Source organism: Hibiscus syriacus, unplaced genomic scaffold, assembly GCF_006381635.1.
Source record: "Hibiscus syriacus cultivar Baekdansim isolate YM2019G1 unplaced genomic scaffold, ASM638163v2 tig00004041_pilon, whole genome shotgun sequence".
NCBI classification, from domain to species: domain Eukaryota; kingdom Viridiplantae; phylum Streptophyta; class Magnoliopsida; order Malvales; family Malvaceae; genus Hibiscus; species Hibiscus syriacus.
Genome location: NW_024061995.1, coordinates 214,080 through 274,520, shown reverse-complemented (window position 1 = coordinate 274,520; position 60,441 = coordinate 214,080). Strand labels below are relative to the sequence as shown.

Sequence of the window (60,441 nt, the reverse complement as noted above, 5' to 3'; positions counted from 1 at the left end):
AAAGTTCTCATAGTGGATTTAGAACTAATGATCTAAGAGAATACGAGGAAACAAAGATGAATAACTTGACCAACCGACTAAATGTGCTTGCTCCACTAATTATTACTTTTGATTGATGAATTAAAGAAAAATGTGATATGGCATGGTGTACTAATAGTTTTAGTCCTTAAAATTTATATATTCTATTAATTTGGTTCCAATTAAAAGTACTCATCAATAAATTTAATATATGTGTGTGTATCGAGATCTATCTCTTATATATTCATGGATAGTTGTAATGATGTGCATCTTTCTATATTATATATATTTATATGTCTCAGTTTGATGCATGTTTGTATTTTATAAAATGGGTTAAATTTGGGTCGAATGGGGATTTTTTAAACTCGAATTAGTTCCAATAACGAATGAAGAAAAATAATATTCAGATCGAATCAAGTCGGGTAGTCTAAAACTCTGATCCATGCTCATCCAATTTTAAATATAAGGGTAAATTATGTGTCCAGTACTTAAACTATCGGTTTTAGTCCGTTTTAGTACCTAAATTTTCATTTTATTTGAAACATACCTAAAGTTTAGTTTTTGTTTCATTTTAGTATCCCGTTTAAAATTTAACGTTAAGTTTTAAAAAAAATTGAAAGTTTATGTACTCTAATGGACCAAAACTGATAGTTTAGGTACTAAACGCATTAAGTTTTCAATGACGAGTACTAAACTGAAACAAAAAACTAAACGTTATGTATGATTTTGAAAAAATTTAAAAGTTTATGTACTAAAACAAACCAAAGCTAATAATTTAGATACTAAATTTGTACTTTACCCTAAATATAAAATAGTCAATTAGCCACGAATACTAGGTATAAAGCCATATTTGTCAACAACAAAAAAACCAGTTGCAAAATCACCTTTGTAATCACTTTTGAAAAGGTCAGCTGAAAATGTCGTCCGGGTGGATCGGCTTCCACCGATGAAACAGACATGGACAACAATAACAACAATAACAAATCCCCAGAGCTGGTCATTTCAGTACCACACAACAACTTCAATCTCAGCAACATCGATTTAAAGCGGCTCGACTCGTTAGACAAAGCTTTCGAAGGTGACCGACAACACAAACCCACCACCAAACCATTGATTCAAAGGGTTCCATCGACCCTCGGCATCCCCGATGATTTCACCAAGTATTTCAAGCCGAGGGTCATCTCGATCGGACCCATCCACCACGGTGATCCCTCTCTAGATGACTCCGAGCAGCTCAAGCTTCGATTAGCGGCTCATTTCGTGAGGAACATCGGGGTCGAAGAGGAGATGCTGTACAACGCGATCAAGACGGAGATCGGTAGCCTGAAGGAATGCTACGATCAGAAGTTATTGGAGCCATATGATGATGAGAAGCTGGCCTGGATGATGTTCCTCGACGGATGTGCGATCTTACAAGCCATTTTACAAGGGTCCTATTGTTATGATCAAAGTGGTTCTTCGAGTACTAAAATGATCATTAAACATGACTTGCTTACGTTCTTGTACTTGGATATGTTCTTGTTGGAAAACCAGTTGCCTTATCGTGTTCTTGAGTTGTTGATCACAAGCTCGAGCAGCAGCAAGAAGGGTTTGTCCATGAAAATGATCGAATGGTTCGTCGAAGAAATCGTTATTTTCCCGGCAGAGATAGAACAAGAAACACCATTAAAGCAGAAAGGAGAGCCGGTTCATCTCTTGGATCATCTGAGAAAAAGATTGATTCTCAAGGAGGAAAAGAAGACAACCCTTTTGGAGAAATTAGGGTTCATGTGCCAATGTCATTTGTTTAGCATCTCCAAACACAGAACAAAAGTGGACTATCATTATCCATGGTACCGTAAAGCGCAGGAGCTTCGAAACGCGGGGATTTGGTTCCAAGAAAGCGAAACCCCTCGGCTCACCGACGTTGGTTTCAGCCGGAGACTCTTCATGGGAAAACTATGGCTACCACGGATCATGGTGGACGACTCGACGGGGACTAGGTTCATGAACTTGATAGCCTACGAAATGTGCCCGGATTTCGAAAACGACTTCACCGTCACATCCTACATCTGTTTCCTCGACGAGCTCATCGACGACGCCGGCGACGTTAAACTGTTGAGAAACGATGGGGTGCTCCACAATGTGCTAGGCAGTGATGAAGAAGTGGCTAAGCTTTTCAACACCATGAGCACCGTGTTGGTTCCGAGCCCGGAGATTTACCTCGACGTGAAGCTGCAGATTGAGGATCATTGCCGGAGAAAGTGGATCAGACATGCAGCTCAAGCTTATCTGACCTATTTTAGTAGCCCTTGGACGTTTATAGCATTTATGGGTGCCAATGCTGCACTTCTCATGAGTGCCATTCAGACTTATTACGCCATTATTTCAGCAAAGTAAGTCTTCGTTTAGTTTGTGTTCTTTTTCATTAGATTTTGAACCTTATAGCTTAAATAACTATACCAATTGACGAACGAGTTGATTAGTAAGCAACTTTTTACTTAAGTAAGGTCTCAAAATCGAATCTTTTTGTAAGTAAAAAAATTCTCATTGGGAGAATCACCCACCACCAGATGTATGACGCGGGTTGATTCAGATTAATCAAAGCAACATTAGAACCAGAGCGAAAACATGATTTTATGTTAAGGAGAGAACTTATAAAATTTTTGAAGATGAACTTATACAATTTTTAAGAGAAAAAAACATATTATCAATAAAATAATAAAAAAACTTAATATATATATATATATATATATATATATTCAGAAAATCGTCACCGCAGTTCATCCTTAAAACAACCTATATACCAAATATTCTTTTCATGTATATATATAAATATTTTATAAAGTTCAAGAAGAGATGAAAAAATGAAATGCTATATTTTGTTCTTTAGAAGAGTATAAAACTGCTGTTTATATACAACCATTGATAATTAACTACCAAGACTAACAGAAATCTAACTAAGCTAACTAACTTAACTGATAATCAATTAACTTGAACAATGATAAACCCTAATATCTCCCCTCAAGGTGGGACTGCGTGGATGTTGAGGAAGCCCACTTGTCAACAAAGGCACGATGCAAAGGAGATCGGAGAGTCTTGGTAAATACGTCAACTAGTTGATCAGAAGATCGGACGTGAAAAAGTTTCAAAAAAACTAGATTTAACCTTGTCACGCACAAAATGGCAATCGACCTCAATGTTTTGATCCTTTCATGAATCGCCAAATGAATTGCAGCGTGGTTATCACAAAATAACCGGTCACATATCATTAAACCGTTAACAATGTGTTGATGTGACAGTTTCTTTCTTGTTTTTCTGTAGAAAATTGTCAATTCTTCCGACCATCATTAGCAGCCAATCATCGTCCATCACTGATCATCATTCGTGGAAAGATCGATATCAAAATATTCACATTTCACTTTACTTTCTTCTTCTCTGATCGGTATTCCATGAAACCCATTGTATATCAACGAAACTCATCTAAAGGTATGATGTTCTAATGCTTCGATCACCTCTGATGATCGTTCCATGATGTTAATTTCGAGATTTGTTGTTTATCTTCTTGATAGAATATTTTTAATCTTTTGGATTTTCAAACAAACGCTTAAAATTCCTTAAATATGAGAAAGTCCACAAACCCTCTAAAGTGAAGAATTTAGTGTGTTTTATTTCATGAGTATTAAAGATGTTTAGAAAACTCTAAATTTATAAGGTAGTAGAGGACGATTGAGTTGAATTAATCGATGTTTAACATAATCACAAAAGATTCTGAAGAATGATAGTTTTCAAGTGAAAAAAAAACATATTTTTAATAAAGATTATGATAAAATAAAATTAAAAAATAACTTATACATCAGCACCAAATTATTATATCATTTATTATTAACGATTTAAAAATTCAATGATTAGATTAATAAAAAAATTAAAGTTCAATAAAAATTCTACTTTTGAACACGTTCTTAAAGTTAAACCCTTATCTTGCTTTAACTTTTGCAGGCTTAAACTATAATAAAATGATATTATAAAAATCACTTTAATAATAAAATTTATTCGATGAATTAGTTTATTATGATAATTTTGAGAATGACAAAAATGTTATCCGATAGAAAATTTTATATTCACTTCCTTTTCATAAAAGTAAGGGTAAACTATAATATTAGTCATTGAACTTTAGATTATGGATCGATTTTGTCACTAAACTTTAAAAAGTTTCAATATTAGCATTGAATTTTAGTTTTTTTACAAGTTGGTCATTGGATCGTTAAATTGCTAATGAAGTGATGGTGGGGTTTCTTCCCCATTTTTACAAAAAAATCATCAATTTCACTTATTGTCTCTATCGACCAATTGTCGTGTGTCATCGGTCGTTGTTTGCAGCAAGATCGATACTAAAACATTCATATTTCACTACTCTTTATTTTGTCTCTATTGACCATTTGTTGCGTGTCATCGGTCATTGTTTGCAACAAGATCGATATCAAAACATTCATATTTCACTATTCTTTATTTTTTTACCTTTTTTCATGAAACCTACTCAAAATCGATGAAAAATCATCTAAATTTTCGATATTCTAATGCTTCAATCTCTTTCAATGACCGTCTGATGATTGTAGTTTTGAGATTTGTTTGCTTTTCTTCTCAAAATAATATTTATATATTTTTGAACAAACGCTCCAAAACCCTTAACCCCAAAATTTGAAGGTTTATATTTGTTTAATTGTGTGAGTTTTAAAAAGTGTTATAGTAAAATATAAACCAATAAAGTGATAAAGGACGATGAGTCAAATTCATCAATGTCTAAGGTGGCTATAAAAGACTCTAGAAAATGGTAGTTTTCGATGAAAATTGAAAATAAGATGTAAAAAACCTAAAAAAAAAATCACATCAACACCAAACCGTCATTTTTTTTTCACATCAACACCAAACCGTCACAAGATCCATTTGTTAAATATTTAACATCCAATGACTAAATTGATACGAAAACTAAAATTTAATCATAAAAATGATTCATTTTAAAATTTAATCATAAAAATGATTCATTTTAAAATTTAATGACTAAATCGATACACAACTTAAAAGTTAGTGACTTATAGTTTACCCTGACAAGTAGATAAAAGCCCACTTAAAACTCAAATTAAGTTGCCAAAACCAGTTGTAAAATCACCTTGTTAATCACTTACATAAAGGTCAGCTGAAAATGTCGTCCCACGAGGAAGGAAGCGCCGCCTCCAGTGTCCCCGGCGGAGCAGTTTCCACCGACGAAACATATAACATTATCCCAGAGATAATCATTTCAGTGCCACACAGGAACCTCAATCTCAGCAATGTCGATATAGAGAGACTCGAGTCATTAGACAAAGCTTTTGAAGGTGATCATCAACTCAAACCCACCACCAAGCCATTGATCCAAAGGGTTCCATCAACCCTCGGCATCCCCGATGATTTCGTCAAGTATTTCAAGCCGAGGGTCATCTCGATCGGACCCATCCACCACGGCGATCCCACTCTCCGTGGCTCTGAGCAACTAAAGCTCCGACTAGCGGCCCATTTCGTGAAGAACATCGGGGTCGAGAAGGAGACGTTGTACAACGCGATCAAGACAGAGATCTGTAGCTTGAAGGAATGCTACGATAAGAAGTTATTGAAGCCATATGATGATGAGAAGCTGGCCTGGATGATGTTCATCGACGGATGTGCAATCTTACAATCCATTTTACAAGTCTCTTATTATTATTATTATGAAGATGATGATGAATGTAAATCGTGGAGTAGAAAGATCATTAAGACTGATTTGCTGACATTCGTGTACTTGGATCTGTTCTTGGTGGAAAATCAGTTGCCTTATCGTGTTCTTCAGTTATTGATCACAAGCTCGAGCAGCAGCAAGAAGGGTTTGTTAATGAAAATGATCGAAGGGTTCGTCGAAGAAACTTTTATTTTCCCAGCAGAGATTGAGCAAGAAACAACATTAAAGCAGGAAGGACAGCCGGTTCATCTCTTGGATCATCTGAGAAGAAGATTGATTCTCAATAAAGAAAAGAAGGCAACCCTTTTGGAGAAATTAGGGTTCATGTACCTGCATTTGTTCTCCAATTGCAAATACAAGAAGATGGACCATTATCCTTCGTTCCGTAAAGCAGAAGAGCTTAAAAATTCTGGAATTTGGTTCAAACAAAGCGAAACCAGTCTCCTCACAGACGTCAGTTTCAGCCGGACATTCTTCGTTGGAAAACTACGGCTTCCGCCGATCAGGGTGGACGAGTCGACGGGGCCTATGTTGATGAACTTGATAGCCTACGAAATGTGCCCGGATTTCGACAACGATTTCGCCGTCACGTCTTACGTATGCCTCCTTGATTCGCTCGTCGACGATGCCGGCGATGTTCATGTACTGAGAGACGACGGCGTGCTGTACAATGCGCTTGCCATTGTCGGACAAAGTGGATCAGGCATGCAGCTCAAGCCTACCTCACCTATTTTAGCAGCCCTTGGACCTTCACAGCATTTGTGGCCGCCATTGCTGCACTTCTCCTCAGTTCTCTTCAGACTTCTTACACCATTATTTCAGCAAAGTAAGTCTTCATTTACTCGTCATGCAAACAACTGTGATTTATCATAGATTTTAGGGTAAATTACACATTTACTGTTTAAACTATCAGTTTTAGTCTGTTTTAATACATAATTTTTTTTTTCAAAACCATACCTGAAGTTTATTTTTTGTTATTTTAGTACTCCGTTCAAAATTCAATGTTAAATTTTGAAAATAATTGAAAGTATAAGTACTGAAACAGACTAAAACTAATAGTTTAGGTACTAAATGTGTTAAGTTTTTAATGGTAGGGTACTAAAATGAAACAAAAACTAAATATTAGGTATGGATTTGAAAAAAACTAAAAGTTTAGGTACTAAAACATACCAAAACTGATCATTTAGGTAATATATGCGTGGTTTACCCTAGATTTTAAGATAAAATACACTAAATATCATTAGACTTTAGAAGGTGTATCGTTTATAGTAGTATTAAACTTTCTATTGCTCTAATTATAACATTAAACTATGGTTTTGGTTTCAATTATATCACAGGGTTGCTAAAATCTAAACGACGTGAAAACATGAACAAAATAATATAGTTTTGATGCGGCTATCGATGCCCAAAACAACGTAGTTTTAGACACTAAATTTTGGAGATGTATTGATTTTGTTACCAAACTTTAAAATCTCATATAGGTTGAGTCGGGCTGAGTTTTTAGTCGACCTAGATATGGCTTGAGATTTCCACTACTCCACGTCATCTTAGCCGATATAGTTTAGGAAAATTCCATCTAACCTGATAAAAACTCGCATTTGACCCTAATTTATTTTCATATGATAGAATATGAACTTAACTGGAAAAGTTGAATGAATGCATAGCTTAGAAGTGTTTCCTACCTTAATTCATATGTTCTTTCTTCTATTTGTTGCACAGAGGAGAATTATCTAAGAGCAATAACTGAGGCTGCTTGGAAAATCTCTAGGATTTGAAGGCTTCTGGATCCGGATCGTCCTTGTTTGTTTAACTATTTTTAGGTCTTGTTTGTCCGTTTGTACTTAATATTTTGATTTGTATTTAAAGTAGAGTTAATTACATCATACATTCTTAAACTGTGGTATTTTAAATTGATCCCTAAACTTGTAAATATTCAAATTTTATCCTTAAATTATGATTATCATTCTAATTTAGTCTTTAAACTTTTGAACATTTTAGTTTCATTCCCAAACATTTTCAACATTTCAATTTCATCCCTAATTATAAATTGGTCCCCAAACATTTTCAACATTTCAATTTCATCCCAAATTATATGTATGTGCTAATCACATTCCATGTTAATAAAATAGTTAGGTCAAGTTATATTATTACATGTTTGAAAAAAATAAAGTTTAGCTTAAATTATTGCTAAAATTAACTATATGTTTGGATGGATTTTGGGATGAAATTGGAATATTTAAAAGTTTAGGGACAAATTTAGAATAAGGGCCATATTTTGAGATGAAATTGGAATATTAAAAAATCCGAGGTCTAATTTAAAAAAAGTATCATAGTTTGAGGATGAAATTGAAATATTTAAAAGTTTAGGGGCATTTTAAAATAAGGATCATAGTTTGTAGATATATGATACAATTAACTCTCTAATGTATTGACGGTTCTTGTACTTTTATACATTTAACAATTTATATAAAGATATATTATAAATAGCGAGTTTGAGTTTTTGTACGAATCAAAGATTTAATGTATTTAAACGTTCATTGTTAAATGATTATGATTCTTTAGAATATATACGATCACTTATAAACACATTAGATTAAATTAAATGACATTGGAAGTAAATGAATTGTCGTTATTTATTAAAGTCTCGGATTCTAACATTATAAATATAAGAGATATGAATGTTCAATGTCAAATGATTAAGAATTATCTTTAAATAGATATGATCTTATATTTATTCTATATTAATAACAAATATACATTTGATGTGTTATTGATTTATAAATTCTTATTCATTATCTTAAACCTGATAGAAAAGAATTTAAATCACATAATTCTAATAGTTTCTATTTTAACATAAATTTATATGAGTATATTTTTCATTTTTTATGAAACTTTTTTAAATAAATTATTTTTAATATTAAATGATCAAAATAAAATTACGATGTAAAATTATTTTTCATTTTAAAAAAATAATTGAGTGACTAAATACATAATTTACCTTTGAATATTTGGTCGATACTTCACCGCAACTTGGTAATCGTTATCGATTTATCCAAATCAGAAAACAAGAGTACGCTACCTTCCGGCTGCTTCCTTTCATAATTCAATGAAATGATCTGAGAACAACAAAACCCAGAGTTTCCTTTACACTGATCCATCCTCGGGACCTTCTTTTTCCGCCATGTTTCGATATTTTTCCCTCAAACGCTCTCTCTAAACGCACCTCAAAACTCTCGCCCACTTATATTCGGGTGATAATGTTGTAACTTTTAATAGTTAAACGACTTAACATATCAATACTATATAGTCGAATGGTTATTTTATAATTTTTAATAGTCGAGAGATTTAATAAAATAGAACCCTGTAGTCGGGATCATTTGTATGATCCCTTTTTATAGTCCTAATATTTTTTTAGTATGATCCGTCTTTGTAGTCCTAATATTTTTTTAGTATGATCCGTCTTTGTAGTCCTAATATTTTTTAGTATGATTATTTTTATAGGGTTGGATTTTAAAATGGTTATTTTTATAATTTTAAAAAATATTATTATGATGTCTCTCTTTTAATTTTTTAATTAATTTTATATTTTATCGAATAAAATAAATGTTTATATTTATATCGGATCAAATCTAGTTGAGTGTAAGTTTAACATTAAAGTTTGAGTTAGCTTGAATCCTCTTAACTCTGATATGGTCAGATATTAGAAGGAGAGATATGATATTCGAGTCGAGTTCGGGTCGATAAAAAATCTAATCAAGTTCGATCCATTGCACTTTAGCCTTATAAAATCAAGTAAAAGATCACTTTAACGTATAATAATAAAGTCATTATTATGAATTCTTTATTACAGTATGATTTATTTATAAAATATATTCTAATGTTTTAGATAATGAATATAATTAAAAGGAATTCAATTAAAATAATAAACAAAGTAACATGTTTCACGTTGCATAACAGGGAAGTCTAAGGAAAGACAGCCTAATATAAGGTTAAGAAAAGTCGTTATCGGAAATGTAAATATTTTTTTAATATTTCTAATAGAGAGTTACTTAAAATGTTATTTTTTCTACCGAAATTGTTAATATAGGAAATATTTATTTTATGTAGCGAAATTAACATTTCCGGTGAGGAAAAAATAATATTTTAGATAAAACTCTACTAGAAATGTTAAAAAATATTAACATTTCCGATAACGTTTTTCTTTAACCTTATATTGGGCTGATGTACAACAGACTACCCGTTGCCTAACTGACAAACAACGTAAGAATCATTTTGTTGAAGTTTGTAATAAATTAAATTACTTTTTTCTAAACCAATTTTGTTTCAAAATCAATATACAAATTAAAGCTTTAGAACACACTCTTACTTTATCAAAAATTATATATATAAATAAATAAAATAAAATTCCTTTTAAAAGCAATCAATTGGACCAATTCCTTTGATAAAAGTCATGCCAATGGAATATAAGGAATTTAGAAAAGAAGAAAAAAGAGAGAAAAAAAGTAAAGAGTAAAATAAAATTCCAAACGTAGTAACTTAGCAAAGCACACAATACTATTACTACTTATAATTATTAGGATAAGCTACACAATTAGTACTTAAAACTATTAGTTTTGATCCGTTTTAGTACCTAAACTTATAATTTTTCAAAATCATACCTAACATTTAGTTTTTGTTTCGTTTTAGTATCATGCTGTTGAAAACAAATAAAGGAAGAGCTCGTCGATCTTCGCGTCTACAGTTGCCTGTCGTTGTATTCGTCGGTCAATAAAACCCAAACTTTCCAACCCACACCTTTTCGACAACCAGAACGCAATTCTAGCTTATATTTCATCAGAAAATGTCTCAATCTTCCCAAATCGACGATAAACTGCTCAACTTCTTCATGTCCGATAACTATCATCAACAGTCCGATGGGCAAAAAGTGGATTATGATAGTCGACTCGTCATATTCTCGTGGTCCACATTTCTGATTGGTCGCCTGTTCGTCGGAGGTATGCACCGTCAGCTCATTCGTTAAGTTTTTAACGGTAAGTGCTAAAATGAAATAAAAATTAAACGTTAGGTATGCTTTTAATTTTTTTTGAAAGTTTAAGTACTAAAACATATCTAAACTGATAGTTTAAGTGTTAAATGCATAATTTACCCTAATTATTCTTGTTACAAAAAAATTGTACTTTGACTAGCCGAATGTTAAGCTGCGTGCTTATCACGAATCATCCTAATCGAACTTCAGACTATTAAATGAGAATCTTCGTATTATTTCGACCCGTCTCATGTAGTTATGGTACTGATGTGGCAGTCGATCTACCATGTTTGAGTTATCAATTTAGCACATATATCATGTCATTCGTCATGTTATCAACTACAATTAACTGTCGCATCAACACCGTGGACTGCCATGTCAGTACCATGAACTATCACGTTAGCAATGTAACGATTAACGATAAAAACTTTGGTCAAAGGGCCAAATTAGGGTTATTTTCTAAGTTGGAGGACCATATCAAAAGAAAAAAAATAATATAAGGCCATATTAGTTTTTTTTAAGTACAAGGACCAATGACTTATTTTGGCCTTTTAATAAATATTGAAAGCTAATTATAGCTAGGGGTGTGCAAATTCGGATATCGGATCCGATCTAAATATTCGGATATCCGAAATTTCAGATAACTAAAATCATGATCCGAATCTGCTCAAAAATAACCGGATATCCAAATTTTCGGATCGAATATCCGAATATACAATCTGAATATATTAATATTTTTAAATAATATTTCCATTAATAAAGCTTATTATATAATATTAACATATATAATGTTTTGATTACAGTAAATGTTATATAATATGTTCTTTCTTCTATTCGTTGCAGACGATAATCATCTAAGCGCAATAACTGAGGCTAAGCAGTCTCAAGGATTCCAAGGCTTTTGGATCCGGATCGTCGTTGTTTGTTTTATTCATAGGTCTTGTTTGTGTTTGTCGTTGATATTCTAATTTAAATGGGCACAGCTCCGAGTGGTCCCGGGGTGCCACCACTTAGTAACAGGGGAATGCCGACAGTAAAATGAAATGGAATTGTTAATACTTTGTCTACTCAAAGTGTGTGTACTAATTGTTTTATTTATTTTTATTTTATTGGTTGGATTTTAAAGTCGTCGGAATCCCACGAAATCTATTCTTTTTAATTGTAAAATCTCCCTGTTATAAAACAGACCGGTCACCAGATTTATCTAACATCAGCAACACGTACAGTCTAAACTTGTTGTTCACTTCGAACTGTTCATCTTTAAAAATGTCATCCCATGAGGAAGGAGGCGCTGCCGCCAGTGTCCCCGGCACTGGCCCCGAGATAGCCATTCCAGTAGAAGACGGTGACTTCAATCTCAGCAACAACTTTATAGAGATACTCAATCTCAGCAATGTCGATATAGAGAGACTGGAGTCATTGGACAAAGCTTTCGAAGGTGATCAGCATCTCACACCCACCGCCAAACCATTGATACAAAGGGTTCCATCCACCCTCGGCAAGGCCGATGATTTCGTCAAGTATTTCAAGCCGAGGGTCATCTCGATCGGACCCATCCACCACGGCGATCCCACTCTCCGTGGCTCCGAGCAACTCAAGCTCCGACTAGCGGCCCATTTCGTGAAGAACATCGGGGTCGAGAAGGAGACGTTGTACAACGCGATCAAGACAGAGATCTGTAGCTTGAAGGAATGCTACGATAAGAAGTTATTGGAGCCATATGATGATGAGAAGCTGGCCTGGATGATGTTCATCGACGGATGTGCAATCTTACAAGCCATTTTACAGGGCTCTTATTATTATTATTATTATTATGAAGATGATGATGAATGGAAATCGTGGAGTAAAACGATCATTAAGACTGATTTGCTGACATTCGTGTACTTGGATCTGTTATTGGTGGAAAATCAGTTGCCTTATCGTGTTCTTCAGTTGTTGATCACAAGCTCGAGCAGCAGCAAGAAGGGTTTGTTAATGAAAATGATCGAAGAGTTCATTGATAATGTTATTTTCCCAACAGATATTGAACAACCACTGGAACATGAAGGAGAACCAGTTCATGATATGGAACAACCACTGGAACAGGAAGGAGAACCAGTTCATCTCTTGGATTATCTGCGAAAGAGATTGATTCTCGAGAAAGAAAAGAAGATAACCCTTTTGGAGATATTAGGGTTCATGTACCAGATTCTGAATTGCAGTTGCAAAAGAAGACCACAAAGGGCCACAAAGATGGGATATAATTATCCTGCGTTTCGTAAAGCGAAAGATCTTAGAAATGCTGGAATTTGGTTCAAACAAAGTGAAACCAGTGTCCTCACAGACGTCGGTTTCAGCCGGACATTCTTCGTTGGAAAACTACGGCTTCCGCCGATCAGGGTGGACGAGTCGACGGGGCCTATGTTGATGAACTTGATAGCCTACGAAATGTGCCCGGATTTCGAAAACGATTCCGAAGTCACCTCGTACGTTTGGCTCCTCGACTCGCTCATTGACGATGCCGGAGATGTTCAGGTATTGAGAGACGATGGGGTACTCTACAATGCGCTTGGAAGTGATGAAGAAGTGGCTAAACTTTTGAACAAGATGAACCCCGTGTTGGTTCCAAATCCGGCAATTTACTACGGCGTGGCACGGAAAGTCCATAACCATTGTCGGACAAAGTGGATCAGGCATGCAGCTCAAGCCTACCTCACCTATTTTAGCAGCCCTTGGACCTTCATAGCATTTGTGGCCGCCATTGCTGCACTTCTCCTCAGTTCTCTTCAGACTTCTTACACCATTATTTCAGCAAAGTAAGTCTTCATTTACTCGGCATACAAACAACTGTGATTTATCATAGATTTTAGGGTAAATTACACGTTTAGTGTTTAAACTATCAGTTTTAGTCTGTTTTAATACCTAATTTTTTTTTCAAAACCATATCTGAAGTTTATTTTTTGTTTTATTTTAGTACTCCGTTCAAAATTCAATGTTAAATTTTGAAAATAATTGAAAGTATAAGTACTAAAACTAATAGTTTAGGTACTAAATGTGTTAAGTTTTTAATGGTAGGGTACTAAAATGAAACAAAAACTAAATATTAGGTATGGTCTTGAAAAAAACTAAAAGTTTAGGTACTAAAACATACCAAAACTGATCATTTAGGTAATATATGCGTAGTTTACCCTAGATTTTAAGATAAAATACACTAAATATCATTAGACTTTAGAAGGTGTATCGTTTATAGTAGTATTAAACTTTCTATTGCTCTAATTATAATATTAAACTATGGTTTTGGTTTCAATTATATCACAGGGTTGCTAAAATCTAAACAACGTGAAAACATGAACAAAATAATATCGTTTTGATGCGGCTATCGATGTCCAAAACAACGTAGTTTTAGACACTAAACTCTGGAGATGTATTGATTTTGTTACCAAACTTTAAAAATTCATATAGGTAGAGTCGGGTTGAGTTTTTAGTCGACCTTGATATGGCTTGAGCATTTTACCACTCCAGGTCATCAAACCCGATATAGTTTAGGAAAATTCCATCTAACCTGATAAAAACTCGCATTTGACCCTAATTTATTTTCATATGATAGAATATGAACATAACTGGAAAAAGTTGAATGAATGCATAGCTTAGAAGTGTTTCCTACCTTAATTCATATGTTCTTTCTTCTATTTGTTTCACAGAGGAGAATTATCTAAGAGCAATAACTGAGGCTGCTTGGAAAATCTCTAGGATTCGAAGGCTTCTGGATCCGGATCGTCCTTGTTTGTTTAACTATTTTTAGGTCTTGTTTGTCCGTTTCTACTTAATATTTTGATTTGTATTTAAAGTAGAGTTAATTACATCATACATTCTTAAAGTGTGGTATTTTAAATTGATCCCTAAACTTCTAAATATTCAAATTTCATCCTTAAATTATGATTATCATTCTAATTTAGTCTTTAAATTTTTGAACATTTTAGTTTCATTCCCAAACATTTTCAACATTTCAATTTCATCCCAAATTATATGTATGTGCTAATCACATTCCATGTTAATAAAATAGTTAAGTCAAGTTATATTATTACATGTTTGAAAAAAATAAAGTTTAGCTTAAATTATTGCTAAAATTAACTATATGTTTGGATGGATTTTGGGATGAAATTGGAATATTTAAAAGTTTAGGGACAAATTTAGAATAAGGGACATAGTTTGAGATGAAATTGGAATATTCAAAAATTTGAGGACTAATTTATAATAAGTATCATAGTTTGAGGATGCAATTGAAATATTTAAAAGTTTAGGGGCAATTTAAAATAAGGATCATAATTTGTAAATATATGATACAATTAACTCTCTAATGTATTGACGGTTCTTGTACTTTTATACATTTAACAATTTATATAAAGATATATTATAAATAACGAGTTTGAGTTTATGTACGACGTGAAAACATTAACAAAATAATATCGTTTTGATGAGGCTATATATGGTTTTGGTTTCAATTATAATTATATCACAGGGTTGTTAAAATCTAAACGACGTGAAAACATTAACAAAATAATATCGTTTTGATGAGGCTATCGATGCTAAAAACAACATAGTTTTAGATACTAAACTTTGGAGGTGTATTGATTTTGTTACCAAACTTTAAAAACTCATATAGGTAGAGTCGGGCTGAGTTTTTAGTCGACCTAGATATGGCTTGAGCATCCTACCTTAATTTATTTGATAAAATCTCCATCTAACCTGATAAAAACTCGCATTTGACCCTAATTTATTTTTATTTGATAGAATATGAACTTAACTGAAAAAGTTGAATGAATGCATAGCTTAAAAGTGTTTCCTACCTTAATTCATATGTTCTTTCTTCTAATTGTTGCACAGAGGAGAATTATCTAAGAGCAATAACTGAGGCTGCTTGGAAAATCTCTAGGATTCGAAGGCTTCTGGATCCGGATCGTCCTTGTTTGTTTAACTATTTTTAGGTCTTGTTTGTGTGTTTGTGCTTAATATTTTGATTTGTATTTAGAGTTAATTACATCATACGTTCTTAAACTGTGGTATTTTAAATTGATCCCTAAACTTCTAAATATTCAAATTTCGTTCTTAAATTATGATTATCATTCTAATTTAGTCCTCAAACTTTTGAACATTTTAGTTTCATCCCCAAACTATATCCTTCATTCTAAATTGGCCCCCAAACATTTTCAACATTTCAATTTTATCCCAAATTATATGTATGTGCTAATCACATTCCATGTTAATAAAATAGTTAGATCAAGTTATATTATTATATGTTTGAAAAAAATAAAGTTTGGTTTAAATTATTGCTAAAACTAACTATATATTTTGATGAATTTAGGGATGAAATTGGAAGATTTAAAAGTTTAGGGACCAATTTAGAATAAGGGCCATAGTTTGAGATGAAATTGGAATATTCAAAAGTCCAAGGAATAATTTAAAATAAGTATCTTGAGGATGAAATTAAAATATTCAAAAGTTGTATTGATTGTTCTTGTACTTTTATACATTTCACAATTTACATAAACATATATTATAAATAACGAGTTTAGTATTTGAGTTTTTGCACGAATCAAAGAATGTAAGGTATTTGAACGTTCATTGTTAAATGATTATGATTCTTTAGAATATATACTATCACTTGTAAATACATTAGATTAAATTAAATGACAATGAATTGTCGTTGTTGGAGGCATATGATGACTAGAAGCTGGCCTGGATGATGTTCGTTGACGGGATCTTACAAGCCATTTTACAAGAACCCTATTATTATGGAGAAAGTAATTGGTTGAGTAGAACGATCATTAAAACAGATTTTCTGACATTCGTGTACCTGGATCTGTTCTTGTTGGAAAACCAGTTGCCTTATCGTGTTCTTGAGTTGTTGATCACGAGCTCGAGCAGCAGCAAGAAGGGTTTGTCCATGAGATTGATCGAAGGGTTCATTGAAGCAAATTTTGTTACTATTCCAGAAGAGATGGAACAACGATTGAAGCAGGAAGAAGAACCGGTTCATCTCTTGGATCATCTTCGAAAGAGTTTGATTCTCAAGAAAAAGAAGATAGACCTTTTGGAGAAATTAGGGTTGATCGAGTGCCGATGCCATCTGTTTCCCACTTAAAAGATCGACTTTTCTCCTCGTGGGTTTCGTAAAGCGAAAGAGCTTAGAAATTCTGGGACTTGGTTCAAACAAAGTGAAAACGATCTCCTCACGGACTTTAGTTTCAGCCGCACAGGCTTCATCGGAAAACTATGGCTGCCACCGATCAGGGTGGACGAGTCGACGGGGCCAATGTTCATGAACTTGATAGCCTATGAAATGTGCCCGGATTTGGAAAACGATTCTGTAGTCACCTCGTACGTTTGCTTCCTTGACTCGCTCATTGACGATGCCGGAGATGTTCAGGTATTGAGAGACGATGGGGCAGTCTACAATGCGCTTGGAAGTGATGAAGAAGTGGCTAAACTTTTGAACAAGATGAGCACCGTCTCGGTTCCCAATCCGGAAATTTACTACGACGTGAAACGGCAAGTCCAGCAGCATTGTCCGACAAAGTGGATCAGGCATGCAGCTCAAGCTTATCTCACCTATTTTAGCAGCCCTTGGACCTTTATAGCATTTGTGGCCGCCATTGCTGTACTTTTCCTCAGTTCTCTTCAAACTTATTACACCATTATTTCAGCAAAGTAAGTCTTCGTTTACTTGTCTTGCTGATCATTGTGATTTATCATAGATTTTAGGATAAACTACCCCGCAAGATATCATTAGACTTTAGAAGGTGTATCCATTTCAACTATTGAACTTTTTATTGCTCTAGTTATAACATTAAATTACAGTTTTAATTTCAATTATATCACTAGGTTACTGAAATCTAAACGTGAACACATAAACAAAATAATATCATTTTGATGTAGTTATCGATGTCTAAAACAACAGGGTTTTGAGTTTAGTATTTGAGTTTAGCCCTTTATAGCATTTGTGGCCTCCATTGCTGCACGTCTCCTCGGTTCTCTTTATTTACTTGTGTTGGACATAAACAAAACAATGTTGTTTTGGGCATAAACAAAGTAAGTCTTTGTTTACTTGTGTTGCAAGTCATTGTCATTTTATAGCAGATTTAGGTAAACATTAGATATCATTGTACTTTAGACGATGTATCATTTATATCGTTGAACTTTTTATTTCTCTAGTTATAATATTAAATTTTGATTTTGACTTCAATTATATCATTGGGTTGTTGAAATCTAAACGTGGAGACAAACAAAATAATATCGTTTTGATGAGGCTATCGTTGTCAAAAACAAGATAGTTTTAGGCATTAAACTTCGGAGATGTATTGATTTTGTCACAAAACTTTAAAAATATGTATAGGTATAGTCGATTTGGGTTTTTAGTTGACCTGAACCTAACTCGAGCATTCTACTCCTCCAGTCCACATACCATCTAACCCGATATAATTTAGGAAAGTTCTATCCAGCCTGAATTTGGGATGAAAAAACTCGCTGATCGATATTAATATATATATATATATAATTTATTTTTATCAAATTTCTTTGTATTTATGCTGGAATGTTTCATGAATACGTAACTTACAAGTGTTTCCTGCCTTTATTTATATGTTCTTTCTTCTATTCGTTGCAGACGAGAATCATCTAAGCGCAATAACTGAGGCTGCTTAGAAAATCTGAAGGATTCCAAGGCTTTTGGATCCGGATCGTCGTTGTTTGTTTTATTCATAGGTCTTGTTTGTCGTTGATATTTCAATTTAAATGGGCACAGCTCCGAGTGGTCCCGGGGTGCAGCTCCGAGTAACAGGGGAATGCCGATAGTAAAATGAGATGGAATTTTTAATACTTTGTCTACTAAAAAAAAGTAGTTAGTTTTTGGAGGTTGAGATAATTAATAAAATTTTATTGTGATTGGAAAGGGAGTTGGATATTAAAAGTGTGTACTAATTGTTTTAATTTTTTTATTTCATTGGTTGGATTTTAAAGTCGTCGGAATCCCACGAAATCTAATTTTTTTTGGTAGTGCCAAAACCAGTTGTAAAATCTCCCAGCTGTTATAAAACAGACCAGTCACCAGATTTATCCAACGTCAGTAACACAGTCTAAACTTCTTGTTCACTTCGAACTGTTCATCTTTAAAAATGTCATCCCATGAGGAAGGAGGCGCCGCCTCCAGTGTCCCCGGCACTGGCCCCGAGATAGCCATTCCAGTAGAAGACGGTGATTTCAATCTCAGCAACAACTTTATAGAGAAACTCAATCTCAGCAATGTCGATATAGAGAGATTCGAGTCATTGGACGAAGCTTTCGAAGGTGATGATCAGAAACTTACACGCACCACCAAACCATTGATCCAAAAGTTTCCATTGACCACCTCCTATGATTTCCCCGGGCGTTTCCTGCCGAGGGTCATCTCGATCGGACCCATCCACCGCGGAAATTACTTTCGAGGTGGCTCCGACTCCGAGCAGCTCAAGCTCCGACTAGCGGCCCATTTCGTGCGGAACATCGGGGTCGAAAAGGAGACGTTGTACAACGTGATCAAGACGGAGATCGGTAGCTTGAAGAAATGCTACGACCAGAAGTTATTGGAGCCATATGATGATGATAAGCTGGCCTGGATGATGTTCATCGATGGATGTGCAATCTTACAAGTCATTTTACAATGCTCTAATTATTATTATGAAGATGATGAAATTGAATCGTGGAGTAAAACGATCATTGAAACTGATTTGCTGACAAACCTGTACTTGGATCTGTTCTTGCTGGAAAACCAGTTGCCTTACAGTGTTCTTGGGTTGTTGATCAAGAGCTCGAACAGCAAGAAGGAGAATTTTTTCTGGAAAATGATCGAAGGGTTCATTGAAGATAATGTTATTTTCCCAGCAGATATGGAGCAACCACTGGAAAAGGAAGGAGAACCAGTTCATCTCTTGGATTATCTTCGAAAGAGATTGATTATCAAGAAAGAAAAGAAAAAAACCCTTTTGAATATATTAGGGTTTATCAAGTGCCGGATTCTGAATTGCATTTGCCAATGCGGTCCACACAGGGCCACAAAGATGGGGTATAATTATCTTGCGTTGCGTAAAGCGAAAGATCTTAGAAATGCTGGAATTTTGTTCAAACAAAGTGAAACCCTCAACGTCAGTTTCAGCCAGACATTCTTCATCGGAAAACTAAGGCTGCCACCGATCAAGGTGGACGAATCGACGGGGACTATGCTCATGAACTTGATAGCTTACGAAATGTGCCCGGATTTCGATAACGATTTCGCCGTCAACTCTTACGTTAGCCTCCTCGATTCGCTCATCAACGATGCCGGAGATGTTAACGTGTTGAGAAACGATGGGGTACTGTACAATGCCCTTGGAAGTGATGAAGAAGTGGCTAAACTTTTCAACAAGATGAGCCGTGTGTTGGTTCCCGATCAACGCATTTACTCCACCCTGAGACTGCGGGTCCAGGATCATTGTCGGACAAAGTGGTCCAAGCATGCAGCTCAAGCATATAATACCTATTTTAGCAGCCCTTGGACTTTTATAGCAGTTGTGGCCGCCATTGCTGCACTTCTCCTCAGTTTTCTTCAGACTTATTACACCATTATTTCAGCAAAGTAAGTCTTAATTTACTCGTCTTGCAAACCACTGTGATTTATCATAGATTTTAGGGTAAATTACAAGTTTAGTGTTTAAACTATCATTTTAGTCAGTTTTAATACCTAAAATTTTATTTTTTTTAAAATCATACCTAAAGTTTATTTTTATTTTATTTTAGTACTCCGCTCAAAATTCAATGTTAAAATTTGAAAATAATTTAAAGCTTAGGTACTAAAACAGACTAAAATAATAGTTTAAGTACTAAACATGTTAAGTTTTTAATGGCAGGGTACTAAAATGAAACAAAAACTAAATATTATGTATGATTTTGAACAAAATTATAAGTTTAGGTACTAAAATAGACCGAAACTGATAATTTAGATACTATATGCATAGTTCACCCTAGATTTTAAGATAAAAATACACTAAATATCATTAGACTTATCGTTTATACTAGTATTAAACTTTCTATTGCTCTAATTATAACATTAAACTATGGTTTTGGTTTCAATTATATCACTGAGTTGCTAAAATCTAAACGACATGAAAACATGAACAAAATAATATCGTTTTGATACGGCTATCGATGCCCAAAACAACATAGTTTTAGACATTAAACTTTGAAGATGTATTGATTTTGTTGCCAAACTTTAAAAACTCATATAGGTAGAGTCGGGCTGAGTTTTTAGTCGACCTGGATATGGCTTGAGCATTCTACTACTCCACGTCATCTAACCCGATATAGTTTAGGAAAATTCCATCTAACCTGATAAAAACTCGCATTTGACCCTAATTTATTTTCATATGATAGAATATGAACTTAACTGGAAAAAAGTTGAATGAATGCGTAACTTACAAGTGTTTCCTACCTTAATTCATATGTTCTTTCTTCTATTTGTTGCACAGAGGAGAATTATTTAAGAGCAATAACTGAGGCTGCTTGGAAAAACTCTAGGATTCGAAGGCTTCTGGATCCGGATCTTCCTTGTTTGTTTAACTATTTTTAGGTCTTGTTTGTGTGTTTGTACTTAATATTTTGATTTGTATTTAAAGTAGAGTTAATTACATCATACGTTCTTAAACTATGGTATTTTAAATTGATCCCTAAACTTTTAAATATTCAAATTTCATCCTTAAATTATGACTATCATTTTAATTTAGTCCTCAAACTTTTGAACATTTTAGTTTCATTCATCCCCAAACTATATCCTTCATTCTATATTAGTCCCCAAACATTTTCAACATTTCAATTACATCTCAAATTATATGTATATGCTAATCACATTTCATGTTAATAAAATAGTTAGGTCAATTTTTTTTTGGATAAGTAAATTATATTCATCCAAAAGAATGCAACATAACTGCTACAAGAACAAGGCAAAATCCAACACTAGATTGACCCCCAATTTATACCCACTTGCCTACTTACATCATCAATCCCCTGTATACTATAGATATACAATTTGATTTTTACAACACCTTTAATACTACTTACAATCATATCAACAGAGCGAGAAACACCCCTAAAGCTTATGTGGTTACGTTCCTCCTAAATGTGGTACAAAAAACCAGTCTAGCCGAGCTTTAGAATCCTCACCCTGAGAGATTTACCCTTCAAGTTAACAATCAGCCATTGAAGGCGATCATTCCATTTAAGCAAAGCAGGATGAATCCCACAGGAGACCTGCACAACATTCCAAACTTCTTCAGCAAAGGAGCAATCAGCAAAGAGATGGTCACGAGACTCAATCCTAGACCCACACAGGACACAACCATTATCCAAGACCAAACCAAATCGAATCAGACTATCTCTCGTAGGCAGTCTATCAAGGGTGGTCATCCAAGCAATAAGGGAGAATATCGGAATATGAGCAGGAAACCAAATGATCCTATGCCAACTATCTTTCTCTGCACGAACTCTAATCTGGTCCCAAAGCCATTTACCCTTGATCAGGTTCCAATTAGAACAAGGAATAAACAAATTCCTAGCCTCTTCACGAAGCTTCAGCAGCTTTTTCAAAATCCAGCTGAAGTAGGCTTTGTACTCAACTTCCCAGAAGCTTACAGCTTTAAGACAGTATGCATGTAACCATGCAATCTAGAGTGAGCCATCATTTGCAAGAATTTTCTTAATGAGCAATAGGCAGCAAGCCTTACTCCAAAGAAAAATACTTCTTAGACCCAGACCCCCCTCAGACCTAGTTGAGCAGACCTGGCTCCAACTTACACGAGCACCTCTGGCAGGGGCATCACAACCTTTCCAGAAAAACCGCATGCAAAGCCTCTCGACATCATTGTGTCAACACACCTTTTCGTCATACTAGGATTCAAACTCCTAAAAATAGGATAGAATTTTGCTAGGATTCAAACTCCTAAAAATAGGATAGAGTTCTACTATGATTTAAACTCCTAAAGATAGGATCCACAAGCACTATAAATAGCCATTGTAACTCACTATTGTAACACACGATTTACAGACAAAATACAAAGGCAAAGCTATTGTAAACGATTCGAAAATGAAATAAAATGTAGCATTTTTTTTCTTTTTTTTTATTCGTTCATTTCTCGCATGTGCACGTTATTTTTCTTGAGATTTGGTTCGAATAACCCAAAACGTGGGTTGCGCCGATGACCAAAAATGGGTGGGGTTTCGAAGTTTCGAACCTAGATCTACCTCGAGGTGTGTTCATTTTTTATCCCCCTAATGCGCAATATCAACGTTAATTGTCTTTCAAATTTGGCCCCAATCTTTATTTTTCTTTATATTAGTCCTTTTATTTATTGTATAGATATTTTTATTTATTTATTATTTACATTATTTTCATTATATAAATATATATACATATGTTTTTTTAAATGATTTTCAATTGATTTTTTACACTATATATTATTATTATATATAAATATATTTTTTATTTATTTATATTCATTTGGTTATTTTTTAATACTATATTTATTATTTATATATATATACATACTTTTTTTAAATATTTTACTTATAAGCGTATTATTACTATATATATATATATATATATATATATATATATATATATATTAGAGCAGGGTATACGGGCTAAGGCCCGCGGGCTACCCGTTTAACCCGCGATCCGTGCGGGCTTCGGGCCTCAAAAATTAAAGACCATTTAAATTGCGGGCTTTTTAGCCCGGACCGTTAAACCCACGGGTTTAATTGGTATAACCGCGGGCTACCCGCGAAACCCGCTAAAGCCCGCTTAATTTAAAATTTATAAAATTTTAGATAAAATAAACTTAAAGAATTTTATAGAAAAAAAAATAAATTACCTATAAATATGATGTTACTTATAACTATTGTAGTTTTTAAATTTATTAGGGTGTTAGTCATAATTTTACCGATGCTTGATATTTTTTTCATTTAAATATACATCATTATCATTTTGGTATTTAAAGATTTATTTTATTTAATTTTAACCTTTGTTTTTTTTCATGAAGTATGTTATCCATTTTGTTCTTTAATTATAAAAAGTCATGTGATATTATAATAATATATCACATGACACGTAATATTTGGATTAAAAATAAGAAAGAAAAGTAAAAGAAAAAATTGAAAACATACTTTTCAACTTTTAAAGACTTTTACAAAACAAATTTATTTTAACAAATTAATGACTTATATTTTATCAATTTTAGTATAACTGTATCTTTCAAATTTACTCTTATACTGTAAGTATTTTATATATTTTCATATTATATTTTAGTCTTTCTCTAAAGTATCCATAAAATACAATTATTATGACCACTTGACAACTTTCTTGTTAGATTTGTGTAATGTTTGACTTTGTTGAATTTTTATGTTTAAATTTATGCTTTCAGAATTCAGACACTCCTGTGTCTTCATATTATAGCCTTGAATAATCGTGTTTTATAAAAGTGTAATGTGGTTATTGTTTTATTTGTTTTTCAATTTGGTGATATAAGTGAGTATTGTTTTTTTAATTTGAGTTTAAGTAATTATATCATTATATATATATATGTATTAATGATTAAAAAATTTAAAAAAAATATTATTTTATAGTCATTTCCGGCTATTTAAAATAAAAAATAAATATTATTTATTATTTTGACGGTGCTACCTTCCTTTTCAAGTTGCTCGATCATTTTTAAAGGCGTAGTAAGTTAAAACATTATTTTTTATTGCATTTAAAACATTTAAAATTATTTTTATTAAACGGGCCGCAAGTAAGCCCGTTTAGCCCGCGTGTTAAATGAACGGGTCACGGGCCTTAAAATTCAAAACCGTTTATGAATACGGGCTTTTTAGCCCGCTCCGTTTAAGCCTGCACCGTCAAAACCCGCGGGCTAAACGGGCGGGTACCCCGTATACCCACCTCTAATATATATATATATTGTAATTATCTTTATTTGGATTTTTTTACTTTATCATTATACGTATATATGAATGTTTTTAATAGTTTATTTATAAGCCAATTATCATTATATGTATACTTTTATATTTGGTTTATATATTTATTTTTATTTATTTTGGTTTTTTTTGTTTATATTATATTATATTTTCGTATTACTATCATTATTGTTATGATTATTTTTTTTTCTATTTTACTCATTTATATATATATATATATATTAATATTTCATTTATTTATTTATTTATTTTCCCTTTTATTTTATTTTTTACTTATTTTTATTCTTCATTTTTTTTCATTTATTCATTTTTTCCCTCTAACACATCTTATGACTTTTTAAGGGTATTTCCGTAAACTCATTAAGGGTAAGTAATTCGGATCAAATTTTACTTTTAATTTAACTTGCAATTTTCTTAATCAAAGACAACTGGAAATTACGTAGTACCGAAAGGGCGGTTCAAGGGTGATAATCATTCCTTGATCGTAATCGACTCCCGAACCCGACACATCTTTGGAAAGATGCAGATCAGGTAAGAAATAGGGTATCTGATCAACCCATTTGTTTTAAATAAATGATCGGTGGCGACTCCAATCCATTTTCCTAAGTCGAAGCCCAATTTCGGAGCCCAACCGAAAGACGGTTGCGACAGCTTGGCGACTCCACTGGGGACACAGGTAAGTGAGTCAGGCTAAGGTAATTTCCAGTTGTCTTTTTAACGAAAAGGGTAAGTTTAAATTTTAAGGTAACATTTTAATCCTTATTTCTTACTTTTGATTATATTTTTTCGAGTAAATAGTTGAACTGACTGTTTTCTCAATGATTTCAGGCTTCTAAACTTTTTCATCTAAAGGCTCTATACCCGAGCTCTGAACCTGTTTTAAGTGGGGGTGAAAGCGACGCCTTCGTGTGAATTTATTCATCGTATAGGCCTAGCAAGTAACCTTCAGGATTCATATACCTTATGTCTTCGTGTAAATTTATTCTCCGTATGGGCATAAGGGAATGTATCCTCCCGAGTTTAACTTAGTCCACACAAGCTTGTAATGGCCTTAGGACTAAGGGTCTGGTAAGCCCAAGGGGGCACCAACAAGGAGAACTCGGGTACCATTTTTTTTAGAACCTAAACCGGGAGACTATGGAGAAATAGAGCCTACCCCAAAACCTCATTTCAAACCCTAGAATGCCAGAATTATTTCATGCTTTACTTTCTGTTCAAAGCATGCGAACTAGACAAATATGCGATTAGGATTTATTCGAAATTAGCACGCAGGATAGAGATCATGTCCGAGTAGGAATACTAAGCATGTTCGGGTAGATATCATGTGGGGTAGGATTTTTCATTTTATTATTTTGATTTACCTTACTAACTCTTTTCTTTTCTTTTCTCTTTTATTTTATTTACATCATATGCATTATTTAAAAGAGGTGTTGATCCACCAAAAACATGTTTGTTAAACATGAATAATCTGCATTAATGGACAAAGGGGTTGTAATACAAGAGATGAAAATACAGAGGACAGTCTACAGGGCGACTATATGTCACATTCAATCCAGAAGATGTGGTACTCGCAATCGAAGAATATGTCACTTTGCTACATTGTAAAGGACTCCGAATGGACCGAAATTTACACCGAGCACACTAAAGTCAAATTTTTGAGAGGCAAAGGTTGCAGGGGCAAGACGAGGAAAAAGTTACTGACCCAAAGATTACTTTCGAAAACTATGAGAACAAGATGAATTCCAGAAACAAGTCGATAAGCTTCGGATTGAGGACTTCAATGGCACTTTCGTTAGAAACAAGCTCGACAGAGAGTGAAAGTTGGACATGCAGTCATTCGAGACCTTTTTATGGGGCAAACAGCTTGTCACTTGCACATTTTGGCCAAATGAGCCTGAACGGTTCGATAGGGTATTCAACCAATGACAGACGAAGGCAGAAGACTAGTCAACATGTCAGAAGCTGTCATGATATTTTTGTCTCTTAAAAGATAAAACACTTTTGTCCCCAATAAGAATTATTCATAATAACAGACATGTTTTTGGATCAATGCCTCGAACATTTCATACATTTTGCATTTTGCATCTACATTTCATTTTTAAGCATTTTCATGAAATTAAGTCATGGAGTATTGATGAAGTGGATTTAACCACATGGAAACAAGATTGTAACCTTAAAGAAAAAACTGAAAACAATACAGTGAGAGCCTGATCAGCTGATTGTAGGACAAAGCCTGCTAGGATGATCTAAGAAAAGAATCCTCATATCCTAAGGGCTACGATGTTGAAGCTGTTAGCTGTTACCACATAAGAAGCCCCAAACATTCCTCTGAAAACTGTATGGTACTTGCCGAAGAAGGGGGCATGTCATATACTATTTGCACTTAGAGGATTGTTTTGTTTGAACACATCTTCGATCTTTCATGTTTGCTTAGTCTTTTAAAGGATTGAATTTATACTACTTTCTAAGGTAGAGCAATTGAACAAATCTTAATCTTTAGTTCTTCGAATATTAAATGAATTAAGGATCCTTTTAATTCTTCAATAATTATAGATTTTTGACATATGGCAAAATTATACCTTTCTTATCTTGTCTCAAACCCCAAGATAAAATACATCGATTCTTTACCCAAAATAACTCATGGTCATTACCAAAAAAAAACCAAAATTTGACATTACCTCCCTTTGAAATTCTTGAACATTGCCTTTATCTTTTTGATACACCCATACAACTCTTTGAGTCAAATAAAGTCACACCATTATCTTTTTAGACTCAAAATTGACATTATAATACCATTAAAACCCAATGCATTGAGTTGTTCATTTGAACATGATCATTCTTCTAACTTGGGGCATTTCACAGATAGCCTGAACATTGAGACATCCGGGGAGCAAAAAAATCATTCGAAATAATTCTATCATGCATTAACTACATTATTTTCATGCGAATAGAATTAATCCTGAAAATCTATCCCCCTGGGGATACCTCTTCTGTGAAGACCTACATGTATGAAATGATGAACGATTTTCTTTCTTTATCCCTTCACAACAGGAGAAAATATATATCCCTTGTGTCCCCTTTTGAGTCTATAGTATTTTTCTTCTGATTCAACCCTAACCAAGGATCACTCTCTACACTGGGGGGCAAGGTGGAAGAAATCTGCTCATATGAGTGAAGGCATCAATCCAAAGGAGATACCAAAAGATGGACCAAGTGGCAAGTGCGAAGATCCAATCAAGAACAAAAAAGCAAAGAAGCAAAAAACAAATAAAAAAAAGAATCAAGAACAAAAAAGAAAAGAAGCAAAAATCAAAAGAAAAAGGGACAAAAAGCACATACAAAGATTCCTTAAAGACAAATGGAACATCAAGCTTCAAACTATGAGATTGATCAAGCACAGACATTCCCGAATCACTGAATCACTTCACTCGAAGATCATAGAGCATCAAGAGAGAGACATTTTGAGCAAGACATGATTGAAGGCATCAGAATGAATTGATCCTTGGTTCAACACCCTGAAACACTTGTTTGGGCCTATTTATCCTTTTTTTTTATAACCATGAACCCTGGCCTACATTACGTGCCTTAAAAGTCCCTTCTAAACATACATGGATTTCTAAACAGAAGAGACTATCTTCATATTTCATCCCGCCCATCAGGATTAATCTTTGTTTGCAAAAAAACAATGTAATTAATGCATGGTAGAGAAAAATAACAAAGGGGGGTTCAAGACGTAAATCCTGAATAACGTATTGAAACCAAAGGAAGATTCGAGTTGAAAACCTGAAAAGGCGGCTCGAATATAAAAATTATTCAACTGAGGCAATCGCACAAATTCCTTGATAAGACATCGCACAATCCGAGTGTGATCATGAAAGTTGGGAGTCGGAGAACACTTCCAGTATAGGAGCATGCAAGCTACCCCATCAAACCATTGAGCATCAAATGAACAAAAATGCCAAACCTTTGACCAAACATAATAACCTGAGATTTTTTTTATCCTTTCCTTACTTAACCACTTCCCAAAAATAGCTTTGATCTTGGCACTTGTCAAATAGATATAATTCATTGAAGGATTAACAGTATAATTAATTCTTTGGTATCCGATGAACTCTAGTTTATGATTCGTCTCAATTGTAAAACCGTGAAAGTGACAATATTTTCAAAACATTGGATCAAACATTTTTCAAAACTCTTTTAATTGATATTTTCATAACTTTGAAAATAAAAGAGAAAGAAAAACATTTTTTTCAAACAAGACAATCTCTCTAGAGTGGATCTTGGTAAATGACATGTGACTTTTAGACACAAAACTCATGCTCAGAATTAATGTTGAAGCAAGAAATGAGGAACATTTGGGGCATCTTTGAAGATTCAACATCAAATATTGGGGTATTTTTGGATATTGGGGCATCATTTGGGGATTCAATATCCTAATGCAAATTATCAGACCTTTTTCAGGAGATAAAATATAACCAATTCATGTTACATGCATCTTATGCATACATTTTAGAGCATCATATTTATCATTTTCCACATACATAATTTTTTGCAGCTTTTAGAGTCAAGTTTCGACTTCAAGACGAAGGATACTCGATTCAAAAGCACCTTTAAAGATTCATGTTGGTTGCTTAACTCAGCAGCAATAAGCTACACTTCGACCAACTCGACAGATTGAAAGTTTCTCTCGAACTCACAATTTTCTCGAGAGTAGATTTGTAACACCCCAACCCGTACCCGACCCGAATACGAGTCTGAGGTATCACAGTAACTTTTCAAACCTTGACACTTAAAGAAAAACCTTGGGGAATTTAAAACTTTGTTTAAAACAAAATACTTTAATTTACATAAAAGATACCACAAAATACAAACTTGATCAGAGTACTCATAATTAACGACTTATTACATGCCAACACTCTATACACAACAAAATACATACTTTGTCGATTACTTCTGATATGATCTTCTAGTAATAATACTGTCCTTGCCACTTCTATTTTTGCTCTTCACGTTTCTTGGTACCTACGTGTAAATCACTTACACGCTAAGTCATAGACTTAGTGAGACAATAAATAAACATGTAACAGTAGATTCATGAATATGCATTCTTACCATTTGATCATGATATTTCAATATGCATGTATATATTTCATATGACATATATAATCAAGTCATGCACACATGAAACTTACCTTTTTGCATCACTTTCACTTTAATTTATATTTTAATTGTTGTTGTTGTTGTTGCCCATGTATATTATTGAGAATAGAGGTATGTGAGTACATTGAGGTTGTGCACTAATGTTGTCACCATAGCTCGTATAAATTCCCTCATGGGGCACCGAACATTTGTTCAGTATTCGTCCCGAAGGACTGCTATATATGTCCCGTAGGCCCACTACGTCCCGAAGGACTACAATACCCTCGACTCTTGGCATGCCAACTATACCTATAGCTCTCGTATCATATACTATGGGCATTTATTATGAATATATTTCTCATCACTTGTTCTTTCTCTTCTGTCACATACCACATGTATGTGTAACCATATATTTCATATCATATCACATATTACATATTCATATGTCATTTCATATATTCACATAGCTTATTTCATTTCATATTGGTCATATCTCAATATATATCACATATGCATATAATCATGTATATCATATCATATATCTTATGTTTCATGCTCTTATGTTTATGCATATCATGTATTCATGTACATATAAGAATCACATATCAAATAACATTTTAGGAGTCACTTCTTACCATAGTAACTTCATCATTGGCTCATCGCAAGCCAATGTTCGTTCAATAATATAAGTACAATTAAAATTGCACTCACCTTAGCCTTGCTTTGATTCGATTATAATCCTTTGATTATTCTGGAACTTGTTTAGGCTCAATATCTATATAAATATAACATTTCAAAACAACTATCAGAAGCCTAAACCTTAAACTTGATGTTAACAACTTAAGCCAGATTATTGAACCCAATTTCATTTTTCCTTTAGGGGGAATCAATACCCCCTGGACATTCTGGAAATTTTCGTCCAAGAGGGGAATCGATTCCCATTCATAGGGTATCGGTCCCTCTACCCAGAAATTGTATTTCAAGCCCGAAAATCATCAATTCTTCCTTCAATTCTTCTATATTAAGCCCCTTTCATGATATTAAACTCAACTACTAATACTTAAATCAACTTATATCCATGAAAATCATCTATAACTTCAAAATCCTATCATTCATATGTAATTCAAGAGTCATACTCAAATTTCAATATGTTCTAAATACAATTCTAACACTTCATATTCCTTAATTAGCATGATGACAAGTCAAATTTAACTTCAAATTCAACTTATCAACTATTTTCCATGATTTCATATAAAAACTCGTTTTCTTAAATCTCTTATAACTTCTTCATCTTTTGATTATAAGACAACTTAAGGTCTCCTTAAGCTTAGTTATCATCTAATGATCAAAACCTAATCTTCAATTTAACAAATAACCAACAAATAGAAAACTCACCTTATGCTCTGCACGTTGGAGAAGAAGAAGGTAAGAAGAAGAAGAGTTTTCTAAATACTCCCCCCAACGTTTATCTCTTCATAAAGAGATAAAAATATATTTCATGATAAATGACCATTTTACCCCTTAATTCCTTTGATAATTACTAATTATTTTCAGGAAATATTTCCGAACAAATCCTTACACTATTCAAATATCTTACTTTAATCAACACATTTTGAAGTTTTACAATTTAGTCACTACCACGTATTTTGGGATGTTACAAATCTCTCCCCCTTAAGAAAATTCGTCCTCGAATTTTCATTGTACAAAGAGATGGGGATATTGAATCTTCATGTCCTCTTCACGTTCCCACGTCGCTTCTTCCACCTTGTGATTTCTCCACAACACTTTGACTAATGGAATAGTTTTGTTCCTTAATTGCTTGACTTCATGAGCCAATACTTTAACAAGTTCTTCCTCATAAGTCAAATCTGATTGAACTTCGATATATTCGGTAGTCACAATATAAGATGGATCGGATCGATATTTCCTAAGCATGGAGATATGAAAGACGTTGTGGATTTTCTCCATTTCAGGTGGCAAAGCTAATTTATATGCCAATGGTCATACTCTCTTAACGATTTTATATGGTTCAATAAACCGGGGACTCAATTTTCCTTTACGTCCAAATCTCAATACTTTCTTCCACGGAGATACTTTCAAGAACACTTTATCTCCGATTTGAAACTCAATTTCTTTCCTTTTTAAATCAGCATATGATTTCTATCTATCAGCTGCAGCTTTCAGATTATTCTGAATGACTTGAACTTTCTCTTCCGTATCCTGAATCAACTCAGGATCAATAACTTCTCGATCTTTAAGTTCATACCAGTTCAAGGGTGTACGACATCTTCTTCCATATAAAGCTTCATATGGAGCCATTTTGATGCTTGACTGATAACTATTGTTATATGCAAATTCAGCAAGTGGCAAATATTTTTCCCACGATCCTTTAAATTCGATAACACAAGCTCTTAACATATCCTCCAAAATTTGGATAGTTCGTTCAGACTGACCATCTGTCTGAGGATGAAATGTTGTGCTAAAATTCAGTCTTGCACCCAATGATCCATGTAAAGACTTCCAAAATCGTGACGTGAATCTAGGATCCCGATCAGAAACTATGGAAACAGGTACACCATGTAACCGTATAATCTCTCTGATATACAACTCGTCATATTTATTCATAGAGAAATCAGTTCGTACCGGAATAAAATGGGCTGACTTAGTTAACCTGTTTACAATCACCCATATTGAATCTCTTTTGTTTCGAGTTAAAGGCAACCCCGTCACAAAATCCATTGTTACATTCTCCCATTTCCATTGAGGAATTGAAATTGATTGTAACAGTCCCGATGGAAACTGATGCTCAGCTTTGACTTGTTGACAAGTCAAACACTTAGATACAAACTTCGTAATACCTCTTTTCATTCCAGGCCACGAGTATTGACTCCTGAGATCCATATACATTTTGTTTCCTCCTGGGTGCATCGTCAATGGACTATAGTGAGCTTCTGTTAACAATTCATTCTTTAATTCATTATCATCTGTAATCACTAGTCTCCCTTGATAATATAGGTTCCCATTAGTTTTCATCTCATAATCTGTACATTCTCCATTCTTTATTTGCTGCAACTTTTTTGAACACTTTTCATCTTTAGCTTGCAATTATTTAATTCGATCTAACCATGATGGTTTGATAGTCAATTCCGCACAAATTGCACCATCTCCGCCTAATGATAGTTTAGCATCCATAGCTCGTAAGGCTGCAAACGTCTTTCGGCTTAAGGCATCCGCTACCACATTTGCCTTTCCGGGATGGAAATCAATCACAACATCATAATCCTTGAGAAATTCCACCCATCTTCTATGTCTTAAATTTAACTCTTTCTGAGTCATCAAATACTTTAAACTTTTGTGATCCGTATACAAGTAGCATTTTTCACCATACAAGTAATGACGCCAGATCTTTAAAGCGAACACTACTGCAGCCATCTCCAGATCGTGTGTAGGATAATTTTTCTCATGCGGTTTTAATTGTCTCGAAGCATAGGCCACCACCTTGCTTTCTTGCATTAATACATATCCCAAGCCATTATGAGACGCATCACTAGACACTACAAAGTCCTTGCTAGACTCAAGTTGGAGTAACACTGGAGCTTCTGTCAAAATCTTCTTTAACTTTTCAAAACTCTCTTGACATTCTTGAGTCCAAACAAATTTTACTTCCTTTTTCAACAGTTTAGTTAGGGGTAATGCTATGATCGAAAAGTTTTTAACGAACCTTCGATAATAACCAGCTAACCCTAGAAAACTTCGAACTTCTGTCACATTCTTTGGAACTTCCCACTCCAGAATAGCTTTAATCTTTTGAGGATCCACTCGAACTCCTTCTGCAGAAATTACATGTCCAAGAAATGTCACTTCATTCAACCAGAATTCACATTTAGAGAATTTAGCATAAAGCTTCTTGTCTCGTAAATTCTGCAAGACAATCCTCAAATGAGAGCTATGCTCTTCCTCTGACTTTGAATATATTAAAATATCATCAATGAAAACCACCATGAACTGATCCAAATAGGGTTGAAAAATTCTGTTCATTAAATCCATGAAAGCAGCTGGTGCATTCGTAACTCCAAACGGCATTACAATAAACTCATAATGACCATATCTAGTTCTAAACGCCGTCTTTGGAACATCTTTCTCTTGAATCTTTAATTGATGATAACCCGAACGTAGATCAATTTTTGAGAACACTGAAGCTCCCTTTAATTGATCAAATAAGTCATCGATTCGAGGAAGTGGATATTTATTTTTGATAGTCACTTTATTGAGCTGCCTGTAGTCAATGCAGAGACGCATTGAACCGCCCTTCTTCTTAACAAACAAAACTGGAGCTCCCCAAGGTGATACACTTGGTCTAATAAAACCTTTGTCCAGCAATTCTTGTAATTGAATCTTTAACTCTTGCAACTCTTTTAGAGCCATTTTGTATGGTGCCATTGCAATGGGCGATGTTCCCGGTATTATCTCAATCTGAAATTCTACCTCTCTGTCCGAAGGTAAACCTGGCAATTCTGCAGGAAATACATCAGAGAACTCTCTAACGATAGGAATTTATTCAATCTCTTTATCTTTGGCTCTTACATCCAATACATTAGCAATGAACCCTTGACATCCTTGTAACAGTAACTTCTTCGCCGTCATCACTGAGATCACATTTGCCAATGGATTCCACCTTTCACTAAACACCACAATTTCTACCTCTTATGGACTTCTCAACATTACTCTTTTCAGTCTACAGTCGACATTAGCATAATAACGATATAACCAATCCATTCCCAATATCACTTCAAATTCTTCAAAAGGTAATTCCAGCAAATTAGTAGGGAATTCAATTCCCTGAATTCGTATGGGACACCCTCGACTCACCATATTTACCCGAGCACTGTGTCCTAACGGATTCGTCACTATCACCTCATTGTTAGTAGCTTCTAATTGAATGTTCAATTCTCTCACTAACTTACTAGTAATGTATGAATATGTAGAACCCGTATCAATCAATACCATAACCCCTTTATCAAACAATAGAAAGGTACCTGTTATAATCTCCGGGTCATCCCGATCCTCATTGGTCCTGAGATTATACACTCGAGCAGTGGAACGTATCTCTTGTTGAGCAGAGGACTCTGACTGATTTCTTCCTCTGCCTCTACCTCTTCCCCTTTGGCCTGTAGAAATAGATCTCTCTGGCTGTGCAGATTCATTGACTACTCTAGGACAATCCCGAACAAAATGTCCGGTCTCCCCACATCTAAAGCAAGCTCCAGAAATCCTTCTACATATCCCATAATGATTCTTTCCACAATGTTGGCATTGTCTGTCTTGACTCTGATTAAATCTCCCAGCTCCAGATCCTGCTGATTGAGTTTGTCTGCCTCTCATCGGATTTGATCCTCTAGCTGAGGATACCACTGACTCTGATTTAGCTTGAGGTCGAGAACCAGCATCTCTGCCTCTTTTTGACGGTGCGGAACTCGAAGAATCACCCGTTCTCTTGACTGTTTGAGTCCTTGAATTTTCAAATCTATCATTCTGAGCTCTTTCCAAAGCTTTAGCACGATTGACTACCTCTTGAAACGAGGATAGATTCAATACAATCAACATCTCCTTCAACCGAGGACGTAACCCATCTACGAACCACTCACAAGCATCATTCTCAGTAGGAACAAGCTCGGCAGTAAAGCGACTCAACTTATTGAATTCACACTTGTACTCATATACAGTGTGATTTCATTGCTTCATATTCATGAACTCTTGCTTCATTTGACGAACAAATTGATCTCTGATGTACTTATGTTTGTATTCTTCTAAAAACAATGACCAAGTTCCTTGGGCGTTAGTCATCCTCAATGTAACATTGGTCCACCAGATCCTTGCTTGTCCTCTCAATAAGGAAATTACTCCATCTAGCTTCTCAGCATCAGAACAATGAAGTCCCGTAAGCATGACCTTCACGTCATTAAGCCAAAGGTCCGCAGTAACAGGACCTTCATCGGCTTCCCCTCTAAAATCTGGAGCTTCTAAACCCTTCAACTCTTTCGCAACATTCATTTTTGGAGTTGAAGTAACAGGAGGTTGAAAACGCGTCAATACCGGGTCTAAAGTTCTAAAGAATACACCTTGATCATTCACATGCACTCCAGAGGGTGTCTGTTCTTCACTCTGCCTGGCCAGGGCAGGTGAATTACTGCTTTCAGTGGGTATATCATCTCCCACTTCATTTCTAGAACTACCTTGTCCGGACATTTATAAAAATACAATCATATGGTTCTATTAGCACAACAGTATACTTACTATTCCATCAGATCAGAAGTTTTCATTATTTTGTTGGCATGTATACCTTATAAAACACTCTAGACTCCGGTTTATGCCGAGAATCGACTAAACCTTAGCTCTGATGCCATTAACTGTAACACCCCAACCCATACCCGACCCGAATACGAGTCTGAGGTGTCACATTGACTTTTCAAACCTTGACACTTAAAGAAAAACCCCAGGGAATTTAAAACTTTGTTTAAAACAAAATACTTTAATTTACATAAAAGAGACCACAAAATACAAACTTGATCAGAGTACTCATAATTAACGACTTATTACATGCCAACACTCTATACACAACAAAATACATACTTTGTCGATTACTTCTGATCTGATCTTCTAGTAATAATATTGTCCTTGCCACTTCTATTCTTGCTCTTCACGTTTCTTGGTACCTACGTGTAAATCACTTACACGCTAAGTTATAGACTTAGTGAGGCAATAAATAAACATGTAACAGTAGATTCATGAATATGAATTCTTACCATTTGATCATGATATTTCAATATGCATGTATATATTTCATATGACATATATAATAAAGTCATGCACACATGAAACTTACCTTTTTGCATCACTTTCACTATAATTTATATTTCAATTGTTGTTGTTGTTGTTGCCCATATATATTATTGAGAATAGAGGTATGTGAGTACATTGAGGTTGTGCACTAATGCTGTCACCACAGCTCGTATAAATTCCCTCATGGGGCACCAAACATTTGTTCAGTATTCATCCCGAAGGACTGCTATATATGTCCCGTAGGACCACTACGTCCCGAAGGACTACGTCCCGAAGGACTACAATACCCTCGAGTCTTGGCATGCCAACTATACCTATAGCTCTCGTATCATATACTATGGGCATTTATTATGAATATATTTCTCATCACTTGTTCTTTCTCTTCTGTCACATACCACATGTATGTGTAACCATATATTTCATATCATATCACATATTGCATATTCACATGTCAATTCATATATTCACATAGCTTATTTCATTTCATATTGGTCATATCTCAGCATGTATCACATATGCATATAATCATGTATATTATATCATATATCTTATGTTTCATGCTCTTATGTTTATGCATATCATGTATTCATGTACATATAAGAATCACATATCAAATAATATTTTAGGAGTCACTTCTTACCATAGTAACTCCATCATTGGCTCATCACAAGCCAATGTTCGTTCAATAATATAAGTACAATTAAAATTGCACTCACCTTAGACTTGCTTTGATTCGATTATAATCCTTTGATTATTTCGGAACTTGTTTAGGCTCAATATCTACATAAATATAACATTTCAAAAAAAACTATCAGAAGCCTAAATCTTAAACTTGATGTTAACAACTTAAGCCAGATTATTGAAACCAATTTCATTTTTCCTTTAGGGGGAATCGATACCCCCTGGGCATTCTGGAAATTTTTGTCCAAGAGGGGAATCGATTCCCATTCATAGGGTATCGGTTCTCTCTACCCAGAAATTGTATTTCAAGCCCGAAAATCATCAATTCTTCCTTCAATTCTTCTATATTAAGCCACTTTCATGACATTAAACTCAACTACTAATACTTAAATCAACTTATATCCATGAAAATCATCTATAACTTCAAAATGCTATCCTTCATATGTAATTCATGTAACACCCCCAACCCGTATCCGACCCGGATACGAGTCCGAAGTGTCACATTGACTTTTCAAACCTTGACTCTTAAGAAAAATCCCGGGAAATTTAAAACTTTAGTTAAATCAAAATCAATACTTTATCAGAGTGCTCGTACTTAATGACTCATTACATGCCAACACTTTATACATAACCAAATACATACTTTGTCAAATATTTCTGATCTGATCTTTTGGTAAGGAAAACTGACATGTCTTGCTCCGCAACACTCCTTACTCTTCTCGAAACCTACGTGTGAAACAATCACACGCTAAGTCGAAGACTTAGTGAGGCATAACAACTTAATGCACTTTAAAACCTATATTGATACATGCATGTTCTGTTCTATCATGTCACAGCAACTTCATGCATTTTTCATATCGTATAAAATCATATCAGATTAATTGCAGTAAAGACATGCATACACATAGTTCATCATTAACAGTTTATCATATAATCACATACTATTTCAATCAAACACTATACATACAACATCATATCATTTCTATAGCATTTATCATACCACTAACTTATATTTGTTCATATTTCTGGATTAGCCCATGTACATATGTGAGAACTATCGATATGTGAGTCTATAGAGGTTGTGCACTATGCTGTCACCACAGCTCGTATAAATGCACCGAAGTGCCCGTAGAATTGCACCGAAGTGCCCGTAGAATTGCACCGTAGTGCCCGTAGAATGATGTCCATAAGGACCACGTAGAATTCCTTAAGAATCATATACATATACTATGGATCAAGTATGTGTCTTTCAAGACTTCACACAGGTTCCAAAGGATATACATATGTCCTAAAGAACCGAATAAACCCTCGACTCTTGGCATGCCAACTATACCCCTAGCTCTCATGACACATAACATGGGCGTTATCATTTATTTCATTTCAAATATACACATAAACTTGTAATTCACTTTCACATATCACGTATCACATAGCTTCTGGTCATATGATCACATAGTCACGTAGTTCACTTACCCGTAGATCATTTCCATATAATTCACATGTCACATATGTCATGTTTTCATATAATTTCTATCATTTCTCACCCAATCACCTTTATTCATATAAACATACTTATCATATCTTATTCACATAAGATCATATACTTCATATAATATCTCGGAACACCTAGAACACTTTCACGTAGCTTATAGTCATAAGTTTTGTCTCGTAACATATACTTGTTTTCACATATATATTTCCTATCAATTCTTATACCATCACATAATTCCTTTAACATACATAACATATCATGTAACATTATAATAGAAATACATATAAGTCATATCACTTAAAGCACATATACTTATAGTCACATTGCTTATATCTTAATCTTATGCCTTCTCTTAGACATATATATATATATATATATATTCACATGTTCAGGTAATTCACCATTTCATCACATAATTATGTATTCATATAACTTATTTCATTTCATTTCATATCTATCTATATATATATATATATCCTCAAGATTATCCTAATATAAATCATATAGCACTCTTATATTTCGTATTCATCTAGGGCAGACTTATAAACATATCTCACTTCTATTATTTCTATATATAATCTAATCTGTTACTTAATTCAATTTCATATAGCTCTTATAATCTTCTCATATAACTTCACAAATTTCTATCATTCAACCTATGTGTTATAGTTTTATTTAAACCTATGAATCTTTCCCATCTAGCTTATCTTATACGTTCATCTTATCATTTATGTTCAAATCCCCTAGTTGGTGTACTATTTTCACTTCATCCTATAGATTAATATTATCCAGTTTATTTCACTTATCATGTAAAAATATAATTATATTTTACTATGATCACATAGTTTATATCTCATACTTTGCTTCCTCATGTTCACCTATATCATGTCATATGGCTTATATCTTTCTCATGCAGTCACATAGTTCAGTTTCACATATGTATATATATATATACCTCATATAGCACATACTTCTCATAACATTACATTCAAAAGCATGTCAACACATATATTCATGCCTACATACAATTCATGTCATTCATATACGTATAATCATATATTCATGCATTCTAACATAGGAAATAGACTTGTCGCAAGTCTTGTTTCCATTTAGCACCATCAACTAACTAATAAGCACTCACCTGGCCTCACTAGCCAATTCCACTCTCTTATCTTTCCCTTGATCGATCTTACTTGCCAAACGTTCCGGACTTTCTTTATGCGTAGAATCTACATAAATGTACATTTCGTGACAATCATTAGATACTTATACCTTCTAATTGGATACTAGCAACTAAAACGAACTTATTAAACCCATATTCCCAATTTTCCTTTAGGGGGAATCGGTTCCCCCCCCATGGGGGTATCGGTTCCCCTATGACACACTGGAAATTCATATTCGCTTGAAGGGGTATCGGTTCCCCTTGAATGGGTACCGATTCCCCCTTGCCCAGAAATCATATTTCAGCCCGAAAATCCTTCATTTTCAGCTCAACACATCATACTTCCTTCCCTTTAATATTCCTAACTTTCATACACATACTTAAACTCATTTCTACTCCATAATCCCTTCTTTAAACTCAAAATTCTATCTTCCATATAAGATTCAAAAATCATACCAAAATTCCAATGTGTTCTAATTCCAATTCTAACACTTCCTACCTCTTAATTTAATCCTTGACAAGTCAAATTCAACTTCACAATCTATTAACTCCTTCCATATCAAAAATTCACTTAAAAACTTATTTTTCTTAATTTCTCATAACTTGTTAATCTTTGAGGTTTAAGCCCCCTAAAGCTTTCCTTAATCTTTCTTAATATCCCAAGAGTCAAAACAAGCTTTAAAACGAAAGAATTAACCAACTAAAATTAAACTTACCTTTATGAAGTAACCCACGGGAAGAAGAAGGAAGAAGAATGTAGATACTTCCTTACCCATCAGCTTATCTCTTTAAATAAGAGATAATTATCTTTTACATAAAAAGACCATAATACCCTTTCAATTCTTCCATAATTACCAAATAACCTTCAATATATATATATATATTCAAATAATCATTAAATTCTTTTATTCTTCTACTTTAGTCACCAAATTCTGAAACTTTACAATTTGGTCACTAACCCGGTATTGAGGATGTTACAATTCAAGAATCATACTCAAATTTCAATATGTTCTAAATACAATTCTAACACTTCATATTCCTTAATTAGCATGATGACAAGTCAAATTTAACTTCAAATTCAACATATCGACTATTTTCCATGATTTCATATAAAAACTCGTTTTCTTAAATCTCTTATAACTTCTTCATCTTTTGATTATAAGACAACTTAAGCTTTCCTTAAGCTTAGTTATCATCTAATGATCAAAACCTAATCTTCAATTTAACAAATAACCAAAAAATAGAAAACTCACCTTATGCTCTACACGTTGGAGAAGAAGAAGGTAAGAAGAATAAGAGTTTTCTAAATACTTCCCCCAACGTTTATCTCTTCATAAAGAGATAAAAATATCTTTCATGATAAATGACCATTTTACCCCTTAATTCCTTTGATAATTACTAATTATTTTCAGGAAATATTTCCGAACAAATCATTACACTATTTAAATATCTTACTTTAATCAACACATTCTGAAGTTTTACAATTTAGTCACTACCCCGTATTTTGGGATGTTACAAAATTTCAACTTGACAACGAAGAATATCTAGCTCGAAGCCAAACATCCACGATTTCAAATCCACGACGGAGGATATCGTGCCACTCAAGACAACACAAGTTCAACTTCACAACGAAGGGACGACTAGTTGTCAACAATAATTTTCCAATTTCGGAGCCAATTTCAAGTTCACAACGAAGGATATTGAACTCCAGACAACGTAAGTTCAACTTCATGACGAAGGGATCGTTGGTTGTCAATAAATAATTTCCCAATTTCAGAGCCAATTTCAACTTCACAACGAAGGATATTGAACTCCAGACAACGCAAGTTCAACTTCACGACGAAGGGACTGCTGGTTGTCAATAAACAACTTCTCAATTTCATAGCCAATTTCAACTTCACAGCGAAGGATATTGGACTCCAGACAACGCAAGTTTAACTTCATGACGAAGGGACCGCTGGTTGTCAACAAACAACTTCTCAATTTCAGAGCCAATTTCAACTTCACAACGAAGGATATTGGACTCCATACAACGCAAGTTCAACTTCACGACGAAGGGAACGTTGGTTGTCAATAAACAATTTCCCAATTTCAACTTCACAGTGAGGGATATTGGACTCAAGACAACGTAAGTTCAACTTCACGACGAAGGGACCGCTGGTTGTCAACAAACAACTTCTCAATTTCAGAGCCAATTTCAACTTTACAACGAAGGATATTGGACCCCAAACAACGCAAGTTCAACTTCACGACGAAGGGACCGCTGGTTGTCAATAAACAATTTCCCAATTTCAGAGCCAATTTCAACTTCACAACGTAGGATATTGGACTCAAGACAACGCAAGTTCAACTTCACGACGAAGGGACCGCTGGTTGTCAATAAATAACTTCCCAATTTCAGAGCCAATTTCAACTTCACAGCGAATGATATTGGACTCCAGACAACGCAAGTTCAACTTCACGACGAAGGGACCGCTGGTTGTTAACAAACAACTTCTCAATTTCAGAGCCAATTTCAACTTCACAACGAAGGATATTGGACTCCAGACAACGCAAGTTCAACTTCACGACGAAGGGACCGCTGGTTGTCAACAAACAATTTCCCAATTTTAGAGCCAATTTCAACTTCACAGTGAAGGATATTGGACTCATGACAACACAAGTTCAACTTCACGACGAAGGGACCACTGGTTGTCAATAAACAACTTCCCAATTTCAGAGCCAATTTCAATTTCACAGTGAAGGATATTAGACTCCAGACAACGCAAGTTCAACTTCACGACGAAGGGACCGCTGGTTGTCAACAAACAACATCTTAATTTCAGAGCTAATTTCAACTTCACAACGAAGGATATTGGACTCCAGTTAACGCAAGTTCAACTTCACGACGAAGGGACCGCTGGTTGTCAATAAATAATTTCCCAATTTCAGAGCCAATTTCAACTTCACAGCGTAGGATATTGGACTCAAGACAACGCAAGTTCAACTTCACGACGAAGGGACCGCTGGTTGTCAATAAACAACTTCCCAATTTCAGAGCCAATTTCAACTTCTCAGCGAAAGATACCCAAGACAACACAAGCTCAACTTCACGACGAAGGGGCGATTGATTGTCAACAAAATTTCATTCAGAGTCAATTTCAACTTCACAGCGAAGGATATTGGACTCGAGACAACACAAGTTCAACTTCACAACGAAGGGACGACTGGTTGTCAACAAACAATTTCCTGGTTCCAGAGCCAATTTCAACTTCACGACAGAGGATATTGGACTCGGAACAATGCTACTTACTTGGATTTCAACTTCACAACGAAGGATATCCAATTTCAGGCTCAACTTCACGACGAAGGGGCCACCCGCGGTTTCAACTTCACGACGAATGGAATCGTGCACACAAGCATCATCCATCTTTAGATTGGATTTCAACTTCATGACGAAGGATATCCAACTCAAAGAAGGAGTATCTGTCAACAAAGACCTTCGAGTTCGACTATGCTCAGCTCCAAGGCACATCATTTTCAGCATAACTCAAGGCTAGAAGGGTTATCTGCCATCAAAATTGTCGATTTCGATTCCATTCAGCTCGATGACACATCAATCGCACTACTTTCCGGTTGCAGTCGAGGTTTTCAAGTCGAGAAGAGGACCTGGGTTAACCGTGCCTTAGTGACAAGCAACCATTTTCAAGCAAAAGCTATCTGTCAATGAAGATTTCTAAGTTCGATTCCGATTCAAGGTCTTTAAACCGAGAAGAAGACCGAAGGGCAACGAGAAGCCACGTGCTGATTCAAATTCTGAACTACGACTTTAATTTCATATCATTTCAAGATGAACTCGGTTTCACGACGGAGGAGTCATCCGTAACTCAATTTGACAGGGAGTTATTGAAACATCAGAGTCAATTTTCAACTCCACCGAATGAAAAGTATGTCTTTCAATCTTTTCCCTATCCCCGTTACACGACTATGGGCAAAGAGGGGCAGCTGTCAACACACATTTTCGTCATACTAGGATTCAAACTCCTAAAAATATGATAGAATTTTGCTAGGATTCAAACTCCTAAAAATATGATAGAGTTCTACTATGATTTAAACTCCTAAAGATAGGATCCACAAGCACTATAAATAGCCATTGTAACTCACTATTGTAACACACGATTTACAGACAAAATACAGAGGAAAGCACGAAAAATACAAAGACAAAGCTATTGTAAACGATTCGAAAAGGAAATAAAAGGTAGCATCTTTTTTTTTTCTTTTTTTTTATTCGTTCATTTCTCGCATGTGCACGTTATTTTTCTTGAGATTTGGTTCGAATAACCCAAAACGTGGGTTGTGCCGATGACCAAAAATGGGTGGGGTTTCGAAGTTTCGAACCTAGATCTACCCCGAGGCGTGTTCATTTTTTATCTCCTAATACGCAATATCAACGTTAATTGTCTTTCAAATTTGGCCCCAATCTTTATTTTTCTTTATATTAGTCCTTTTATTTATTGTATAGATATTTTTATTTATTTATTATTTACATTATTGTCATTATATAAATATATATACATATATTTTTTTAAATGATTTTCAATTGATTTTTTTACACTATATATTATTATTATATATACATATATTTTTTATTTATTTATATTCATTTGGTTATTTTTTAATACTATATTTATTATTTATATATATATATATATATATATACTTTTTTTTAAATATTTTACTTATAAGTGTATTACTATATATATATATATATATATATATATATATATATATATATATATTGTAATTATCTTTATTTGATTTTTTTTACTTTATCATTATACGTATATATGTATGTTTTTAATAGTTTATTTATAAGTCAATTATCATTATATGTATACTTTTATATTTGGTTTATATATATATTTTTGTTTATATTATATTATATTTTCGTATTACTATCATTATTGTTATGATTATTATTTTTTCTATTTTACTCATTTATATATATATATATATATATATATATATTTCATTTATTTATTTATTTATTTTCCCTTTTATTTTTTTACTTATTTTTATTCTTCATTTTTTTTCATTTATTCATTTTTTTCCTCTAACACATCTTATGACTTTTTAAGGGTATTTCCGTAAACTCATTAAGGGTAAGTAATTCGGATCAAATTTTACTTTTAATTTAACTTGCAATTTTCTTAATCAAAGACAACTGGAAATTACGTAGTACCGAAAGGGTGGTTCAAGGGTGCTAATCCTTCCTTGACCGTAATCGACTCCCGAACCCAACACATCTTTGGAAAGACACAGATCAGGTAAGAAATAGGGTATCCAATCAACCCATTTTTTTTAAATAAATGATCGGTGGCGACTCCAATCCATTTTCCTAAGTCGAAGCCTAATTTCGGGCCCAATCGAAAGACGGTTGTGACACATTGATGATCCCCTTGGGGAGAACAAGCTGCCTGCTCCATAAATTAAAAATACTGAACATGATAGTTTTCACCAACTGTAGCCTGCCCCCAAAGCTGAGCTTTTTGCTAGACCAATGAGCTAGTTTACCTTTAATACGTTCCAAGTGAGCAGAGCAGTCCTTCCCTGTGAGTTTACGAGTAACAAGGGGTACTCCAAGATACCTAACAGGGAGCTGCGCAATCTTAAATCCAGTAGCTTTCTGGATCAGATCAAGAGTGTTTATGTTTAAGCCACAGGCAAAAAATTATGTCTTCAATGCATTTAGCTTTAATCCTGACAGTTCATAGAAAACCTCTAAAGTGCTCTGCACTCCCAACACATACTCAAGAAAACCATGGCAAAAGACTAACAGATTATCCGTGAAGCAAAGGTGAGTGAGAGAGACTCTCTTGCACTTAGGATGGAATCTAAAAATTCCTCTATTGGCAGCAACATTCAATAGGGAGGACAGGACATTCATTACAATAACAAAAAGATAAGGGGATAGAGGATCCCCTTGTCTAATCCCCCTAGCCCCTTTAAAATACCCCACTAAACTACTATTCAAGCAAACACAGTACATAGGGGTGGTAATACAAGCCTTGATCCAATTACAAAACACATCAGGCAACCCCATTGCCTCAAGAACAGACAGCAAGAAATTTCAATCAACAGAATCAAAAGCCTTTTGCAAGTCAATTTTTATAGTACATCTAGGAGAAAGATTTTTCCTAGAATAACCCTTCACTATTTCCTGAGCTAACAGGGTATTTTCAACTATGTTTCTACCCTTGAAAAAAGCTGATTGATTGTAAGAAATCAGGTCATGGAAATAAGGGGTAAGTCTATCAACAAGAATTCTGGTGATAGTTTTATATACAACTGAGCAGCAAGAAATAGGTTTAAATTCCTTAGTTAAGGTAGTATTTGGGGATTTAGGGACCAAAACTAGGGCTGTGGAATTGAAGGCTATTGAACTATGTTTCGATATAACAATTTAAGGCAAAATAGTTTTTGGACTTGAATTGAATTTACAAAATGGTTTTTGGACTTGAATTGAATTTACAAAATGTATTTGGACTTAATTGAATTTATTCAAAATTTACAAAAATAATTCAAAGTTCTTTTAATTTAAAATTGAGCACAAAAATGTTTTTATGAACAGTAATTCAGCCCAACGGTCATAATATTTGAATATTATAAAGGGGTATCGATTCCCTATGAAGGGGTACCGATTCCCCCCATTCTGGGCAGCCTATTTTTACAGAAAAATCATTCCCAAACGGCTCCAAAATATCCCCAACGGCTAGATATGACTTCAAACACATTCCAAACTATAAATACAAGCTTAGGACACTTGAAGAAGTAAAAAAAGAGAACAATATCCAAGCGATCAAACACAAGAGAAGAGTTTTTCATTCTTATTTCATCTTTCTCTTGTAAATATTTTGTTTTCATGTGAGCTTAATTCTTGTAAACACCTACCTTAGAGAGGTTTTATTGTTTACATCTTTTATCCTTTTGTAAAGGGGAAAGGTTCTAGCTTAGCCCGTGTAAAAGCTAGGTAAAGGTTTTAGTTTAGCCCGAAAAAACTAGGGAGTTTGTAAGGTTACTCTTTATCCTCAAAAGAAAGAACAAATTAGTGAATTTGTTGGAAAATCCTTGGTGAGGAGCTAAGGTAGTGGACGTAGACTTTGGTTGATAAAGTCGAACCACTATAAATCGATGTGTAATTCTCTATTTTTCAATCTCCTTACTCCCTAAACACAAAACCGTTCCGACCCCTCTTTGCAAATTATTCCGGTTGTCGATTTGAGCTTCCGAAAAAACTAACAAAGGCAGGCAGTAAGCAGGAAGTATGGAAGAAATACCTCACAGCAGAAGTGAAATCACTGCCAACAATGCTCCAGGCAGCTTTGAAGAAGCCAGTAGTGTAGCCATCAGGACCTGGGCTCATATCCTTCCCTTGTTTGAAGAGAGCCTTGTGTCATTGCTGCCAACATTGTCTCTGCCAGGAGTCTCTAACAATAACCAGGAATCTATCATGGCTAGTCCAACAATTGAAGAACTTGAAAGGCTTAGGGTGCTTGGTCATTGCTGCCTTGTGTGACCACAATAAGCCTAAACAGTAATCAAAGACCCCCTGGGCTTTATACTCTACAAAAGAGTCTGAGAAATCCAATAACCATATATTTGGATGAATTTAGGGATGAAATTGGAAGATTTAAAAGTTTAGAGACCAATTTAGAATAAGTATCATAGTTTGAGTATGAAATTGAAATATTCAAAAGTTTAGGGGCAATTTAAAACAAGGATCATAGTTTGAAGATATATGATACAATTAACTCTCTAATGTATTGATCGTTCTTGTACTTTTATGCATTTAACAATTTATATAAAGATATATTATAAATAGCGAGTTTAGTATTTGAGTTTATGTACGAATCAAAGATTGTAAGGTATATGAACATTTATTGTTAAATGATTATGAGTTTTTAGAATATATACTATCACTTGTAAACGCATTAGATTAAATTAAATGACATCGAAAGTAAATGAATTGTCGTTATTTATTAAAGTCTCGGATTCAAACATTATAAATATAAGAGATATGAATGTTCAATGTCAAATGATTAAGAATTATCTTTAAATAGATATGATCTTATATTTATTCTATATTAATAACAAATATATATTTGATGTGTTATTGATGTATAAATTCTTATTCATTATCTTAAACCTAATCGAAAAGAATTAAAATCACATAATTCTAATAGTTTCTATTTTAACATAAATTTTTATGAGTATATTTTTTATTTTTTTATGAAACTTTTTTAAATAAATTATTTTTAATACTAAATGATGAAAATAAAATTAAGGCGTGAAATTATTTTTAATTTTAAGAAAATAATTGAGTGGTTAAGTACATAATTTACCCAATATTTGGTCGATACTTAACCGCAGCTTTACAATCGTTATCGATATATCCAAATCAGAAAACAACAGTACGCTCCTTTCTTCCGGCTGCTTCCTTTCATAATTCAATGAAATGATCTGAGAACAACAAAACCCGGAGTTTCCTTTACACTGATTCATCCTCGGGACCTTCTTTTTCCGCCATGTTTCGATCTTTTTCCCTCAAACGCTCTCTCCAAACGCACATCAAAACTCTCGCCCACTGCCCCCAACGACCGCCGCTGCCGTTTCCGCTCCCCTTCTCCTCAATCCGCACTCTCTCAACCTCCCCTTCTTCCTCCTCCGAATCCGAGCTGCGCAAGTACCTCGGCTACACCGCCCTCCTCGTCTTCTGCGGCGCCGCCACTTACTACTCCTTCCCGTTCCCGGAGAACGCCAAGCACAAGAAGGCCCAGCTCTTCCGCTACGCGCCGCTGCCCGAGGACCTCCACACGGTGTCCAACTGGAGCGGGACACACGAGGTGCAGACCCGGCATTTCCATCAGCCCGAGAATCTGAAGCAGCTGGAGGAGCTGGTCAAGGAGTCGAACGAGAAGCGGGCGAAGCTCCGGCCCGTCGGGTCTGGGTTGTCCCCGAATGGGATCGGGTTGGCCCGTGGAGGGATGGTGAACTTGGCGTTGATGGATAAGGTGTTGGAGGTGGATAAGGATAATAAGAGGGTGAGGGTTCAAGCGGGGATAAGAGTGCAGCAATTGGTCGATGAGATTAAGGATTATGGTCTAACTCTTCAGAACTTTGCTTCCATTAGAGAGCAGCAGATTGGTGGCATTCTTCAGGTTCCCCCCCCCCCATGCTTTATAGTTCATTTACCTGTGTTATGGATAATAGTATATAAGCACAATGAAAGAAAATGTTTTCACAGATTTAGTTGCTTGGATCACATTAATGGTGTTTGGTCAGCGTCCAAGTCTTCAGTTTGTCATAAATTTTGTTATATTTTATATTGTATAGGGCTGTTCAGTGACAACTTACAATATACCTGTGAATTTTGGATGAAATGGAAAGTCAGGGAGTCAAGCTTGTTTCATTATTGATGAAGTGAATTGTATGAAGATGTGTCCTTTTTAACTCCTTTGATCCGACATTCACCCTTTTCTTCTTCTCGTCTTCAGGTTGGTGCTCATGGTACTGGAGCAAAATTGCCTCCCATTGACGAACAGATCGTTAGCATGAAACTTGTTACTCCTGCCAAGGGAACAATAGAGCTTTCGAAAGAGAAAGACCCGGTATTATTTTATTTAGCTCGCTGTGGTCTTGGAGGCCTTGGGGTGGTTGCTGAAGTGACCATTCAATGTGTTGAAAGACAAGAGCTTGTGGAGCACACAACTGTCTCAAACTTGAAAGACCTCAAGAAAAACCACAAGTAATTTATTTTATTTTTTATAATTATCTTATGGCAATGCTGTTTGTACTTGTATATTCCTGTTCATAAACCAAAGAATGAAGAATTTGATTCTCAAACATTGTGAGCTTTATACCTCTTTTCTTGTAGGAAGATGTTGTCTGAATGTAAGCACGTGAAGTACTTGTACATTCCATATACTGGATTCTCAAACATTAAAAGCATCTTACCTCTTTGCTTGTAGGAAGATGTTATCTCAGAATAAGCATATCAAGTACTTGTATATTCCATATACCGACACAGTTGTAGTTGTGACATGCAACCCTGTTTCAAGACTGCGAGGTCCACCCAAATTCAAACCCAAATATTCTAAGGATGAGGCTATGCAAGATATCCGTGAGCTTTACAAAGAATCTATAAAGAAATACAGGTACTGCTATTCTCTTTAGGTATTTGTCCAATTTGTTGAAAACGCAACGAAGCCAATGGAAATGTTGGTCCTCTTGTGCCCTGTAATAGCCTAACTGGGAATAACTCTTTGTTTTTTCCTTTCTATAATATTCTTTTTTAATTCATTATATTTATTAGTTCTATGTTGATTTTAGTAACCTTGTTGGAGTAACTGAGAAAAGGTGAGGAAACAATAAACTGATAATTATTTGTGTCAACTGTCAGTATGGGTAATGGGTCTTAATCAGGGACTCGTTTGAATTGGTTGGTCTAGCTGAAAAGTGGAATTTCTACTATTTCTTACTTTTTTTATGGTTTAGGGTACTAATTTTAGCTGGTCCTTATCCATGTCAAAACTTGCATAACAATGTCCTCTTTTTTTCTTTTTAAATTTTGGCAATATGTTTATGAATAGCTGCAGAGAATGGGCATTTACATTTTCCTATGGAAGAAGAAACAAGCAATTGTTGAAAAGTTATTGATCAATTTGAATGGAAACAAACTTATAAGACTAGGATCAACGAAATCCTTCTTTTTCTTTCGTATATAATTAACTTCAGGGTGAGGAATTTCAACAGGGATATACTTTTGAAGGAGAGATAATGGATACCAGTTTGGTTGTGCCTTGGCCATATTTCATGTGGTTCTGATTTTGATTCTAAATGCTGATTTTTTTTTCTGGTTTGGTATTCAAACAGCTGAGAACCATTTTTCTGTTTTTTTATTTTTACAAGGGGAATAGGTAACCTTTTTGGTTATACACTTTTTGTTTTTCATTCCATGGTGGTTGTAACGGATTGATATCAACCTTTGTGCAGATTTTTTTATGGCTATGCGTAAATTTAAAATTTTTAGTCAGTTACCTGCATTACATAGTTTTCTGCAGGGCCAGAGAAATTACACCACCTGACAGCAATGAACCAGACATAAATGAGTTCTCATTCACGGAGTTAAGAGATAAACTGCTTAGTCTTGATCCCCTCAACAAAGATCATGTCGTGAAGGTTAATCACGCAGAGGCTGAATTCTGGAGGAAGTCCGAGGGATATCGAGTTGGATGGAGTGATGAAATCTTGGGTTTTGATTGTGGGGGACAACAGTGGGTGTCGGAAACCTGTTTTCCTGCTGGAACTCTGTCCAAGCCTAGCATGAAGGACCTCGAGTACATTGAAGAGCTAAAGAAACTCATAGAGACAAATGAGATACCTGCTCCTGCTCCTATAGAGCAGCGATGGACAGCTCGCAGCCAGAGCCCAATGAGTCCTGCTTCGAGCTCGGCAGAAGATGACATATTCTCATGGGTAATTTCTTTCCCTTCAGTGATTTTCAAATCCAGATCTCTCTTACTATCCATGTAGATGAAACTTGCTTCTGCCTTGGTAGGAAAATATACTATAAGATACATGTCTAAGTTTACAAGTGCATGCATGCACACATAAGTTTAGCTTTGTGCATATCAATTTTGGATCACTTTCGTTTTAAATTAAGCTACTGAAATTGTATGTGCTTGATTTCATCCTGCTGACGCAAGAGCATAAGGGATTACCTACCAACAAAGAACAATTGGTAGAAAATCTATGAAGCACTGATAACACGTCTTATGTGATTGTCCGGACGTATCGGTGTGGTACTAGTGTCAGAAACAGACACTGTCAACAAGGTGGAATCTGTGTAAAAATATAAAAGAAAAGGCAATTGGACTGTTACTAATGCCTGGAACTCGAAATGACCATTAGGTTCTTAGAGTACCTGTTACCAATGACCTTAACCTTTCTCTTTGTTAAATTTAATTGAAGGATTCGGTATGTATGTTGAGTAGAATGTGTTTGTGTGAAAATTGCTTGTACTTTCCATCCATATCTAAATCTGCTTCTTTCTTTGTTTTGGGTATTAGGTGGGTATAATCATGTACCTTCCTACCATGGATGCTCGTCAGAGAAAGGACATAACAGAAGAATTCTTCCACTACAGGCATCTTACACAATCACAGTTGTGGGACAAATATTCTGCCTATGAACATTGGGCCAAGATTGAGGTAATGAATATAATATCAGAAATATTCTCATGTCTGAATTATATAGTTCTTCGTCTACTAGTTTCTGGACTCTGGATTATGTAATAGTGGTTCAATGTCTGACGGTTAAGAGTTTTCTTTTGTTTTTAAAATAAAAGAAAAAAAAACTACCGGCTACAATGTTCTTTATTCGAAAATATGTTTGTATTGTTCTGTGGGTCATATACGTGTGCATATCTATATGTAAATCCAGTATTGTTATGCAGAAATGAGTTTAAACCTTTATGGTATATGCTTCTTTGTGCATGCACATGGACATGCGTATTTGGCACTGAATTTTAGATCATTTATGGTGTCAATATCCCTACAGAAGATAAACTATGCAATGTGTGCAGGTTCCAAAGGACAAGGAAGAACTCGAAGTTCTGCAAGCAAGACTCAAAAGCTGTTTCCCGGTTGATGCTTATAACAAAGCACGGAAGGAATTGGATCCCAACAGAATCCTTTCCAATAACGTGCTCGAAAAGATGTTCCTGTTGTCCGAGTCCATCTAAAAAGCACACCCTATCATTGGTCAGTTCTTTATTCATTTAAAACCTTAAGAATCAAAATTTCACGAGGGCTGTTCTTTTGGCCATCTTTAACAGTTTGTACACTACGATGGAAGAATATGGGGACATTTGTGTGTAATTTTAGAATTTCTTTTGCGTATAATAAGGGTTCCAAGTGTTGGTATTTATTAATGCTATCAATTTCAATTGGATGTATGATGATCAATGGGAGAAGTGGTTTTGTGAACATGACTTTAGGCCTAACAGACTTGTATGTAGGGGTGCACAAAAAATCCGAATATCCGAATATCCGAAAAAAATATCCGAAACCGGTTTTGGGAAAAACCGGTTTTTTTTTAACCGGATCGGATTTTTTTAAACCGGTTATTTTAACCGGTTTGGAGAAAAAAAACCTAAACCGGTTTTTTTACCGGATAAAAAACCGGTTTGAAAAAAACCGGTTAAAAAACCGGTTTTTATCCGAAAAAAAACCGGTCTGGGTTTAAAAAACTAGCCGTTAATATAGCCGTTTGTGACCGTTTTTGACCGTTTTTTTCTTTAAAAAATTACCATTTTACCACCCTAAACATGTATAAATAGGTTGGGGATGTATTTGGTTGATTACAACTTTCTCAAATCTTATTACACAACACTTAAACATCTCTCAAATCTTAGTTTTGTAATTTTTTATTCATCATGAGTAACACTGTTGAATCTTCCGTCGGGGGAAACCTTGAAGTCGTGAGAGTGATCGAACACACTCGAAACAAAGATATTTGGGATCACTACGATTTATGTGAGATGTCAAATGGCTCGAGGAGGGCGCGTTGTAAACTTTGTCTAAAGTTTCTTGCATCGGAAGGAAACACAACGTTGAAGAACCATTTGACAAAATCATGCAAGGCACTTCGCTCAAGATCGGATCCTAGTCAATCGAATCTTACACCGCAAGGTGGTGTTTTTGTTTACGACAACGAAAAATTACGAGAAGCGTTTACAAAGTTCGTGATTACAAAAGCATTGCCGTTCGACCACTTTGATGATGAAGATTTCACGACAACAATTCAACAACTAATGCAACCACGTTATACTCAAGTAAGTCGTACTACCCTTAGAAGAGATGCTATAAAAATGTGGCGTACGGCGAGGGAAAAAATGATTTTAGGATTCCAAGAACACCGTTATGGTGTGTCGCTTACATGTGACGTTTGGAGTTCCCCTCATAATACCGGAAATTCTTTTTTAGCCGTTACGTCACATTGGTTAGATCAAGATAATTGGCAAATGATGAAAAGAACAATCGCGTTTGAATTATTCGGTGAGCCGCATACCGGTGCTAATTTATTTACACTTTTAAAACGGGTAATTTGTCTTTATAAATTAGAAAATAAAGTTTTTTCTATATCTTTTGATAATGCATCGAATAATACAAACGCGGTTCCAAGATTGAAAATATTACTTTCACCGATTTTAGACAGTGCGTTTTTTCATACCCGTTGCGTTGCACACATAATTAATTTATCCGTGCAAGCCGGTTTGGAGGTTATTGAGTCAATTAGATTAGAATTTAAAACAATGATAAAATCGATTCTTTGTAACAACAACAAAAGACTAAATGATTATAAACGATTTTGTAAGTCTGTTAATAAAAAAGCTTTGGGTCCTAATTTGGATTGTCCAACTCGTTGGAACTCAACTTGGATGATGATGCATACTGCCTTAAGGCAAAGGGAAACATTGCAAACATTTCACGATCGGCTTTTCGAGAGGGGTCATGTCCCAGACATTTATCTGGATTCGAGTTGGGAAACTATAGCCAAAATAACCGATTTGCTTGAGGTTTTTAAAAATGCAACAACTTTTTTATCCGGTGTTTATTACCCTACTAGCCCGTTGGTTCTTAATCAAATATTTTTGTTGGCTACCCGACTAAATGACTTTGAATTTGAAACCGAAGTTTTTCAAGAAATTGGCTTTGCAATGAAGGAAAAACTTTTAAAATATTTTAAGGAGATTCCCCCCATTTTTACTTGTGCCGCCGCTTTAAACCCAACGTTAAATGTTGGTGGGGTTGAAACACTAATTGAACAAATTGCGTTTGCTTTTAATCTAACCGATGATGAACCCAACTTTGTCCAAAACCAAATAAATTATTTTAACAAATGTTTTCGAGACATGTTTGCAATTTATTTAAATAAATACGGATCAAGTAGTGTAATACACAATCAAATGAGAATGAATGCGGAATCATCTAGTAGACGTCCAAGTAACATAAATTTGAATCTTTTTAACACTCTTGTAAATTCCCAATCCAAACGATCACGTACTACCACCCCAAGTAGCGAGTTGGGAAATTATATGTCATGCGATTTTCTATCAAAAATGACATTTGAAGAGTTTGAAAGTTTGGATATTTTGGCTTGGTGGAAAGAAAAGGAAGCACAATTTCCGATTCTAGCCGCCATGGCCCGTGATTTACTAACCGTCCAAGCTTCTACGGTAGCTTCGGAATCCGCTTTTTCTGTTAGTAGCAGGGTTATATCGCAACGGAGATCAAGACTAAGTCCCGAGTCGGTGGAAGTATGCATTTGTTTAAAGGATTATTTGGATGGAGCGGCTCGTAAGCAACATATCACCACCCTAGAAGATGCAATTGATGCCGATTTGGAAGCAAACTTACACATTGAAGAAGTCGAACTTGGAATATCCCCTCCAAACGAAGAAGGCGAAGATGATGAAGAAGAGATGGCAATGTAGTTTATTTTATAACTTTATTTCAATTATCGTAAACTTTGTTTCAATTATCGAACTTGAAGTTTTTAAGTATTTGAATTTATCGAACTTGGAAGTTTTTAAGTATTTGAATTTATCAAACTTGGAAGTATTTAAGTATTTCAATTATGTTGAGTTAATTAAGTATTTCAATTAAGTATTTGAATTTATCGAACTTGAGGTTTGATGCTTTCTCTTTGATTCTCTCTTGATTCTAGTTGCTTGATGTTTCTTGTCTTTGATCAATGACTTCTAAGCTTGCTTAAATACACCTTGAATCACTTCTGAACGTTAGTGATAATTAATGAAGATAATATAGCCGTTTAAGTGTGAAAACATTTAATAAAAATGCTTAGAGCATGGGGGAATCGGTACCCTCTCATAGGGAATCGGTTCCCTAAGTGTAAAATTCAAATATTTCGACCGTTGAATAGGGGGGGAATCGGTACCCCTATGGGGGAATCGGTTCCCTCCGAGCATTCTGGAAATCTCGGAGCCAAACCATTCAGTGAGGAATCGGTACCCCCTTGGGGGGAATCGGTTCCCTATGAGCAATCTGGAATATTAAAATCGGTTTTTTTATAACCGGTTTTTTAAAAAAATCGGTTTTTTTAAAACCGAAACCGGTTACACCGGTTAGGATATCCGGCCCTCCAAACCGGTTAGAAACCGAACCGGTTATTTTATAAACCGGTTTTTTTTCTATGGGAAAAAACCGGATCGGATAAAAACCGATCCGGATCGGATTGAAATCCGAATTATGTGCAACCCTACTTGTATGTGATGAACAAAATGGTATACAATTCACCATAAAGTATACAACTCTACTAAGAAAAAAGGTATACAATTCCACTATACTTTGTCTAATTCATGAACGTAAGCATACATAAGAATAGAAGAACTAGTTAAGTTCAGGTAATAAAATGGATCAAAAATTATAGTTTAGGCACTAGACGCGTTAATTTTTTTAACGTCATGTATTGAAATAAAATAAAAACTAAATGTTCGGTATGATTTAAAAAAATTGAAGTTTAAGTAATAAAACGGAAACTGTTACTTTAAGTACTAAATATATAATTTACCCTAGTTACTAATGTCACCTAACAGTAAATCACTTGTAATTAAAAATAAATAATAATAACATCACATGATGTCACATAGCATCAAATAAGCAATGATGATGGTACTCAGTGTTATTAAGCAAGTTGGTATCGTTGACAAAAAAAAATAATAACGCGAGTTAATATTAATTATGTATAATGATATATTCTAATTATGGTAACTTAAAAATCGGTTTCAACAAATTAAAATAAAAACATATATGTGCACATGTTTTGGGGGGGGGGGGAATAATGTAAATTTTCAAACATAAATTTTTAGCTGATAATGAGTTATTATACTTCTACGTTTCAAATGAAATTTCGACCAAAAAATACTTCCATACACATTCTCAAACACATGTAGACATTGGTGTTCAAATTTGGATATCTAAAGGATAATCAGTATTTGTTAATGCTATTAAGTCTCTCGATTGTTAGACAATAAATGTTCAAATATCCCGTAGACATTAGTGTTCAAATCTGGAACTTTTAAGGATGACAATCTTCCTTTCGATCATTGAGATTGTTTGATTGGTGTGATATGCTTTGCTTTCTTGAACTCATTGCTTCCCTATTATTTTCATCTTTGTGGAAAAGGTAGACAGCCTAAGCTTATAAATCCATATGAATTGCATCTTTAATCCTACCTAACAATAAGCTGAAGGCCTATCTTGAAGAGAAAATCAAGCAATTAGTGACTACTTTGGTACATGGAGAGGCCTATGTTAAAGGATTAATAAACTGAAGAGCAAGAGGCCTGTGTTTCTGCAGTTTTTTACTGGAGGCATAGTCATAAAACTGCCTACACTTCAACATACGAGCTTCTATTTTGGGTGACATGTTATTGACCAATTACTCATGTGGCACATGTCATCTCGTCATTTTGGGTGACATGTCATCACTTGAACACATGTGAGAATGTCATGTCAGTAACATGGATTGATCATTAGTTAATTAACGGTTTTCATCCAACATGTCTATTTTGACCAAAAATTTGAACATTGCAAAGTGATAAAGAGAATAGAAGCAAAGTGATAATTTGTACAAACGTGGAGGTATTATTTGTTTGCTTTGTTAACAAGCAATTGGGAATTGTGCAGTCCACCTTTCCAAATCTACATCAACTCACTTTGGGATGGAATGCTGGAATCAAAGACATCATATGGCATTGCCAAGGCCAACAACAACAGCAACTTGCATCTCAATACTTCCCCAGCCTAAAAGTTGTGAAACTTGAGTGGTGTCCGGAGCAAGTAACCGCATTGCCATCTTATTTGCTCCGGTTATTATCCTTACCCGGTCTTCAAACAATTAAAATAAGCTGGTCTTCATCTAAAGAGACGACGTTCCAAGGTGAGGAAGGTGGTGAGGAAATGCCTGCATCGCAGCTACTCTCTCAGGTAACTGAATTAAGGTTGGATCATCTTCGTGAACTGATGCACTTATGGAAGGAAAAGGAAGGATTCCCAAATCTAAAGATCTTGCATGTTCGCTGGTGCACCAAATTAAAATCTAATCTAGTTCCATCCTCGGTATCTTTCCGAACTTTAGTGACAATGAAAGTAGAGAATTGTGATGGAATCGTAAAACTAATTACACGTCCCACGGCCAAAAGTCTAGTGCAGCTCCAAGAGATGAGTATACGGCATTGCGAAAATATTGAAGAAATATTGCAAGGTGGGTATGATGACGACGACGACGATGATCAAATCGAAAACTTCTGCTCGTTAGAGTATTATACCTTTGGATTCCCATCCTTAGAAACTCTTGTTCTAGATGATTTCCCAGCCATGAAGATGTTCTCGGAAAGACACTCAGAAACTCCAATGTTGCACAAAGTAATAAAGAACCGGAGAGAGTGTTGGGAAGGCAGCCTTAACAGCACCATACAACGACTATCAAGAGGAAAGGTGGTATGCTTCCTCAAATTTCCTTACTTTTTTCCATTTACATAATTTTATTCAATATAAACGTTATGTTTTAAAACGATCCCTCGACTATTAAAAGTTACGAAAAAATCCTTTATTCAATAGAATGACTAGAAATTTTGTTCTTGAATGAAAAAAATGTAATAAAAACAATGATTTTAATTAAAGGATTACTTACTTTAGTGGGTTAATGGATATAGAAGAACAATGTAGTAATCGTATTTGTTGGTTGAGGAGGATGGTGTGATATATCATGGGTTTGTATTTAGTGCATCATAGTGTTACATTTCTTTTTCATGTGATGATCATGACAGCATGCCATGACTGATGAACGTAATGAGTGCAAAGAAGATCAAAACAAACCTTCAACTTCTAACACTCGAGTAAGTTTATACATATATTCATATCTTTAATTAGAAATGTTGTTTGATAATGATTTTACTTGTTGATTCCTCCATTGATCAGCAGGATCTTGACTCACACACACATTAGCAATGTTGAAGCTGATAAAATCATCAAAGACAGCCATATAAGCCATAAACAAGAATGAATCGAAGGAGACGCATGAGACAGTCACCCCTTAAAAATTTTAAATTATCATATATTTTGAATTTTTTGTGTGTGTGTATTTTATGTTGAAAATATGTTTTTATCTCTGAAATTTTATAAGTTCGTCCCTATCTTAAAATCATGGCCATGGGTGTAAACTAGTTGTTGCATGGAGTTTAATGCTTTATTGTATGAATGATGGCACAAGAAGCGGCAAATGTCTAGCCTTGCATCAAACTACTGTTCTATATTTGGGTCTAGTTTGTAGCCAATTTTCTGTTCTGGCCTTGCATGCAGCCATATCCAATGCTGCAGCCTTGTATTAAATGTGTAAGGTTCTCGGTTTTTCTTTTTCTGGAATTTTCGAGATGGTTAGGTCAAAAGTTCTTTTACTACACACGGTCCTTCTTTTAATTAATCATTGGAATTTAATCTATTGATCGGTTAATATAAGATCATATATTATAGAGATGAAGACTATCCTCATAATCTAATTTATCTAATTTGCTCCATTCGCAAATGTCTGGATTCAAACCCAGGTTGCACATGGTACTTTAATCGAAAAAATGTGTCAAATACACGTCAATTATTATTATTATTATTATTATTATTATTATTATTATTATTATTATACATGTCATATATATTAATTTGATCAGTTAAATGTCTAACGTTATAAACATTACCCATTTAAGTATCCAGGCCGTCAACGACGTTAATTTTCCCGTTAAGTGACACGTGTCACAATCTGGTACTTTTAAAAATTTTATTAAAATTTAAAAAAAATAAAATTATATATATATTTTTAAAGAAAAACATAAACATTTTGAAATAACCCCAAAACTTTGAAAACCTTCATTTCAACCCCTAAATCCACATCGATCGTCGTCCTTTTCCGTTGACGAAGCTCCACCCGACCTCTTCTACCCCGACGATCAAAACCCCCATGTAATCGTGACCAATCAACAGCGAATCGACGTTTTATAGCCCACGAACCCTAGGATGAAAATCGTGATACTACGCGATCTTGACGGCCAATTGACGATAACTACAAAGGCTCATGACTATGAGGATGGCAGGGAGTACGCCAGCGGCGATGATCGTGGCTAGAAAAGAGGGTGGTGACGGGTTAAGGATATGATTTGAGAATTTTAGGTATTTTGGAGTTTTTTTTATAATTTAAGAGAAATTAAGGTTTTTTTGTAAATATAATAATAT

At 34.7% G+C, this 60,441-nt stretch overlaps 5 protein-coding genes and 1 pseudogene across 5 annotated transcripts; 5 read left to right on the top strand and 1 right to left on the bottom strand.

Moving 5' to 3' along the window:
- Positions 1-975: 975 nt before the first annotated feature.
- LOC120187450 (UPF0481 protein At3g47200-like) lies at positions 976-2,397 on the top strand. Its single transcript, XM_039191163.1, has one exon. It carries the CDS (start codon positions 976-978, stop codon positions 2,395-2,397), a length of 1,422 nt encoding a protein of 473 aa, XP_039047094.1.
- A 2,800-nt stretch (positions 2,398-5,197) lies between these two features.
- LOC120187440 lies at positions 5,198-6,576 on the top strand (annotated as a pseudogene).
- A 9,915-nt stretch (positions 6,577-16,491) lies between these two features.
- Positions 16,492-17,472, top strand: LOC120187430 (putative UPF0481 protein At3g02645). The gene is made up of 2 exons (XM_039191146.1): positions 16,492-16,782; positions 16,897-17,472. Exons 1-2 carry the CDS (start codon positions 16,492-16,494, stop codon positions 17,461-17,463), a joined length of 858 nt encoding a protein of 285 aa, XP_039047077.1. The 3' UTR covers positions 17,464-17,472.
- A 1,450-nt stretch (positions 17,473-18,922) lies between these two features.
- Positions 18,923-20,401, top strand: LOC120187422 (UPF0481 protein At3g47200-like). The gene has a single exon (XM_039191140.1). The coding sequence runs from the start codon at positions 18,923-18,925 to the stop codon at positions 20,399-20,401; it is 1,479 nt and encodes a 492-aa protein (XP_039047071.1).
- A 1,552-nt stretch (positions 20,402-21,953) lies between these two features.
- On the bottom strand, positions 21,954-46,178 carry LOC120187411. The gene is made up of 4 exons (XM_039191134.1): positions 45,855-46,178; positions 45,650-45,761; positions 22,593-22,636; positions 21,954-22,478 (listed from the first exon to the last, which is right to left on the bottom strand). The coding sequence occupies exons 1-4, from the start codon at positions 46,176-46,178 to the stop codon at positions 21,954-21,956; spliced, it is 1,005 nt and encodes a 334-aa protein (XP_039047065.1).
- A 2,482-nt stretch (positions 46,179-48,660) lies between these two features.
- LOC120187773 (L-galactono-1,4-lactone dehydrogenase, mitochondrial-like) lies at positions 48,661-52,993 on the top strand. Its single transcript, XM_039191407.1, has 6 exons — positions 48,661-49,293; positions 49,630-49,880; positions 50,104-50,289; positions 51,196-51,610; positions 52,204-52,344; positions 52,719-52,993. The coding sequence occupies exons 1-6, from the start codon at positions 48,661-48,663 to the stop codon at positions 52,875-52,877; spliced, it is 1,785 nt and encodes a 594-aa protein (XP_039047338.1). The 3' UTR covers positions 52,878-52,993.
- Positions 52,994-60,441: the final 7,448 nt, after the last annotated feature.

Bases quoted from the DNA above. Each gene is read 5' to 3' on its own strand.
- LOC120187773 (XM_039191407.1), top strand. From the start codon at position 48,661: ATGTTTCGATCTTTTTCCCTCAAACGCTCTCTCCAAACGCACATCAAA. The intron at 51,611-52,203 runs GTAATTTCTTTC...TTTGGGTATTAG, and splicing joins AAGATGACATATTCTCATGG to GTGGGTATAATCATGTACCT. The intron at 52,345-52,718 runs GTAATGAATATA...CAATGTGTGCAG, and splicing joins AACATTGGGCCAAGATTGAG to GTTCCAAAGGACAAGGAAGA.
- LOC120187430 (XM_039191146.1), top strand. From the start codon at position 16,492: ATGATGTTCGTTGACGGGATCTTACAAGCCATTTTACAAGAACCCTAT. The intron at 16,783-16,896 runs GTTCATCTCTTG...CCCACTTAAAAG, and splicing joins TGAAGCAGGAAGAAGAACCG to ATCGACTTTTCTCCTCGTGG.
- LOC120187411 (XM_039191134.1), bottom strand. From the start codon at position 46,178: ATGGGGTTGCCTGATGTGTTTTGTAATTGGATCAAGGCTTGTATTACC. The intron at 22,637-45,649 runs GTAAACTAGCTC...TTTTCTGGAAAG, and splicing joins TCACTTGGAACGTATTAAAG to GTTGTGATGCCCCTGCCAGA. The intron at 22,479-22,592 runs GTCTGCTCAACT...GGCTCACTCTAG, and splicing joins CTCGTGTAAGTTGGAGCCAG to ATTGCATGGTTACATGCATA.
- LOC120187422 (XM_039191140.1), top strand. From the start codon at position 18,923: ATGTCATCCCATGAGGAAGGAGGCGCCGCCTCCAGTGTCCCCGGCACT.
- LOC120187450 (XM_039191163.1), top strand. From the start codon at position 976: ATGGACAACAATAACAACAATAACAAATCCCCAGAGCTGGTCATTTCA.